The sequence below is a fragment of the Coenobita brevimanus genome, chromosome 104, assembly GCF_032717465.1.
Source record: "Coenobita brevimanus isolate Jiangsu-jjx chromosome 104, ASM3271746v2, whole genome shotgun sequence".
Classification (NCBI taxonomy): domain Eukaryota; kingdom Metazoa; phylum Arthropoda; class Malacostraca; order Decapoda; family Coenobitidae; genus Coenobita; species Coenobita brevimanus.
Genome location: NC_137057.1, coordinates 6099524 through 6171612, shown reverse-complemented (window position 1 = coordinate 6171612; position 72089 = coordinate 6099524). Strand labels below are relative to the sequence as shown.

General features: G+C 40.7%; 1 protein-coding gene across 1 annotated transcript; it reads right to left on the bottom strand.

Moving 5' to 3' along the window:
* Window positions 1-28272: 28272 nt before the first annotated feature.
* Window positions 28273-61673, bottom strand: LOC145415971 (ionotropic receptor 93a-like). Its single transcript, XM_080285073.1, has 4 exons — window positions 61477-61673; window positions 59577-59700; window positions 55542-55702; window positions 28273-28513 (listed from the first exon to the last, which is right to left on the bottom strand). The coding sequence occupies exons 1-4, from the start codon at window positions 61671-61673 to the stop codon at window positions 28273-28275; spliced, it is 723 nt and encodes a 240-aa protein (XP_080141199.1).
* Between the last annotated feature and the right edge of the window lie 10416 nt (window positions 61674-72089).

Below are 72089 nucleotides of genomic sequence, written 5' to 3'. Positions count from 1 at the left end.
ACATATATATATATATATATATATATATATATATATATATATATATATATATATATATATGATCAGGTATTTAATTTTTTTCACGTAGCACGGAGGCAGTTTGAGCTTTGTTGTATAATAAATGATAATTTGGTTGTATATATTGTTTTTATTATCTTTGCCTATCATTGCCATGATGAGAACATAATTCTGAAGTTGAGCATAAAGCACTGTTTTCAATAGCCTATGGAGAGATTCATGAGAATCACGATGACTACCAGTACTGTCCTTGTGGTCCTTAATGTGTTATAGATGGCGTTCTGCACAGTAATGCTGGACGTAAGGAGGTAATGCATGAAACCTATAGTCCTTCTGTTTTATCAAGGCGAAATGCTGTGGCTGCGATAATCACGTCAAGAATGCGTATCTGCCAACACTTTCATTCTAAATAACTAATATCGTAACATTCGCCATAAATTTCCAGTTATTCTTTTCCCGATGGCAGTTTTTTCCACTTTCATGTAGTAGGACTGTAGGTGATAAGGGAGAAATTCCTATGGCACTAAAAGTTTGTAAGAAGGAATGAGGTTAAAAATATGAGAAAGAATAGATAAACAGTACTACAAAAGGAAAGGAGGGAACGGGTAGCGAGAGAAGGAGAAAGCAGGGGGGAGGATGTGTGAGGTTGCCAGCCTACTTGAGAGGGACTGCAATATATGCGTAAATTTAGACCAAATTTATTCACAACGTCAAATAGCGGCGCCAATTAAGATGTAACACCCATTATTAGACAAATGCATATTGAAAGAAAACAGGTAATTAAATACATTAATGAAAGGAATATTTGTTGACAAATATGGTTATTTAAAGAGAAAGTTAAACTGCCTTATGCCTAAAAAAAATGTAGGGCGTAGGAGAAAGTGATAAAAAGGGGGACTTCAAGCACGAGGGATAATAGGAATACGGAAATAGCTGAAGAAAAAAGTGATGAAAAAATTGGTTTGGGTCCGAAAGACCGTCCAATATCTTTATTTATTGCCTAATATCCAAAGGATCATAATAATGAGTAGGATACCCAAATACGGTGGTGAATAATAGACAGTGTTTTTATTTAGTAGATAAAATGCAATATATGCAGCAGATATTATAATAATTCATTTTTTGTAATTTCTTTTCATCTAATCACACTCACCTGTCTTACCCTCCAGCAGACTCTCGTCTCCGCTACCCAACCATTCGTCTCCCCCTCCCACCAGCCAGACTGTGCTGCTTCTTCACCCTCCCACACTACCCCCTATATAACCCCGCCCACATTTCTCCCCTCCTCACCCTCCCACATCCCCCCTCCCTCCACCTGCAACTGTTACCAGAACCACTGAGACCCAAACCAAGTCGCTGGTGGATGGGGTGTAGACGTTTCATCTGTCCGGAGCTGTACTTGCCAGTATCCCTTTAACAAATCAAATTTACTTATGTACCTAGCCTTCCCGATCTTGTCTATGCAATCTTCCAGGCAAGGGAGAGGGTAAGTGTCTGTTTTGGTTATCTGATTAACACGTCTGTAGTCAATGCAAAGCCGCTGTGACCCACCTGGCTTAGGGACCAGAATACAGGAGAACTCCACTCGCTCTGACAGGGCTCAATCATCTTGTGGTCCAACAGGTAGCCAAGCTTCTTCTGGATGAGAGGAACTTTCACTGGGTTCACACGGTAAGGAGGCAATTTAATTGGCTTTGCGTCTCCAACATCGACATCATGCATCAACACAGTGGTTCTTCCTGGACTGGCACGGAACACTTGCGCGTACTCCTGCAGTAATGCCGAAAACTCCTGCCTTTCCTTGGGAGGTAGATGAGAAAGCTTAGTCTGGAGATCATTCATGATATCAGGATTCTTCCCCAAACTATCCCTCAGGCTCATACTGCATGGGAGAGCTTCACTTGCAGACTCGGGTGGAACGGCTACAGTGCAGACTGGATTATTTTCGTCCCGCCTGTGATATAACTTTAGCATGTTGATGTGACATAGTTGCTTGCTCTTTCTACGATCTGGTGTGGCGATGACATAGCTGACATCACTGAGTTTCTTCTCCACGAAATAAGGGCCACTAAACTTGGCTTGAAGAGGTTGCCCATGAACTGGTAGCAGAATCAAAACCTGATCTCCTGGCTGAAAGTGGCGTAACCTGGACTTCTTATCATACCAAGTCTTCATCTTCTCCTGAGAAGCTCCTAAATTCTCTCTCGCCAGCTGTAAAGCAGTGGACAGCTGTTCTTTGAACTTCATCACATACTCCAGCAGGTTGACGTCATCTTCCTCCGACAGCCAGCATTCCTTGAGTAGCTTAAGGGGTCCTCTTACTTCATGGCCAAACAGTAGTTCAAAAGGTGAGAAGCCCAGTGATTCATTTGGAGATTCTCTTGCAGCAAACACAACGAATGGAAGACCTTTATCCCAGTCTTTCTGATGTTCCAAACAGTATTTCTTGAGCATCGATTTGAGTGTTTGATGATATCTCTCCAACGCTCCTTGGGTCTGGGGATGGTAAGCTGAAGACGTGATCTGGGTGATGCCCAACTCTTTCAGAGACTGCTTGAAAACGTTTGACATGAAATTACTTCCCCGGTCTGACTGTACCTCCTTGGGCAGACCAAACTTTGTGAAGAACCCTAGCATTTCCTTAACCACGTTCTTTGCTGAGATGTTTCTAAGTGGAATGGCTTCAGGATAACGAGTAGCCATATCAATCATGGTCAACACATAAGAAATTCCTGAAGAAGTCTTAGGAAGAGGGCCCACAATATCCACCAACACACGGGTGAAAGGCGCCTCAAAAGGAGGAATGGGAACTAGAGGTGCAACCTTTTCGGTCTGATTACACTTCCCCACAACTTGGCAGGTGTGACAAGACTTACAATACCAGGAAACATCCCTGAAGATACCTGGCCAGTAGAAGTGTTTCAAAATGCGTGCCACAGTCTTCCTCACTCCAAGGTGTCCTGCCAAACTGGAATCATGAGTCACTCAAATGATATCCTGCCTACAAACACGAGGGATGACAACTTGATGTACAACCTCCCATTCACAGTCAGCTGATGCTGTTGGGGATCTCCACTTCCTCATAAGTACTCCTGACTTTACATAATGACAAGTAGAAGCACCGGCTGACTCTTCTTCACTGTAAGCAGAGTTAGCTAGGCCTTTCAACTCAGGGTCAGCAACCTGCAACTCAACCAACTCTTGACGAGACAAGTTATCAACACTACGGGGTACTGCCTCATCTGGTGAGTGGTCCAAATTAGCAAGAAAAGCGTCAGCTAGGATAACATCATCATCATCATTATCCTCTAAATCACCAGTAACTTTAGACTTAGCCCTAGTGACAGCACATGCAGGGAACACATCAGGGACATCACAATCCTGGGACGCAGCCACTGGCTCACTAGACAACTGAGGAGCTGGACACACTTGACTTCCACCAATATCATTTCCAAGTAAGAAAGTTACACCTGACATTGGGAGTGTCTCAACCAACCCAACCATAACGGAACCATTAACAAAACCAGACTCTAAATTCACTCTGCACAGAGGGACAGAGAAGTAATTATTCCCTACACCTTGTAAGATTACAGTTTCATTAGAGGAATTAACATTAGAGCCTAGAACACTGGTCAGCATAAGGGATTGGCAAGCACCTGTATCACGATATATTTCAACTGATTTCCTGTCATTACTGTCCAGAGGACTGACAAAACCATCAGACAGGAAATTAGCAGATGAACTCTTGAGAGTGTCACCCACGTTACTGCTCAAAAGAGGAGCTCCATCATGAGAATTTAAGTTACCCCTCAAAGCAGGTTCAGTTAACTCAGTTAAAGAATTCTGGGAACTCTCAAGAGTGGACACTAGACCAATTGACTGAATATTTAAAGACTCCTTTTTGTTCACATCACGCTGTCTCCTGAAACATCTCTCCGTAATATGACCAAGCTTACTACAATAAGTACATTTACTTTTCTGAAATCTAGAGGTGAAGCTGGTATTTACTTCCTGAGAAACATCATCTTTATTCTCTTTCCTGTTACCTGTACTCTGAGTAGAGGCAACGTACTTACTCTCAGCTTTCCTTCTTTCTCTAGAATATCTCTTGTGAGTGAGAACATATTCATCAGCTAAAACTGCAGCATCAGACAAATTATCTATTCTTTTCTCATCAAGATATAGGCTTACATCTTTATAAATACACCTTTTGAAGTCCTCCAGCAAAATCATCTGCTTAAATTTGTCAAAATCAGAATCCACATTCTTAGAATATAACCACTGCTCTAACAGATCTTCTTTGATTTTTGCATACTCAACATGGGATTGCTTATCTTGCTTGTAAGTTGTCCTAAATTTTACTCTATAGGTTTCAGGAACAAGCTCATAGGCCTTAAGAATCAAGCTCTTAACTACATCATAATTATCAGATTGCTCCTGAGGCAAAGATTCATAAGTTACTTGAGCTTTACCGGTGAGAACAGTTTGAAGGAGTACTGGCCAATTCTGTTTGGGCCAATTAAAACCTGTAGCTACCCTCTCAAACAACTGAAAATACTTTGTTAAATCAGATTCATTAAAAGGAGGGACAAGTTTAACATTTTTAGCCACATCAAAATCATCAGAGCTAGATGATCCAGTTCCACCTTGTTTCATGCGATACTCATGGTCTGCCTGAATCCTAGCAATTTCAACTTGTGCCTCAGCCTCCTTAGAACGGGCCTCCGCCTCCTTAGCACGAGACTCCTGGAGGGCTAGCTGTAACTTAGCTAATTCAATCTGCGTTTGCTCATTTGGAGGAGTTACATTAAACAAGCTTTCATTAATCATGGCAACAATTTGATCTTTAGACTGATGAGAGCGAAGAACAAATCCCAATTGTTGAGCAACAATCTTAAGTTCATTCTTTGTTCTGTTTTCTATATCACACACTGTTTGCACATTTGACAAAAAATCTTTGGCTTCATCAAGTGTAGTAATAGTAGACATAATTAATAAGTAACAGTCACAAAATATCAAGCAATATCCTTATCATAATATCCTGAATATCCTGATATGAGGTCGCCAAATTTATGTTACGGAACAGAGAAAGATAACGTACACTTTAAGTGAGAATACTAAGAGTCACTACTGTCCCGTAAAGTTCCAGGTTCAAAACAAAAGAGTTAGGTAAAATTACAAGTTAAAGTTTAATGCTCAAACTAACAACAAAACATTCAGGACTCATAAGGATAATGTAATGGCAAAAAACAGGTTAAATATATTGTCAACTGTAATAGCCTCTATTAACACGAAATTAGCAAGAGTAAATTTACTTAAGTCAGCCCTGATAAAATGAAAATACACTGGGTAATGCTTAGTTAATGCAAGATAAATTATTACAGATACAAAATAATATTAAAACTGACTAACAAAATGAATCCTACATAAATTACAAAAAAAAATCACTAGGCCTACAAATCAACACCTTATGCTATACAGTACGAGAACAAAATACAACAACACTTATACTCAAATCACACAGCTGCTAGATGGTTGGAGACTTCCTGAGAAATTCACAATAATAATAACTGTACAGGGGAGGACAGAGATGTGAACAAAATGAGGAGCAGATCTAAGTGGCAATGATGGAGAGACTGAGCTCATTATATAGGAGCCAGGAGAGCTTGATACAACTTGTAAGAAGGACGTGCAAATGAAGCCATGGGGACAAAAAGCTGAAAATCCCGCTCTGAATAACAGAGAGAACGACTTACTCTACTATAACGGTAGAAGGGGGGACTGAGGCAGAACACGCTCGTGATCAAACATGCAGCATACTGAGCGTTAAAATTACACAAAGGATGATGAAATCATAGGCTATGTAACAATATATATATATATATATATATATATATATATATATATATATATATATATATATATATATATATATATATATATATATATATATATATATATATATATATATATATATATATATATATATATATATATATATATATATATGTATATATATATATATATATATATATATATATACATATATATATATATATATATATATATATATATATATATATATATATATATATATATATATATAAATATATATATATATATATATATATATATATATATATATATATATATATATATATATATATATAATAAGATAATTTCCCTTTCCACTCCATTTCATCATCCTGAAATGTATTGGTGGCTTGGCCAAGTTTTCGTTCCCTCCGTACAGAAATCATCTTATCTTCCTTTCGACTGTAATTGAGTTGATGAAGCTTTTGATGACTTCTGAGCGAAAGGTAACGGGATCTTCGTAGCTTGCACACACACACACACACACACACACACACACACACACACATTTAGGATGTTTCGCTATGCCTAGTTTCCGATACAAAACGATCATTATTTACTACATGGAGCAATAATACTTTCTATTATTATCGCATATAGCATCCACAAAATACTCGTTGTGATACAGACGACCGTTTCCACCCTCTATCGCCAAAACAGTGAGTAAAGTTGTTTTCAAGTGGGAAGGTTGGTAGAGGTGCTGGACACAGATAAATAAACAGATTGCTCAGCTTCAAACGAGACCGTCCTGTTCCGTTGTTATGAATATTTTTGCAAAGTTAATCATGTCCGGATATTTTATTAGTTACACCAGCACGCATGGAGTGAGCATGTTTTATTACTTAATTGTTCTTACCTAATTGTATCTTTACAGGAATGAGTCAAGCTCGCACTGTCCCGTGTCTTTAACCATATTTATCGTACATATCCTTAAATTTATGAATTGTTTTGGCACATTATTTCATATGGTAGTACATTCCACTGATCAATTGCTCTTTTTGGGAGACTAAATTACCTTACATCTTTATTGCCTCTCTTTTTATGCAGTCTTTTGTAGTGTCCTCTTGCTGATGTATCCCCATAGGTTATGTAATCATTAATGTCTATTTTCTCCTTCCCTGATATGCATTTATATATCACAATCATGTCCCCTCTTTTCCTTATCTCCTGTAGTGTAGGGAGATTCAGTTTTTCTAGTCTTTCTTCGTAGCTTAGATCCCTTAACCCCTCAACCGCGGGGCGTCACTTTTGTGATTCTGTGTTATTTTGAATTCGCCCGGGCTTTCAAGTGGTGGCTTGTATCATTTATCAGTACTACCAGTGTCCAGCTATACTTAGTTCTGCTAATGTCACCTGTACTCCTATCCACTGTTGACAATTTAGCCATTTTTCTCCTGTTCTTGACTCCCCCCCTCCTTACCTCCCCTCCATTACCCTCTCCTCCCACCTGACCAGGTGCACTGCGCTACACAAATGGTGGATGGATTTCTCCACTCATTTTATCCAAAGAAATGTGTCATTTACCCTATTCTTATGCAAAATAATATATAAAAGAAAGAGAAAAGGTAATTAATACTGCCATACATCTGGAATGGGCTAATTATCACCTGGCAACACCTCACATGCATTCGTTCGCTAATTTTCCCTGTTTATTTCCCCTTGAAATATGCTGTATGACCTGTTCTCATAATAAAAATACTTATAAGAAAGGAAGGGAGAAGCCTAAGTGGCATTTACATTCACCTGGAACTACCTAATTTTTTATGTATTGTCTAGATTTCCTGCCAATCATTTCATAGCACATATATTAGCAGCTGTCACCATGGTGACATTGGCAACCCTTCACTGCCCCTAGGCAACAACATTCAGTTTACTGTCGTCTTTCAAGTTGAAACCACGTCAGATTCGCGCCTGTCCAATTCCGCCACATTTTAGCCCCATGCAAAGGGCCCTGTGACCTCTACCCCTACTAAACCTCGTGTGGAAAGGGGTAAAGGGCTAAGTGACTGCTGTGGAACGTTAACTGGCTAATATATCAACGAAAATGACGGACAGTGACTACGATCTTTCTGGTGACTCTAAAACAGTGCAAATGGAAATGTAAATAATGTGTAAAAAGCAAGTGAAAGCAATGAATGTAAATATAAGTGAACAGTGGAAAATAGTTCTATAAGTTACTGCAAGTGACAGTGCATAACATAGTGTAAATAAAATGGAAATATAAATAATGTAAATAAAATAGAGAATGTATATGGAAATGTAAATGAGTAGTAATATAAGAATACGAGTATATATACTAGGAGTAATGAAAGTGAAAGTTTCGCTGTAGCATGTATGAATACTATGAGTTATGAAAGTGAAGGTGAAAGTGACAGATTCGCTCCCAGTGATAGTATACAAGACGAGAAATTGAATGCCTGGAATGAAGATAAACTACTAGTACTGAAAGAAACTCGTAGATAAATATTGTATATATAAAGCAGCGTAATAAAGTACTAGGAATATAAAGTGTGAGTGTGTTTATAAATAAAAAATGACAGTTCCACCTCAGAATACCATCAGGGAACCAGCACGGGAGGAAAGCTCGTGTGCGCTCGTAATTTACATTGCTTTCACAGTGTTTTTTTTTGGGGGGGAATATGGATTCCAAACTACTTGAAATTCATAGAATAGTGTTTGTAGCTATAATATCAGGCAGTGGTAACCATATTACGGGATATCGGGAAGTGTAAAGTGGAGACTTCGTTACCCAACTTCAGAAGTCTGCACAAGTCCTACGGTACTCGACGAAGACGCAACAAACATCCCAGGAGAAAGCTGAAGGTATGTGCCATAAGCAAATTTAAATATAATATTTTAGGACTAATAACTGATTTTTGGCAAATATTTTTAGAAAGTCTGTCGGAGCGCAAATATCCTAGCGGGACACGCAAGTCGAGCCAAAACAACCCCGCGATTTAGGGGTTAAGCTTTGTACCCATCTTGTAGCGGCCCTCTGAACTTTTTCAATCTTATCTATTTGTTTTTTGAGATGAGGACTCCAGACTACTGATGCATACTCCAGGGTTGGTCTGATGAATTATGTTAATATCTTTCTTAACATGTCTTCATTTATGTATGTAAATGCTATTCTCATATTTGCAAGCAGTGTATACATGTTCCGTACCTTCTCACTGATGTGGTCAGCCGGAGATAGTCTATTATTAATAATCAAACCTAGGTCCTTCCCTCTTTCTGATGTGTGTAGGGTTTTATTTCCTAACTTATAATCACAATCAGGTCTTTTCCTCTTTCACCAAACTTGATCACATGACACTTGTCCACATTGAATCCCATTTGCCATCTATTGCTCCATTCAAAAGTTTGTTTAATTCTTCTTGTAGCTCTTTACAAGAGAGGGCCTATAAAAGGTACTGAAGCCAACCCAACCCTGAATCACATCTTTTATACGTTTCTGCTCGGAATCGTGCTAAGTCTGTTCTTCGCTCTGCTAAAAATAATTTCATCCATACTAAGTGCTCTCAACTCTCTAACTCGAATTCTTCCCGCTCCTTCTGGCACCTTGCCAAAAACCTTTCTAACAACTTACCTCATCATCCTTCCCTCCTCTTTTCTACTCTGATGGCTCTGTAGCTATTTCTTCTACTGATAAAGCAGATCTCTTCACACAGACTCTCTCCTCCAATTCCACCTTAGACGATTCCGGTGTTGTTCCTCCATCACTTCCCCCCTCTGACTTCTTCATGGCTGACATTAAAATTTCTTCAGCTGATGTATTTTCTGCTGTTACAGGCCACAATACTAATAAGGCATATGGGCCTGATGGAGTCCCTCCTGTTGTTCTCAAGAACTGTGCTTCTGTGCTCTTTTGCCTTTGTCTGTCAACTTGTACCTTTCTTTCTTGCTGGAAGTTTGCTCTTATTCAGCCAGTCCCAAAGAAGGGTGACCATTCCCAACCCTCTAACTATCGTCCAATTGCTTTAACATCATGTATCTCAAAAGCTTTCGAGTTTGTTCTTAATAGAAAAATTTTAAAGCATCTTTCCTATCACAACCTTCTTTCTGATTGTCAGTATGGGTTCCGTCAGGGATGCTCCATTGGCGATCTTCTCACCTACCTTTCAGACTCCTGGTCATCCTCCTTTCGGGACTTTGGCGAAAGCTTTGCCATTGCACTTGACATCTCTAAGGCTTTCGATCGAGTCTGGCATAAATCCTGAATTTCCAAACTGCCCTCTTACGGTTGCTATCCTTCTATCTGTGCCTTCATCTCTAGCTTCCTTTCTGGTCGTTCTATAGCCGCTGTTGTAGACGGTCATCGTTCTTCTCCTAGATCTATTAACAGTGGTGTTCCTCAGGGCTCTGTCCTATCACCAACTCTCTTCCTTTTATTCATCAATGACCTAAGCTGTACATCTAACCCTATCCATTCATACGCTGATGACTCCACCCTTCACCTTTCCATTCGATTCCCGCAACGTCCATCTCAGCAATTACTTAAACAAACAAGGGATGAGGCTATGGCACACCTATTGTCTGACTTGGCTCATATCTCTAACTGGGGTAAAAATAATCTTGTTGTTTTTAATGCATCAAAGGCTCAGTTTTTGCACCTATCAACCTGACAAAATCTTCCACAAGTATACCCACTAATGTTTGATAATATTCAGCTTAATCCTGCATCATCCTTGAACTTGCTTGGGGTTTCATTTACTCGGGACTTGTCTTGGAAAGATCATATTACATCTCTGGTAAAATCTGCTTCCAAGAGATTGGGTGTGCTAACCTGACTCCATTCCTTCTTTACCTCTGCACAATTGTTGACTCTATACAGGGGTTTTATCCGCCCCTGTGTAGAGTACAATTCTCATGTGTGGGGAGGCTCCCCACATACTTCTCTTCTCAAGAGGGTGGAGTCAAAGGCTTTTCGCCTCATTAACTCTCCTCCTCTTACTGACTTCCTTCAACCTTTGTCTCTTCGCCGCACTGTTGCATCTTTATCTCTTTTCTATCGCTACTTCAATGGTCACTGCTCCTCTGAACTGTGCATGCATTTCTCCACCCCTATGACAGGTGCGTAGCACCCGTCTAGCAGCAAACTCTCATCCCTTTTCTGTCCAGCTCTCTAATGCAAGAGTTAACCGTTACTCCAGGTCCTTCATTTATGCAACAGGTCATCTCTGGAACTGTCTCCCTCTGTCTGTATTTCCGACTTCCTATGATCTCCAGTTTTTCAAAAGCAGTGTGTCCAGGCATCTGGAAATGATCTGATCTTGAATTTGGCTCTCTCTTATATTTTGTTTTTCTTTTGGAAGGAATAGTTTTGCAGGCTCGTTGCCTTTGGTTTCTTCTTCCTCACACAAAAAAAAAAAAATTGACCTTTGTATTTTTGCATCATCGGGAAACATATTTAGATAGCTTTCATTTTCAATGTTGCTATCTATATAATTTATATACACTAAAAACATGATTGGTGGCAGCACTGAGCCCTGTGGAACTCCACAAGTCACTTCTCTCCATGATGAGTAATTTCCCCTTAGTACTGTTCTCATTTCTCTTTTTTTGAGAAAATCTTGCCTCCAACAATACAGTTTGCCTCGAATTCCTCCTTGATGGTACAGTTTCCATAAACGCCTTTGGTGTGGTACTCTGTCAAATGCTTTCTTAAAGTCTAAATAGATGCTGTACACCCATCCCTCTCTTTTCTGTAATGTTTCTGTTACTCTATCATAGTAGCTCAACAGATTAGTAACAGAAGATTTTCCTTTTCTGAAATCAAATTGTCTTTCTGTTATCATATTGTTCTTCTAGATGATTTACCCAAGCTTTTCATATCAGCTTTTCTAATACCTTGCTTACAACACTGGTTAGTGATACTGGTCGGTAGTTGAGTGGCTTTGTGTATTTCCTTTCTTGAATAAGGGAACAATGGTTGCTTTCTTCCAAATATCAGGTAGTTTACCTTGTCCCAAGGATTCCTTGAAAATTAAAAATAATGGTTTACTTAACTCCTTTGCACCTTCATGTAGAACCCAGCATGAAATTTCATCAGGACCATTTGTTTTTCCTTTGTCTAATTTACTTAGCTCCTCCTGTATTTCTTTTTTTGATATTTGTATATCTTGTAATACGTGTGGGCATGCCTGTTCCATATCATCCCTCTCAATTTTTTTTCTTCTGTAAAAACTGACTGGAAATTCTTGTTTAGTGCTTCACAAATATCTTTCTCTTGTGTATAGGTGATCCCCTCATCCGTAATGGATTGTATTTTATCTTTTACTTTGGTTTTGCTTCTGATGTAGCTGTAAAATAGCTTCCATTGATCATTACTTTTATTTACGATATCCTCCTCGAACTGTTTTTGGGCTTCCCTCCTTATTCTTGTATACTCGTTTCTTGCCTGTTTATAGTTGTTATATGCCCTCTTACTATTGTGTCTTCTGTATCTATTCCACAACAAATCTCTATTTCTTTTGATTTTTCACATTCTGTATTGAATAATTTATTTCTTTTCTTTTCTGCTTCTTTGTGCTGTGGAATGTACTTCTGGACTCCTATTTCATAAAGTTCACAAAATTTTTTATATAGAGCATTTAAATCTTATCCTCTAAGCTCCTTTTCCCAATGAATTTCTAAGAAGTACTTCTTTAGGTCATGATAGTTTCCCTTTTTATAATTTAGGCTTTTTTTGTAACTTTCATTGTTAACTCTGTCATATGCAATCCTGAAGTTGCAGTTTAGTAATGCATGGTCGCTTTTACCAAATGGACGGTGATACAACCCCTCAAGTGCTAATCTCATCGATCGGGCTTTTTGCGGAATTTCTTAAGAGGACGAGCAACACCGATCGTACATCATCCACAAAAAACTGCCGACAGCTGGCTCCACCCCAGCTGTGACGTAGATGGCTTCTAACCAATAAGAACTAGGTGTTGGACACACCGGAGGGGGGACCCAGGCCCGTAACCAGGCGGTGGGGGGTGTACCCCCACCTCCCTCTCGCCACGTCCCTCTACTCCACTACCTTGTTACTACCCTACCTCCCACCATTCTTACCACCACAACAACCCCTGCTCCCCCTCCTCATACATTCCCCCCCTCCCATGTGGATCCCCCCCAACGTCCCGTCCCCCAGTCAACTGGAGGGAGGGTTTTTCCCCCTACCCTCCCTCCATGTCCCTGTACTCCACTTTGGCCCTTCCTTTGTGTCTTGTGGTGATCTCCTCCCATCCCTCCATCCCCAACCACCCCCTCCTGGCTTTACCAACTCCCCCCACCCCTCACCCCCACCCACACCCCCTAGCACCTCCCTGGCCTCGAATATTTTGCGTATTTTTTACGCTTTATGGCACGTGTTTTTGGATCATTACCTGTAGTTTATTGGTGTCTGCATACAGATATGCACACCACAATTATTTTAGCTGTCTTTAGTCGAAACCCACTTGAAAAAGACATTTTATTATATGCCGACGCATGGATGCATGTTGGAGCCTTCAAAACGATACGAAACGAAACGAAAACTAGATTTGACAGCTCGGAGGGGACGGGAGGAGGGAGGGGAGGTTTGGGGAGGGGAGGGGAGGGGAGGAGAGGAGAGAGGAGGGGAGGGAAGGGAAGGGGAGGGAGGGGATTAGAGGTGTGAAGACTGAAGAGAAGGGGAGGATAATTTTTGCTATTTATCATATTTTTATTGGGGGATTCATGACCAATTTCCCTTGCTCGATTTGATAGCTCGGCGGGGAGGGAAGGGGGGAGGGGAAAGGGGAGGGGAGGTTAGGCGAGGGGAAGGGAAGAGAAGGGAAGGGAAGGGGAGGGAGGGGATTGGAGGTATGAGGAGAGGAGAGGAGGGAACGATAATATTTATTTATCATTTATTTGGGGGATTTGTCACTATTTTATTTTTTTCTAAGCACATTACAATGGTTTATAACATCTATACACACCAAATAAAATTGATTTTGGTGATTTTTGTACGTATTGTTGCGAAGAAAACAGGTGCTAGCGGCGTATTTTCTTTCTCGCCGGGGCCGCGACGGGTAACTATTATAAACTTTGACGGGCTATAGCTCGGTAACTACTGGGTCTAGGAGGGTGGGGTTTGCGTTTTCAGATGTGTTAATTCAAGCTCTATAAATCGCTCATAAAACTTTTAATCTTTGAAGAAGTCAAAAAATGGGCCTGTTTTTGCGTCCTGGGGGGCAGTCGAGGCTGGGGAATTGCGTACCCTAGGGGTTAAATTGTCAATATCGCTTTCTTGCCTAGTAAATATAAGATCTAGCACTGAGGGTGCATTGAGTTATCTTTTTCTGGTGCTTTCCATTGCATGTTGAGTTAGGAAAAACTCCTGCACGAGATCCAGGAGCTTTTGGTCCCAACAGCTTTCTTGGCTTATTATATTTATCAAGAGTATTCCAATTTATATTTGTATTAAAATCTCCAGTTAGTATAATTGTTTACGATTTCTCCTCCATTCTACTGTATGTAGTAATGCTCTTAAACTCTGAACTGTACTCTCTGCCAGATCCTCATATTCGCCTCTTTCCCACATGTTTGATCTGGGTGGCATGTACAAGTTGGCTACAATTACTTTGCGTTCAGATGTATTGATCTCTACTGCAATCAGTTCTAGTTGTGAGGGTATATTTAGTTCTATTTCTTTGACTTTTAGATTTGTCTTTGTTATTATTATAATTCCTCCTCCTTTTTAAAAGTTCCTATCTCTTCTCCATCTATTGTATTCCTCTAAGTTTATGATCTCATTTGATATCCTTGGTGTTAATTTTGTTTCAGTTAGGCATATTATATGTGGTTCATTTTCTCTGATATAATCATTTATCTCTAATAATTTAGATATGATTCCATCCACATCTGAGTGCATGAACTAAATCATCTTATTTACATACTTGTCATGACTTGATTTTACTACCTTCCTCCTTTTTATTCCCTCCTGTTTATGGACCACTTTCGAACCTACAATCCGATTACTTTGTAAAAAAAAAAAAATGTATTCTTCTCCTCCTCTGATCTTCCCTCGTTCTTTGTCTTTGCTTCTTCCCTCTTCTCTTTTCATAATTCCAGCTCTTCTTGAGTTAGACATTTTTTTATCCATACATTTTTGAAATCCTCTTTTTCCATGAGTTTGTTTGCATTTTTTAGTATCTCCTCCACAGTGTTTACACTCTGGAAGGTTACCTTTAGAGGCCTTGACTTATTTCTCTCGTATTTCCCTAACCTTTTATGTTCCTCCATGTCTTTATTACAGATTTCCTCTGATACTTCCTTCAATATGCACATTACATTTGCCATCTCCTTTTTGTCTCTTGAGAGCTTGTTTCTTATTTCTTCCTCTTCTATACCAGTAATTACTATAGATTTGTTGATATCTACTGAATCTCTGACCAATTTAGGGTTGTTTTGGATTATTCTTTTCATTTCCTTTTTAGTGTTTTTTTCCTCCACCCATGTTTCTATGTCTTTCTTTACTTTCACCATTTCAGCATTTTTTTTTTTTTTTAGATAATGAATGAAGGAAGGAAAAACAAAGGGAAAAAAAGTAAGTCCATATGCTTAAAGGCATCCTCCATTCATAAAATACTTATAACAGTTGGATTTAAAATCAAGAGGATTAATTGTATGTGGAAAGCAACTCCCAGAAAGTGAATTCCAGAGAGTAGTAGTTCTGGGGATAAATGAATTTGATAAGCAGAGGTTCTACATTGTGAGGGAGAGAGTGTGAGTTCATGGGCGCTCCCAGCTGCCCGAGTATTTCGGGAGAAAACGTGAAGGGGAGGCACAATTGAAGCAAGTTCGTTAGAGCACTTACGGTAAAAATATCGATAAAATAGTGCTAAAGAAGCAACATCTCTACGTACTGATAACGGAGGAAGGTCCTGCATAATGGCAGGATTATTGATTAATCTAATGGCTTTATTTTGAATTTTGTCCAACTGCCTCAATGCAACCACTCCACATCCACTCCACAGTGGTGAACAGTATTCGATCTGAGAACGCATATGACTTTTGTATATTGTGGCCATCTGCCCGTCAGTGAAGAACTCACGAAGTCTGTACATAAGTCCCAGTTTTTTAGAAGCATTTTTAGCAAGGGCTTTAACATAAGCTGTCCAGCTTAGGTTGGGGTTTAGAATAACACCTAGGATATCAATTGTAGCGGATAGGGGGATACTGACATCATTTAAAATTATGTGAGAGTCTGAGGGATTCTTTCTACTGGAGAAATTAATGTATTTAGTTTTCTGAGCATTAAATGAGACCAGATTCTCATGTCCCCATTGATTAATTTTAGAAAGGTCCTGGTTCAGAGAAATTGCTGTGTTTATTTGGGATTTTAATATATCAAATTGTGTAGAGGAGGCACTGTGAAAGAACTACGAAGGGTCGAGTCATCAGCATAAGAGTGTATTGGGTTGTGTGTGACAGATAGGAGGTCATTTATATGAATGAGAAAGAGAGTTGACACCAAAACTGATCCCTGAGGTACGCCAGCATTTATGGAATGAAATTGAGAATAATATCCATCTATCATGACCCATATTTTTCTGCTATGAAGGTAAGTAGAAATTAGAGGAACCAGTGATGCAAGGCCATAGTGTGACATCTTAGACAATAAGGCCTGGTGCCATACTCTGTCAAATGCTTTTGAATTGTCAAGTGCTTCTGTGTGTGTATCAACATGTTGGTCTATTGTTTTGTTAATCTGATGGGTAAGAAGGCAAAGAATATCTACAGTTGAACGTTCCTGTCTAAATCCATACTGCCGGTCATTGATCAATTTACTGATTTCTAGATGCTTGATTATGTGTTTGTTAATTATAATTAGTGTCTCAAAAACTTTACCGAGAATGGAAGTTATTGCAATTGGTCTATAGTTTGATGGATCAGAAGTTGCGGTGCAAAGCTACAAAAATGATGGTTTCCACATCATTTTTGTAGCTTTGCACCGCTTCATTCACCTGTGTTTTCTTTTCCTCAGTATCACTGCTCTAATCTATCAGATTGCATGCTTGCCTAATAGTCTCTGTATCATTTCTGAACTCTTCCATAATACTCTCGTGATTGACTACTGTACCTGCCATTTCACTACTTTTCCTCCTAAGTGAACCCACCTCTACTGTCAACTCATCTATTGTTGTGTCTTTCTTGTTAACTTCTTTTCCTGATTTATCTATTTCTTCCTTCTGCCAGTGCAACTGTTTCTTAGTTTCATCAATTTCATTCTGAAAAACCATCTCTAATCTGCTTATTCGTTCCACCAGTTTATTGTAAGTCTCCATTTCAACCAGTTCTTGGTAGACTTCATCATCCTGCTTTCTACCTTTATCCCTTTCCTTTTCCAAATTTGCTTTACTAAAGTAGGCCATCATGCAGTACTAAGAGCACAGATTCTACTTACAGTACATTCCCTGGTGCAGAGTCGCAGACTAAACAACTGATCAGCAGATCTTGTGCATATTTGCGCTGCTTTGTTTTCTTTACTATCAGAACAACAGTCTTACTTATAACTTCTTTTTATATTAGGACACCATTTAGTCTAACCTGGTACTGAGCTTGACTCATATAAAGATACTAATTTAGGTATAACCACTGGCCAGGTTTGGCCAGGTACGGAGTGGTATTGACGTGCGTCCACTCTGCTCAGCGCCTTATGAGTGTGTGTGTGTGTGTGTGTGTGTGTGTGTTGAAAAAATAACTAATTCTGTATTCAGTTTTAGCCAACCATGGTCGAAATGTGGAGAAACATCCTATAAGAAAACTTTTTTTTTTTAAATTTGTCATACATCAAGATCACAATGCAAGGTAAACTTAAACAATTTTATCCGATATATCTCAGTATTTGTGGCAGGGTTAAGGACAAAGCAAGATTAAAAGTGTTCTGTTTTGGACACAATCAGTTGACGGTCAAGGTCACAGTCATTAATTTATTAGACCAGTTGGTGTGCACGGGCTTCGTGTTCTCGTATGTTCGTCTTTGTGTTTGTAGCGGTCAACTCCATTATTATTTAGCATACAGTTGTAAGTAGTAATCAGTGAGAAATTACCTACTTTAAAATAAAAAAATAAATAAATAAATAAAATATATAAGGAGACATGTTTTGTAATGTTCACACTCTGCTCGAGTATTCGAATCGTATCATTTACTGTTTCTGTGAAGTGCAGGGCAATTAAGAATGAGTTAATATTCACACGTTTATCTAACCTAATGACGTTGTTGTCGTTGCAACCCCGTACGCATGTTATTAGGCTGCAGGAAACCGGTGACTTCGACTGGTCGCCTGGAGAGGTCTTTTGTTGAAGTTAATTTGAAGGACTTTCTGTGCTGTGACGGTGTGGTGCATGTGGTGAATAAATGTGCTGTGGTGTGATGTCGGGGGAAAGGTGCTGCACTGCCGTGTGGGAAAGTGGATTATTTATGAGTTGTATTTTGGGTTGGTATTGTTGCAGGCAAAGGTGGCGGCCCCATCTCAGTCTGGCTAGGCGTGCACGTGTCTTGTATGAGTAGGGTAGTTTCTGAGGAGTTGTATGCCCAGTGGTGGTTTTTGGTGGATGCTGTTGGGCTGAAGGATATGGAATGTTGAAGTTCCAAATTGTTTATGTATGTGACTGTCAATTGTAGGGTTTAGTGGTCGTGGTGGTAGAGGGGGTGATGTTTGTGAGTTACTCTGTATAGTATTGGGCAGTGGATAGTTTCTTGCTTCTTTTTAAATTAGGCTGATGTAACATTAAGTCACAAGGGCGAGATGGATCTTGAGCTGAATCAGCTAACTTGGTGCCTACCATACTCAACCGATCTTTGATTGGAAGTATTTTAGTTTCTTGATGTAAATGATCTTCATTTGTGGTTTTGGTGCATTCTCTTATCCTCTTTTTTTTTTCATTCGTATTCCATATTTGTGTTGGTTAACGCTGTGGCACAGCTTTGGCTAGCATAGTTTTGTACTATCCTAACGAAATGTTTGTAGCGAGTTTTCATGGATTCTTTCCAGTTGTCCAGAAGTAGTGCCTGTGTGCGTGTTTTCAAGGTATCTAATTTCCGCGATGCCTTCGCACTGATATTACTGACAACAAAAGACTGAAACGAGAAGGAACCTTCAGACCCCCTCCCCCACCCACCAAATATCTAAAGTCAAGCATTTGACCTTGCCTCTTGACTGATCTACGACTGATGTTACTCTTTTCTCCTTCTTCTTCTTTTTTTTTTTCTTTTTCTTTTTTTGCGCATGACCTATATCGCTTTCACCGTGTTTTGTCTAAATCATATAAAAACTGAACTGACTTTGTCTTGTGTTCTGTACTTGTATCATTTATGAATTTGACCTGGAATACATGCAAGAGTCTTCGACGAAAATCAGTCTATGTAGTTTTATAAATGTGTATTTGTTAAGGGTGAAAGTGCTATAAAGAAAGAAAGGACTTAGAGAGTGATTTTTTTTTTTTTTTTCGAAAATCATGTTCTTTGATGTATTTTAAGCGTTATTCTAGTGCCAGAAAGTGTTTAGTTGCCTGGCGTTAGAGTATCTTTAAACACTCTTGCCGTCCTGAAAGTGTTCCTTTGTTTCGACTACGTGACCAGGTAGGGAACCGGCAAAGATGAAGAAAAATCATTTGGTCCGGACAGAGGATCTACCTGGGCGTTCAGACGAACCTCAGATCTCCCATCCTTCCGATGGGAGAAAGATGGTTGAATTTCAGATCCATTAAAGTCATGTCTGTATTAAACTTTGGTTGCATTAACAACAACAAGCATATATTTATATATATTTATTCATGTATGTCTATCTATCTATCTATCTATCTATCTATATACAGTAATCAGTATTTTATCTGGAAATAACAGAGCCAGAGGCATGTCTGGATAGTGACAACATCAGGATAATGAACACTCTTTCCCTACCATATCAAGACCCTACCTATACCCACCTCCAACCTATACCTGACCTATTTGTACAGTACCTATGCTTAATCTGGCAGTGTGTTCCGGTCATTCAGGCATATTTAGACATCAAAACACACATATGAATATCCAAAGTAATACTAAATACGAGGGAAACCATGCAGAATAACCAATGAAATCCAAGAAACACCCTACCTAAACAATGCTGTATGTACAGTACCCCTCCTTATTTTGGCAGTGTTTTCCGGTCATTCTGCCATACTTTGACATTAAAACATATATAGTAGTAGCCAAAATATTTTTTAACACCAAGAAAACGATGCAAAAAAAAAAAAAAAGAAATGCTAAAACATCCTACCTATATACCAATATATGTACAGTATACCTCCTAATTTTGGCACTGTTTTCAGGTCAATCTGCCATATATATTTAGACATTAAAACGCACATAGGAATATCCAAAGTAACGCTAAACAACAAGAAAACCAAGAAAAAAAATGAAAACCAAAAAACACCTAACATATGCACAACTGTATGTACAGTATCCCTCCAAAAATTGGCACTGTTTTCACGTCAATCTGCCATATTTAGATATCCAAACGCACATAGAAATATCCAACGTAATGCTAAACAGCAAGAAAATCATGATAAAAAAAACACTGAAAACCAAAAAACACCCGACCTATGCATGACTGTACAATATTATAGTACCCCTCCTAATTTTGGCAGTTTTCAGGTCAGCCTGCCATATTTAGACATCCAGACACGCATAGGAATATCCAAAGTAACGCTGAACACCAAGGAAACCATGAAAAAAAACACTGACAACCAAAAAACACCCGACTTATAGACGACTGTATGTGCAGTACCCCTCCTAATTTTGGCACTGTTTTCAGGTCAATCTGCCATATTCAGACATAAAAACACACATAGGAATATTTAAAGTAATGCTAAACACCAAGAAAACCATTAAAAAACACTGAAAAAAAAAACACCCAACCTATAGGCTACATGACGGTATATACAGTACCCCTCCTGTTTTTGGCAGTTTTTCAGTCATTCTGCTATATTGAAACATCAAAACACACATAGCATTATCCATATTAATGCTATACATCGTGAAAACAATGGATAAACCACAAAAATTCACATACAAACTACTGACGACGGTTTGAAAATATGTTGTCTGTGACGAGTGATTGCTCCCGGGACCCCCCCAAAAAATTCCATGGCTAAATATGCTACTGGAAATTGGTTATATTGGCATAAATGTATACCATCATCTTTGCCGGTGTTTATACTATAAGCTAATAAAAACACATAAAACTGACAAGTAAAAGTACAATAAATTCAGCAAGAATGTAGTGTTCAAGAGTAAAACTTCTCTTCATATAATTTCTCACCATCTCAGTGCAAAATTTTGCCAGCACCTTCCAAGAACCAGGCATATGTCTAGATGCAGAACTTCATGAGCTTTCTCGTGGTTACTGCACAATTTCGGTATGATCAATAGTAGTCGAAAAAATCACAAAAAACTTTGAAAACTCATGAGTCAGTGTTATCATCACGTGGGAGGGGAAGGACTGAGGGGGTGAGGGGGGAGCCAGTGGGTTATGGAGGAGGGGTGGGAGGGAGGGAGGAAATGCGAGGCTGTGGGCAGCATTTTCCCCCTTCTGTCAACAGGTAAACGGGCGCTTTTACTGTACATTTACTCGTGGCTTGTAGTCTGTTAGAAGCCGAGTGGCCAGCGGAAGCACAGCTCACCATGATGGGGGGACTTTCAACCTTCGGTAGAGAGGTGGACAGCCGCTGTCGCCAAATATGTACTTGTGGCTTGTGGACTGTGTTCAATGATGATGGCGGTTGGGAAAGGCTTAGCCCCTGTGGCAGCGTGATGTTAGACATTCAGTGGAGAATGTGTATGAACGTTTTGACATGGCTTGCTGGTTACAGTGATAGGACGAGTGTGCAACTTTGACCATTCAGTACAGGGGCAGATGGACATTTTAGCTCAGCTTGTGGGTTACAGACTACTTCCTACTCTGGCTCGAGCCCAGTGGCCATGTTATCGAATGTTTGTACATGTTGGCTAGCTGGCTAAAGTTCATGGGGACTTTTATGTCCGGATATTGGCATGTAAATTCGGATAATGGTTTAATAAAGCCAAGACCCTGCATCCGATAATTAACATATCTGGATAGTAGTTGAAATAGTAGTAGTAGTGGCAGTAGTAGTAATAGTAGTAGCGGATGGGAACTCATTCTACATGTACTATTATATCAAAGCAAGATCTGCCATCTTGTTTTATATCCTGTACAAGCTATGTAGGGGAGCTTCCCCCAAAAAAAGAAAATTAAAAAATAAATAATAACAATAATACTGGTCAGAAATTTCATTCAGTGGAAGACATTATCAAGGAACCAGACAAACTGACCTTGAGAAGTTTCATTGAAATCCACCTGCTCATTTTCCCCTGTTTCTGATCATTTGTATTTTTAAGAGGGGGTTGTACCCCTTTAAGAATCGTTGGGGGGTCACGCTCCCCAAATATTGCATTACGGATGAGAGTCCATTGTACAGAGTGTACTGAGGTATCTGCCATCCTTTAACGATTTTTGATAACTTACAGTTTGATGAGAGGGGCTCAACCCCCTAAAAACCATGGTTGAAAAGCTATATAGTAGGAGACCTTCGGAGTAACCAAAGAAACTCACTTGGGAGGTTTCATTCTTATCCATCAAACAACCTAGAAGTACTTAAGGTAACACACACACACACACACACACACACACACACACACACACACACAGGCTGAATCTCCCACAACGGTACAGGTACAGGTCGTGTTGCCGAAAACATCATTCTGCTGCACTGGATTGATACTGTTTCTTAGTTCAGGGATGTAACATCTTTTGTAAACCCCATTTCTGGCTCAGTGTCTTCCCTTCAGATAAATACAATCAAGTTTCATTAATGATGTATATCCACAGTTAGTTATTACAGAAAAAAAAAAAGTTTTTTTTTTCTTTTTGGAACAGGTTAAGTCAAATGAATGAAGGTGTCATTGGAAAAAATACTGACTGTGATGTTCACATTCCCATCATATCTGATAAAATACACAGATAAGAACATCTGGGTCTGGAACCACTATAACTGATGACAACAGTGAATAAAAAAACTCTCCACCTATGATTCCCACTACCTAACGATTTACTATATCCATTGCTGCTTTAAAATGACTCTTGATTCGAGGATAGTAAGTTCAAGGGTCAGATATGGAACAGGTCGGGACATGCACAGCAGCTTGGACTAGTGAAGTCATGACTTCATATAGAGTATAACACAAAAGCAGAAACCGTATCAATCTGGATTTGAACTAGGACAAAAATGTAACTCTCCCAGTTCAAAGAAATTTTCTTGGATGAATAAAGTAATATACAGGTATTTCAGTACTGTTTCTTCCCTAGCAGTTATTTTGTCCAATGTCTAATGTCCATTTTTCCCACACTGTAGTAAGATTATATTATAAATAACGATCTGGTATTGTTTCATACAGGTATCACTGTGCCATGTAATAATCAGTTAGAGGGTCAGTAAATAAAGATTATTTCAAGGATACTTTTCATATGAAAATGACAGTTTATTAATGTTATTTGGTCTGCATTACATATTCTCTTGCCTGTCCCCCTAAGTTTGACTTTACGAAGCCAACTCAGTTTTCCTTTTCAGTGGTAACCTCCTTTGCTTGCACCTTTCAGCGTAGAATCAGACATTACTTTTAGATACTGATTGTTCTTTTAGCTCAGCTTGCATGCCCTCGAGTTGAGGGACCACAAATATGGATCTAGTCATCGTATTTGACGGAGGCCCTCTTCCTGTCCTATGCTTGCTTGCGTCTGGCACGTGTCATCAGTTTTGAGATCAAACTTGACACCATGAAGTGAGGCGATCTGACGATGAGCTCTCCCCAAACAACAATCTCGCGCCATCATTGTGACTAATTAAGGTTACCGAAAACCTAATATAATATTGGTGACTAATAGTGCTAAAGAATGATTGATGAGGTATTTATATAAAGATATTGGGCTGGTGAACAGTTTTCTTGTAAGCCATGGGAAGGGCTTCATAAACCAGAAACAGAGAAAACAAGAAGGAGTACCCAGAGAGTGCAGCGTCTGAGACCATTATTTTGTCTAAGGACTGAATATTTGACTTTGCCTTCTGATCTTGACTTCCGACAGATTATGATCAAAATCAGATTACTTCATTTTCCCTCGAACTTAACTCATCCTCCAACTTTTGGTTCAAAACAGATCAAATCTGTTTGAACTGCTTTACCTAGTGACACTTATCTTTAACCTTTACCGTGACCATGGCCTTTGACTTCCACAAAGCTTAGTGTACACTGGAGAAAAGCTGTTTAAATTTACTATTTCATGTGACCTTCACCTTTGACCCATTATACTAAAAGTCACTAGCTCAAACTTTTGGGTAATCCTCAAGTCCACCAAGTTTTATTAAAAAAGACAGAAAAGATGAAAGTTGTTTTAGCTATTAATTTACATAAAGACACATGGGTCTAAGTTTGTCCTGGCCTTGTGTCCTTGATCTTTGACTCTGTGCTCCAAATCAAATGCTGTCATTCCTGCCAATTTCTCAAGTATATATATGTTCTGCATTATATAAAAGATAGTGAAGGTGAACTTGCCAAGTTATCATGACCTTTGAGCTATTGTTCTGGAAAAATATAGATTTACTCCGTAGTTAATCCTGAACCATTCCACGAAATTTGGTTAAAATCGGATAAAAAATATGAATTATTTTGTTGGGTCACACACAAGGGTTAGACCTGTTTGGAATACAATGATTCTTTTAGTGAAATTTTATCCTACGTCACAGATTCTCATATTCTTTGACCTGAAAAAGCCAAATATCACGAACATTTTCATCTCAGATGAAGGCAAAACCTGCCTCAAAGGCTATGAAGGTTTAGTGCCCGTAAATTATGAAACACGCATTTTTTTTGTAATAGATGACCTCGCAGTTTTGGCTATGTCTCCCATAATATTCAACCTAAGACATTATGAATGGAACAGCTGTAAAGCCCCCCCCCCCCACATTTCTTTCAGATAGTGCAAAAATTCATACATAAATGTGAATATTATCACTATTATTATCAAATAATAACAGGAATACTGTACGTGTAAATTTGACAGTTTCCAAAATGTAACAAGAGGCAGGTGTCATTCAAAACTATTTATTAAGAGTTTCCTTTTCTCAAATTTCAAAATGCTTTTGATGCATTTCCACAGCCTGGTGAATGTAGGCACACTGTGATGGATCTGTGGTGATAACATTAACAAAAATCAGTCATCATCTTGATGCCTCTCTTGACATAATCATTTACCACTTTCACAGAACTGACAAGCAGCTTAACTGTATTAACGCCTCATCTTGTGACCATTCTTCAGAAGGTTTGCACAACCATTCTGACCCTACATTTAGAGCACGGAAGGCAAAGTGCGAATCTTGGCCTGTGAGGTCAACAAATGTTGTTAGTTTAGATATTAATGAAAAGACTGGTTGTCCTCATTTGAAACTTTGTGGTGGATCAGTGCTGCAGAGTTTAGCTGCCATTTTTTCTTTCATATCATTAGTCACTTTAGCATTTTAACTAAAACGAGTAAAAGCTGCACCCACCTGTGGTTTTTCAGCTCATCCAGTACAGCATTGGCTACCTCCTGATCGACTAGTTTGCACTTGAGTAGATCATGTGTTAATTCAAGGTAATTTAATGAAGCATCTACAGCAGATATGGCAGTCATCCATTTGTAGATGTACAAGGCCAGAAACATGTTAACCCTTTTCAGTTTTGCCAGGGTCACAGCATCATATCCTAGTTCACGAGAAAACACGAAAATCTTCATACAATACAGATTCCTTACAATCCACTAGCTTGGTGAATAGCACTAGGTCTCCGCTATCCATTGCCACAGGCAGGTTCTTCACCATATGTATATTCTTCTTCTTCTTCTTCGTCAGCTTTATTTACCCATCTTTATATGGGGTCGCTGTTCTTGATAAGCCTCTTTCACGTGCCTCAATCGCCTGCCATGTTGGTATCCAGACCCTTCTCTCTCATATCCGCCACTATGCAACCTTTCCACTTTATCTTGGGTCTTCCTCTTCTCCTCCTTCCTTGTACTTCCATATCCAGTGCTTTACTCTCGTCATTTTCTCCATCGCTCCTCATGACATGCCCGTACCATCTAAGTCTTGCCTCTTGCGTCTTCTTCGAAACCTCCACCACCTTCACTGTTCCTCTGATCCTTGCACTGCTGATTCTGTCCTCCCTTGTCACGCCACACATCCATCGCAACATCTTCATTTCCGCTACGTCCATCCTCCTCTCGTTTACCTTCTTCACAGGCAGTGCCTCCGCCCCGTACGTCATTGCCGATCTTACCATAGTTTTGTACACCGTCCCCTTTAATTTCACTGGCATTCTCCTGTCGCACAATACTCCTGATACATCCCTCCAACTTCTGCATCCTGCTTGGATTCTTCCGATTATTTCCTTATCTTCACTACCGTCTGCTGATAGGGTGGATCCCAGTTATTTAAATGCATCCACCCGCTTCAGCTCCACACCATCCAGCCTAATACTTTCACGTCTATCGTGCACCTGCTCTGTACACATCATATATTCTGTCTTTGTTCTACTTATTTTCACTCCTCTACTCTCCAGTGCTAATCTCCACTCATCTAGTCTGCGCTCTATCCATTCTTTTGACTCACTCACCAAAACCACATTATTCGCATACATCATGTCCCACGGTGTCCCCATTCTTACATCCTCTGTCAACACGTCGAATACGATGTTGAAAAGGAAGGGGCTCAGGCAGAGCCCTGATGCAGCCCCACCTCCACTCCAAAACTGTCCTCACCATACCTCCCTTTCCTTGGGGGAAGCAGCCTAGGTATATATATATATATATATATATATATATATATATATATATATATATATATATATATAAATATATATATATATATATATATATATATATATATATATATATATAATCACACTAGAAAATATTATGCTCGCGTGATTATTTTATTTGGCAGCTGTGATTTTGAAGATAATGTCATATATACTCTTATACAGACTATAAATTCAAGAAAGTATGAACAAGTCCATGGTATAAAATAATATGTTCATGAAGACTATATAATCCTTGCCTGTGTCATTTGAGGTTACGAATACAAGTGATAATCATATTACATGTTTTATTCCACAAGGTATATTTGGCAGTTTGACTGCATAACCAACTAATGCAAATTGAGATGGCAACATTCTCTACGTATTAAGTGGGGTTGGTGGAGGATTAGTGCCCCTCTCTGTAAAACAATTAACTCTAAGCCTTGGCCACCCCGTTTTTGGGATACATGGCGTCTGGCAATGAATGAATGAATGAACATTCTCATGATGATGCAGGATGGTCTCCACACAACCACAGTACACTGATATACTTCTCTGCAAATTGCCACGAGAATTACTTATGATACAAGAGCATAGGATCTCCACTTTGTATGTTTATTTAGTTTGAGAGACCTAAATAATGAAAAGGGTGTCTGGGGGTGATGACCCAAGGAAAAAATAGTTCCAATTCTGGAGTGAATTGGTGAAGAAAAGAAGAAAAGAAGGGTACCAAACTGAAGCGTTTGGAAGAAAAAAAAAAAAGAAGGAAACTGAGAGAATAGATCTGGTGCCCACACTATGGTTTGGAGACATAAAAATGTGTAGTGGTAAATTTCCATCAATATTAATACAGACTATAGTATGTACTTCTGAAATTTAACACACCACTATTAAAATTCAAGTACACTTGAGCAATGCAGCTGAAAGCCATTACACTGAAGTATTAAGCGGTGACATTAGGAGTCCGGGGCGGCTACTTTAGTTTCGTATGTTGGAGAGTTGAAAGACTATCCATCTTCGTGGCTGACAATTACCTCTTGGATACCAAACTCAGGCCTGTGGTAAGGCCGTTACTCCCACTGTGGTGTTCTGACCACTAGACTCCCACGAGCCTACTGACTTATTAGAAAAAAAGGTACCTCTGATGAAACCAACAACAAAGAGATTTAGATACACTGACAACAAAGGATAAAACCATCAATATAGAAGACAATTATTCTTGTAGATCAGTGTGGCAAGTTACAAGTAACGAAGTTTATTAGCATCAGTATAGAAGAAAATTATTCTTGTAGATCAGTGTGGCAAGTTACAAGTAACGAAGTTTATTAGTATCAGTATAGAAGAAAATTATTCTTGTAGATCAGTGTGGCAAGTTACAAGTGACGAAGTTTATTAGCATAGCACAAAACATTTGTTGACATACATCTCTCACACAGCTGACAGTCTGGACTGGTACAGTGACAATATGTATGGTTCCTTTTACTTTAACATATGAGGAGACGTTTTTGAGCAGCAAACTCTGTGCCAAGAGTGAGAGTTGATAACATCACACCAAGCCCCAGAATGTAGAAAGCACTCTGCAGGTCTTCTAAACTAAGTGGCCTCCGACTGTCGCCTGTGGAGGTGCCTCTGGTGACCACACGGCCCTGGGTCTTACGGTACTTCGTTATTTCCTCGGCTCTCCATCTGCCCGCCAGACCACTCTCAATCATGCTTACCAAGTACCTGTTATCATAATACATGTGTAAATGACAATGAAACCACTCAGCAACATTCCCACAGACTATAGCTCGCAACATTATAATTCCAGAGTCCACATTTATCAAGGATATTAACTATATTCATCGATAAACTAATTTCCCAAAATAACAGTTGTTATTATGAATATTTTGTTGTGTTGTACCTATTTCTAATAATTACAGTAATCTAATTTGATTGTGAAGTGCAAGGTGAAGGTAAAGGAAAAAACGAGGAATTTATATACAACTTAAGCCCAGGTCTCTATTTCAGCTGTATGTGGGAACAGTCTGTACACCAAGAATCAAAAGTAGAAACTTGGGTGAACGATTCCAACCGAAAGGTCTCATAATCGACCCGGGAATAGAACCTGTGACCTCTCGTATGCGGCCAAGCAGGAGTCTGATTACGCCACCGGCACCTCCCCCCCTCTTAAGATCTGATGATTTTATTCAAAACTAATTGGTTTCACAGACTTCGCGTTTTCTAAGAGGCAAAAACATTCTCCACTAACATTCAGGACATAGAATTTCGTTATTATCATCATCAACATCATCCTGACCTATTTTCTGAAGTATGGATCGTGTGAAGTAAGGCTCAGGATACCAGGAAATAGATAGAACGAAAGAGGAACAGCTGTAAACATCGTGGGGCACACAATCATTCACACATTATTGACGCCACTTGAATCCTGACTCCAACTCACAGGCACATAATTTTTGTTTGATTTTGTTTACATATCCAGCGCAGATACACCAGTAAGACAAGATTAAACTATTTTTATTCTCTCCAACGCAAGTGATTCTTCAGTACATCTTCACTGTATGAGGCCTCGTTCACCCAAACACCAGCTATTTCAACCTTTGTGACTTTTTTTTTATGCAGGGAAGAAAGAACCAAAGGGCGATTTAGTGAGGTGATCCGGCCGTCAGATCAAAGATGCGTTAATAGAATAATTTTTGTAGTCTAATGTTCATATTTAATTGAAAGTATTTAATATTTATATATACTGAATCAAAGTGTAAAGTTTAAACCCATACGGAACTGAAATAAGCGGTTAGAACACGTATATAACATCCAGTATAAATGGAACTTGGAGTCGTTATAGTTCCTTGTGATGAGTCCCAGCAATATTGAATTATCGGTAGTAATGTCGGCCTATCGCACCAATTAGTATGATATACTGAAGGCTTGTTATATTTTCCATTACAACAGCTTTCCACCATCTAAAGATCAATGAGATGTAGTAGTAGAGTAAACCCGGTCTGTCTGGTCAAGGAGACCCATCAACCGTAAGGGAGTAACAGTCCCTTTAGGGCCGTCCCGGTAGCGAACCTATGTTCTCTTGCAGAAGAAGGCGCCTCCCTCCAGGGAGGCACTGGGAAAAGTGTGAGGGTTTGATTCCCAGATGGATGCCGCATTTGCATCTCCCCACTAGTTAGCAGGTGCACCATGATAGGCTCCAAATAACCCTGTTACATAGTTACCGTTACCACCCAGCGATCTAAATGGTTTCTTGGACTGCAGGAAATTATTAGGTTTGTCACTCAGTGCAGAGCCACGTAAAGTGGAAAGAAGGGTAATAAAAAGTTGCAGGAAGGATGGGAGAAACAGGAATAGAGGAGGGTAGACACAGAAAAATAATATGGAAGTAGGATGCACTACATCAGGTGAGTGAATAATGGTCACCACCACCTACCACCGGATCAGTATGGAAAATGAAACAGTTCCTTAACCCGCCCCGTCCCGACCACTTTTTCACCACTGGTACCCCCCAATCCCGACCATTTTTGGGCCCAAATTTTTTTTGCTAAAACTTTCGCTTTTGGTCAGAAACAATGGTCAATCACCAAGAAAGTGTTCACCGGGGTCCATAAGTGGCCTAAACAGGTATACCTTCATCACACCTGGTACCGTGTTCTCTGTAGGTGGTCTGAGACTCTCACGTTTTCTATGGTATTATAAGTCTGGGAAACCAATGCAAGTAAGTAGATAATTATGTATTTATTACAAACATAAAAACATGTGATACAAGAGTAAATTGGACTTTATACAAAAATAGAGCTGAAATAAGCATTGTACCATCGTGCGAACCGAGCAAAATCGGCCAGACTGGTCACGATGAATCACTAACATTCCTGAATCATGATACATATCATTTTTTCTACTTACATAATACATCTCCAATAACATTATACCATTTTACATTTTATTGAACTGTTTTTACGTATTCACAGGCCTTTCGATAACATTTAGCGTAATGTTAGCGCTTATTTACGTAGTGAGTGAACTCGCTGTGACTGTTGTTTCAACTCGTATTGTGTTTTTTCAACTTACATAATACTTTCCTAATAACATTATACACTTTTCACCTTTGGAGAACTGTTTTGAGATAGTTTCAGGCCTTATGTAAATATTTAGCATAATAATAGCGCATAATAACACAGACGGTGATGTTGCTATGACTACTATTTCAACTTACAACCTATTTTTGTACTTATATAATAATTCTCCACTAACATTGCACATGTTTCCACTTGATATAATTGATATCACATAATTGGAGACCTTACTGTTCTACTGAGCGTCATATTATCGCATATTTACACAGTGAGTGTTATCGCGATATCATTTGTTTCATCTTACGCTAGTATTCAACTTATAAATTACTTTCCTACTAACATTACACCCTTTTCCACTTTATATCATTCCTATCACATACTTACTGAGTAAAATGTTCTACTGAGCGTAATATTTTCGCGGATTTACACAGTGAGTGTACTCGTGACATCAATTGTTACAACTTACACTATTTTTCAACTTATACGTTACTTTCCTGCTAACTTTACACCCGTTTCCACTTTATATTCTTGCTATTATATTTACTGACCAGAGTGTTATACTGAGCATCATGTTTTCGCAGATTTACACAGTGGGTGTAGTTTTGATATCACTTCTTTCAACTTACACTATTTCTCAACTTATACATTACTTTCCTGAAAACATTACACCCGTTTCAACTTTATATAAGACTTAGCACATACTGACTGGCCTTACCATTATACTGAGCGTCATATCGCCATCCCACACAGTTTCAGTAGTGTAGGAAGTTATAGTACTCTCTGAAACATGGTTGAAGGCACAACGCAACATTGCACTCTGCACACTCGTACCTTGTGTCTTTTCTCTGAGTGGCTGGTCTGACTGTCGAGTGCTTGCATACATGGCAGCGGCGCTGGGGTTTACGACGGTTTGGGTCGGAAGGGATTGTGCTAGGATAGTGGCGTCCTGTGAGGTGTAGGGGAGTCTGGGCAGCCATGGGGGTGCGGGTGCGGTGTGTGGGTCTGTCCTGGGCATGCCTGGCGATTATTTCACGTGCCAGCTCCCTCACAAACCCCTCAAAGGTCTCTGATACTCCTTTTGTCATGGCGTGCAGGTAGTGTGCGTTCAGGACCGTGATGTCGAGCAAGTGGAAAAAGAGCTTTTTGTACCACTTCGTCGTGGTCCTGGCACAGTCAACACTGGAAATCATCGAGTCTGACTGATCCACTTGCCTCATGTTCAGATTATAGTCCAGTACAGACTCGGGTTTCCAGACGTTGCACCTCCTCTCGCTACGGTGAGCAACGGAGTCTGTGCGGTGCATCAGGGGGCTGTGTACACTTGATAGGAGGCAAACTTCCCTGTTGTGGTTCGACAGGGTGGCAAGGATGTTATTTGCCTGGAAGAAAACCACCTCGTTCTTGTCAAGTTTCCTCCCTATCTTGACCATATGGCGACGGTTTCTCTTTACTGTACCACAGACTCCGGTGTCGTGTTGGTGGAGGAACCTAGCGAGAAGAGGGCTAGTGTACCAGTTGTCCAGGTACAACACATGACCACGATGAAGGTACTCCTCTATCATTGTCTTCACCACGGCCCCTGAGAGTCCTATGCTATGATCTTCTGTTATATCTGTCTGTGCCCCCATGTACAAGACTATGTCTTAAACATAACCAGTCTTACAGTCACACATAACAAAGATCTTGAACCCGAAACGGTGTCTCTTGCTGGGTATGTACTGGCGAAAGGAAATATTGCCTCTCCACAACACAAGACTCTCGTCTATGACGAGGTCTCTGTAAGGATAAAATGAGGAGCGGAACATTTCCCGTAAATTATCAAATACCAGCCTAATTCTCCTCATTTTATCAGTGTTATTTGCATTAGCTGGATCTTCTGCATCAAAAAAGTGGAGGCGGCCGAGAATCTGCTGAAATCTATTACAACTCATCACCTTTCCAAAGAAAGGTGTGAGGATCATTGGGTCAGTTGTCCAGTATGCAGGAATTTGTTTTTTTCTAACCACACCAATCAAGAGAGCCAGGGCAAAAAATAAGAACATCTCAGAAATTGTCACAGGATAGTCATATTGCTGGGAATGCCTGCTTGTTGTTCCCAAACGTTCACTTTCACGGCGCTGTGTTCGTGAAAATATGTTTGTCTGTTCCACTATGCACCCCACAAACGCCTCCCCAAAGAACAAGCGGAAAAAATCCACCCTAGTAGAACCCGCATGCACACCTGGAGCCGTGCAACCAGACCGCCACTTCTCAGTGAAAGGGTGAATGATGGGAGTAAAATTACTCCCATCTTCCCAATTCCACGAGACACCACCGTCTCCAGCCACGTCCCCATCGTCGCCTTTGTCAGGGTGGGGAGGTGAGGGTGGTGGGGGAGGTTGGGGAGGTGGAGAGCGGCGCCTTTCATCACTCGCATTTCTCTTCCCTCTCCCTTTTCCTTTACCCTTTCCCTTCCCTTTCCTTCCTTTCCCCACATCCTGGGGCTGTGGGGAGGAAGTTTGGGAATATTGTGGGGCAAAAGACGTGCTGGGGAGTGGCTCCACCTCCTCTCCCCTAGGCCTACGTGCACCACGTGCTCGTGCTGCCTCCCTCACACCACTTTCCCTTTCACCCCGCACTCCCGCCACACCACTTTCCCTTTCACCCTGTGCTCCCACCACACCACTTTCCCTTTCACCCCGTGCTCCCACCACACCACTTTCGACTTCCCCAGACAAAACACTTGGACCATACCTTATTTGTCTTCTTACCTCACCTTCTGATCCTCGGGGTGAGATTTTCTCCTTACCCAACCACGAGGCGATATCACGTCCTAAGCCGCCGTCATCGTCATCGTCCTCATCCTCGTCCTCATCAGAATCGGGATGGAGAGAGGTCCGTGCAGGTGGTTGGGGTGCAGGCTGGCCTTCCCTTGCCTTACGATATGTCACATACCGCTTTTTCCGGGGCGAAGGGACCTACTCATCATTGCTTGTTATTTCTTCCTCTGGCTGGACATAATCTCGATCCACCACATCATCATCAAGTGGAGAATCACTATCTCCAGTGAAGACCTCCAGGGCGGATGCTATTTCGTCGTCTGAGAGACCTTTACACGCCATGTCTGACCTGGGTCACTGCTAACAGATGAGTGACCGAGACAAGGGCGAGCGCGGGTCACGTGGGGTCTGGGACGCTGCCCGCCTGGCGGCAGGTAGGGGAGGCTTGGGTAGGTGAGCGAATCGAAAATCTCGCGCGTAATTTTGAAAATTGTGGAAATTATGAACCTTGCAAATGCAGGATATTAAAGTACGTCAACGGGATTGGCAGTGACAAAACGTGAGGACGTGGAAGAACGTCGACGGGATGCCGCGGGTTAAGGTTAGACCTTCATAATGGCTGGTTAGATACAGCCTCCACAACCCCTCCAGTACAAGAGGTCTTTCCTAACTTGAATGTACTTGTCTGAAACCAGAAGGAATAACCACGCAAATGACCAGTGGAATCAAGAGTTAACCTCTCCATTTCGGCAATATTGTATCACCTGTGTACCTCCACGACTGTTTTTTTTTTTTTTCTTTTTAGTTTATACTCTTTAGGAAACAGTCTCAAGGCTCATCAAATGGCAGTATACATCACACTGATCATGAACATGTACATAGATAAACTGTACAGGCATCTGCCTAACGCTTACGGAACATTGCTTACTTCTGTTAAAATAGCAATTCAAGCATGTTGCACTACTTTTCTTATATAATCAGACTGAGTTCGTAATAACTGCGTAATGATCATTTGAACACCATCAATAACTTCACTAAATATTTTCAAAAGGTAATAACTCATATAAAACATGCAAATATACCGCTATGTACTACTGAAACATTACATGATAGTTTCTGTTTTTATTACACATTTTTACTATCACTATCTCTCTCTCTCTCTCTCTCTCTCTCTCTCTCTCTCTCTCTCTTTCTCCAGTATAACCTGTCTTGAAAATGGTATAAAATACAAATTTATCGGAGTCCCGTACATACTTTTGCTTTTCTAATTTCTCATATATTTCGTATTTCACTGTCCTTCAATACACCGACTGTGCTAGATAGTGATGTAACACAGCAGAGACAGATGCCTGAGGGTGAATGACAGCCTGGAGATTGCTACAATTTTTGGGACGGTCTGGTAGTCTTTTCCCTCCAACTGATAAAGTCATGTGCACAAGGTAGGGTGGACTCAGAACAATCACACAATATGGATGGAAGCAAAAGGCACAATAGTTGGTCTTCGTAAAAAAAATTTACAGGGTGTTTCGTAATTGTTGCATCAAATTTAGAGTGTCGGTTGCATAGCAGAAACTAAACACATTTTATTATATACAATATGTTCTAGAAATGCGTTATTTAGGGGCTAAACAACTATTACGAAACGTAGCGATGTGCTTGTAATACTACGGGAGAGAGGGACACTGACAGGCCACGTTTCCGAAACATCGACTCCCTCTCCCTTCTCCTTTCTTCCGGTGGCTGCATCCTGGTACTTGGCTGTTATGTGTTTCATTACATATCTACATGGCTACATCTACGCATCGTATTCCAGAAGAGAATGAAATGGGACGTGGAGCAGGAAGGTTACATAATCAACAATATGTCAGAGGACACATAAGCAGGGGTTACAGATGCATTTGATCAGTACCTCACTGATACCACGCACCTTCGTGACATTAAACGCACGTGCATGGACCGTCGGATTATTTCATATATGGGAAAATATGTACAAGTTTATTTTCCACACCATGTATTGAACAGGTACAAAGGAAACTGTTACCAGCAGTTGAACATTTCATAATATGTGAGCATACAACATCCATGTAGGCAGTGCATGTATGTACCTAAATTGGGTAATGCTTATCTACGACACAACATACGTAATACACAAACATAATGGAAATAACATACTTACGGTAGGATACAATGCCATCACACCTCTTACAACAAATATTCAATGTGGCCGCCCCGTACCTCAATACATAGGTTAATCGGCGAATCATGGATTGCCGAACACGTGCAAATACACCTGACATGTTGCGAACGTGATTGCAGGCATCCTGGATACGTGTGAGTAAATCCTCCTCCCTGTCAACCGGTTGTGCATACACCAGAGATTTTAGGTGACCCCACAGGAAAAAATCTATTGGGTTTAAATCTGGGGACCATGGTGGCCATGCTATGGGCCCGCCATTTGCAATAAGTCCACCATGAAGTGTACGAACTAAATACTCGTGTACAGTATGGCTATTATGAGTGGGGGTTCCATCGTGCATAAACCACGCTACTGTCCGTGTGGCTATGGATACATCTTCCAGTAGGCATGGTAAAGTGTTTTGTAAGAAGTCCACACATGTTTCCCCTGTCAGACAGCCGGGAAGTCCATGAGGACCCAAAAGACAATCCCCAAGTACACCACACCATACATTGATTGAGAACCTCTGCTGATGGCCTCTATTCCACGTGATGTGTGGGTTCATCCCAGTAGTGCATATTATGGGTATTGAACATGCCCATCCTAGTGAATGATGCTTCATCTGTGAACAATACATTACAAAAGTCGTCATTGTGTGATGTTTGATTTATGACCTATTGGCAGAATTCCAATCTTCTTGGATAGTCAGCAGGAATTAATGCCTGTACCCTCCGAATATGGTACGGATACAGTAACTGTTCATGTAGCATTCACCACACTGATGTCGGACTAACCCCTGCGTCATGCGCAACTGAATGAACGCTAGTCCTAGGATTGTCAGCAACAGCGTCCAGCACAGCTTCCTCACTGTATGGTGTACAGACCCTCCTAGGTCTGCCTGCGTCGGGTCTTCTTGGGCGCAGTCTGCCAGCCTTTCTCAGCCGTCTGTGTATGTGAGCGAATGTCTGATAATTTGGTTGATGTCGCAATGAGTATTTTGCTGCATACGGCTGGTGTGCTTCTCTGCTGGATCCACGTGCTTCACCATAACACAAAAGCATATCTACCTGTTCTGCGAAGGTGTATGGTTCCATCTTTTATACCTGTGTAGGAAAAGTATGGGAACACCATTAATACTGAATCAAACACATACCATACTGTGGCCGTAATACCGCCCTATAACAACGCCCATCGCCTGAGCTTATCAAGAGATAACAGGAAAACCACGTAACCACCTACGTATTTGTAGTCTCCTTCTGAAGCCTACGGTTTTTGTGTATTACACAAGCTGGCTGAATCAACCAGTCCAGTATACAACATGATGTACAGTTGACATCGTGGAACTAGAAAAGTTTAGCAATAGTGATATTATTAAATTATTACTCCAGTAATACTAGCATGGATAGTTATCACAGTGACGTGAAGAGTTTCAATGGGGAAACAAACCCATAATGGATGAAGTCTGGATTTTATTTTATGTGAGACAGTTTCGGCGGCATCCTGCTGCCCTCATCAATGGCCAAAGAAAATAAGAGGAGTAGGCTGCTGCCGAAATGTTCTGGCATACATTACATTCAGCCGTCCCTTACTGTGGATGTCTTTCTCCATTCACACAGTTGACACTATACTGTGAATGCACATATCTGCTAGCAAGCCAGAGGGTGGCTGGCCCTGTGCATGCATACTGCCCACAATGCGACTACAGTTTGGAACTGAATAATCTGCGAAGTCTTGAACCCCGAAAAAACCTTATTACTGTACCGAGCTGCACTGTTGGACATTCTGGCACAGGCTACATTCATGCTGTGTTACCAACTACTGCTGGTGTCTGCTACATTTCCGACAAATAGCTGCTAAACGCTGCTCACAGTAAATATGTGCACAATACTCCTGGGGAATTAAATATGTGTATGTTATGCACGTGTCATACCATGACTAGGTCTGGGAGTACATGGCATCTGTACACAGGCTGTTAAAACACCTTAACCCATTCACTGCGTCAGTGTTTGTTTACATGTATATCCCGTGTGCGGCAGTTTTCAAATATTTAGCAAACAATATTAGAAAAAAAAAATACCGTCAATAGATAGAGAAAAAATCACGAGTTCAGTGGTATATAACACAATATGGCAAACAAAAAAATTACCTCTGAAACAGGTCCATGAAGCCCTGTCTGGTGGCGCAAGGTGAACAATGTGTTATGGTTGCACTGCGTGGTCAGTGTTAATCTTCTGATCACATAAGGTGTAAATCAGCATCTGAACCATCACACTGTCATCATCAAACAGCGTATCACTATCATCACTACACTCATCCAGAGATTTCATCCAATATTTGCTTGGGCTACTGCTAGTGGCAGCATGGAGAAAATTTCGTACCATTACCTTCGTCATTTTGTAGGTAGCTGAGCTGAGCTCTGCTCCTCGTAAAAATGCATAATCTATGTATGGCAATATTCTATATGGTGCCATGAATTGCTAGCTGATTTATTTCATGCCATTTCTGATGGCGGAATTTTTGAAAGCAGGAAACATATATAATACAGCCGCAGTCAAAGCCTTTTGGACTCAGATGTCATATATGATACAGCTGTAGTCAATGGATCAATATCGTTAATTATGTTAATTCAGACGCTGTATTGCTGCATATCGTAATAGTCGTCTATCTCCTAAATAATGCATTTCTAGAACACATTGTATATAATAAAAAGTGTTTACTGTCCACTGTACAACTATGATCAATGAATTAATGAAAGGAAGATTACGTGAACAAATCTGACTGTACACAGGACACCTTAACACCTGAATAACTAGAGACTTAGAACTAAGCTAGAACTCCAGACACTTGTAGGGCAGTGGCGTACTCTATCTATCTGTCTATATACCTAGGCTGCTTCCCCCAAGGAAAGGGAGGTAGCCGAGACAGGACGACACACTCCCCATTTACTCATCCATTCATACACATTCATTCGCATCTTAGCCCCAAGGGGAGAACGGACAGATCCTCACCGCACCACACCGCACAGGGGTCAACTGCTCAATGCAATCAGTGACATCCGCAGCAGGGCCCGACAGCAGAACCGGTTTACCCCTGCCACATCATAACAGACCCATCCCCTTACCCGCACCTGACCTGACTAGCTGATCAGACCAAATGCGGGAGAATATCCCCTCAGGGCTGCGTTATCACTTATTCATTCACAATTTCTCTCCATTTATTTCTGTCACGCACAGCCACTCTTCCTTGCTCAACAGACATTCCTCTCGCATCCAACGCTCTCTTCACACTCTCCATCCATCCTATTCGTGGTCTTCCTCTCAGCCTTACACCTCTCACATCAGATCTAGTTATGTTTTTCACCAATCGCTCATTATCCATTCTCTCCATATGCCCAAACCATCGCAACACCCTCTGCTCAACTCTACCAGCCATCTCCCGAACAACTCCAGTTCTCCTTCGCACTTCATCATTTCGCACCCGATCCATATGCGTCACTCCACACATACTCCTCAGACACCTCACCTCCATTACATTCAAACTTTTCCTCTCTGCTACACCTATATTCCATGTTTCAGCCCCATATAATGCAGTTGGTACCACAACACCCTCATGCAGCCTTCTCTTTACATCCAATCTAAGCGAACGATATTTAAACACTTTTTTCATTCCTCCCAGCACCTTTCCTACTTCATTTATTCTAAACTTCACTTCTGCATCTATTCTTCCATCCACAGCAACATGTGACCCTAGATATTTAAAACAATCTTCCTCCTCAAGCAACTCACCATTCAAAGCTATATTCATCCCCCTACCATCTATCAACCTCATACACTTCATCACTTTACTCTTATTCTCATTTACTTTCAATTTCCTCCTTTCACACACCCTTCCAAACTCCTCTACCAAGTGTCTCAATCTCTCCTCTGAAATAGTCACCAGTGCAGTATCATCTGCAAACAGCAGCTGCTTCAGATTCCACTCTCCACCATCAACATTCACCAGACTCAGACCTCCACCTAAAACTCTTGCATTCACCTCCCTTACAACACCATCCATGTAAATATTAAACAACCAAGGCGACATCACACATCCCTGTTGCAGCCCCACTCTCATGGGAAACCAATCACTCACAGCATTTCCCACTCTTACACACGCTCTACTATTTATATAAAAACTTTTCACCCCTTTTAGTAACCTACCATCAAGTCCATACAATCTCAAATCAGTCCACAAAGTGTACTCACAATTGCATATCAAGGATGAGGGCAGGACGGCACTTCTTTACCCATCACAGCCGGGTGGCATGTATACGTGACAACCTGGGGACGTCTGGGTGATACACACACAGGATCTAATGTTTTGCAGCATTGAATATTTTGTGGGTTATTTTCACCACACACTCATTGGTAACCCTCTTGCACGCAACTGAGTCACGCTCCAGTTACCTGGATATCTCCATAATGGATAGACCTGCACAAAAAGTTTTACTTGTGTCCAGATCCTTGGCTATCCTTAGGTGAGCGCCCACAGGCGCTGACATCAACACCAATGAAGTCCAAAGGCCAGAAAATAAAAGGCCTTAGTGATAGTGCGATAGGGAGAGAACTTGAGGTGACATTATTGCCAATTGTGAATGGACAAAGTGACTCTTCTTCTGAGGAAGGCAACTGCCATGATGAGTTTTGATAGTTATGCGTTGCATGAGGAGGATAGATCATGTTTGTCCTCCACTGTGCGCCCATCGATTCCCCCTGTACGTTCATCTGCTCTTTCCGATGATCGGAATGGTTCAGAGGGTATTGACGATACTGGAAAGGGGGATATTGGCACGGAAAAGAAGATGGAAGAGCAAGTAAGGAGTGGAGAAAAGGAGGAGGGACGGAGGAGGAAGCACAGTGCAGGAAGTCCCGCACCACCGCTGTGCAATTTACGTGAATAATGGAAGCAGATTGTTAGTTTCATGATGAAATCAGTGTCTTATTTTTATTGAAAGTTTTCATGTGTGTATGTGTGTTATGATGAAAAAGTACAATTTACAGGATTTTTTTTTTTCTTTTATAGTGGAAAATATAGAGAATATAGTGAGGTGGAGAAAGGAGGAGGTGGAGGAGGGAGGGAGAGGAAATGCGGTAAGGTAAGCCTTGCACCACTGCTGTGTCTATTTATGTGAATAATGGAGGCAGAAAGTTTGTTTCATGATGAAATCAGTGCCTTATTTTTTACTGAACGTTTTTGCATCTGTATACTTCTTATGATGAAAAAATACAAATCACAGGAAAAATTTTTGTTGTAGTGGAAAATATTTTCGATTATGGACAGTACGTGAAAACTATTTTGTTCACAACAGTTTTTTTAGGTTTTATGTATTAGTAGTAGTATGGTTGTAGTAGTAGTAGTAGTAGTAGTTGTTGTTGTTGTAGTTGTAGTGGTGGTAGTATTAGTAGTAGTTGTAGTGGTGGTAGTATTAGTAGTAGTTGTAGTAGTGGTAGTTGTAGTAGCAGTAGTTGTAGTAGCAGTAGTTGTAGTAGTAGTAGTAGTAGTATTTGTAGTTGTAATACACAGACTTCTAGTGGCAAAGTGGTGCTAGAATCAAGTGACAATGCAAGCCAAACATACATCTGTGTGTGTGTGTGTGTGTGTGTGTGTGTGTAAGGCGGTGGTGGTGGAGCGGTGGTGAGGCAACCTGGTGCAAGGGCCTGTGTCTGAGCTAGCCTGCCTCAAGGTCATTGCTATGGATACTGGACTCACAGCTGCAATCATACCACACTTTTGGAAAACATACACGGAAATGGTATTTGTGGTGGATTGCGGTCTTCTGGAAGTGTTATTATTGTGGACGGTTAGTCTAAACCTTAGTTGTGTAACTGCACCTCTGCCACGCATACGGACACGGGCAAAAAACAACAACAAAATTTGCCCCTATTCCACAATCACTCTCTGACCACACGCACTTCACGGACCATCTTTTTTTCTTTTTTTTATGCAAGGAAGAAGGAACCAAAGGCCATGAGCCCGCAGTAACAGTTCCCTCTAAGAGAAAAACAAAATACAATAGAGAGCCAAATTCAAGATCCGATCATTTTGAGATGCCTGGACACACTGCGTTTGAAAGACTGGAGATCATAGGCAGCAGGAAATACAGACAGAGGGAGACAGTTCCAGAGCTGACCTGTTGCATAAATGAAAGACTGGGAGTAACGGTTAACTCTTGCATTAGAGAGTTGGACAGAAAAGGGATGAGAGTTTGCTGCCAGACGGGTGCTACGCGCCCGTCGTAGAGGTGGAGGAATGCAAGCAGACAGTTCAGAGGAGCAGTGACCATTAAAGTAGCGATAGAAAAGAGATAAAGATGCAACAGTGCGGTGAAGAGACAGAGGTTGAAGGGAGTCAGTAAGAGGAGGAGAGTTAATGAGACAAAAGCTGAGGCAATCAGCTTGAAGTCGAAGGATTGATGAGTATTATGGCACTTAATTTTAATTTTTGGTTAAGTATTAGCTGAGATATGAAGGTTTAAAAATAGATGATCTACTCAGAAATGCCTGGCTAGGAGAAGGATTGGCGGGAATATATGCCAGATGCAATGAGTTAACTGAGGTTGAAGAGTGATTACAGGTAAGGGTGGAAGTCGTGTGGAGGCCACTTGTAGTGTGGACTTGAAAAATGTGAGTTAAGTGTATACAAGAGTGTAGTAAAAGGGTGTGTAAAAAGAGGGTCACCAAGACGTGACTGTGTATGTGTGAACCAGGTGTGATGGAAAGAGAGTGTGTGTGAAGCCTGGTCTCTCTGTACCTTCTTATTCAGTCCAGCCTCCCCCAACCAACAGGAGTACAAAGAGTTCTTTGGTGGCACTGGTGTCGGCAGTTGGCGAGGTCCAGAGATTAGAGGAGGAGCTAGGGTGCTGGACCATGCTACTTTTTCACCACGAAGGTCCTAGGCAGCGGCATTTCCGATCGAAGGGGGACAAGGAGTTGGGTCAGGCCCCAGGAGAGAACAGGTGTTCAAAACAAATGTCAGGAGAGCTTTCAGACGTGACTTAAGTGGGTTAGTCTGGGGCACCTTAATCCCATAATGACAGCTTGGTGCTGTTAGTCCTAGGAGTTGCCACTCTGTCTCATCCATTCTCCACCTAGGACGGGAGTTTAGCTTCCGTTACACCTCCCAACCTGAGAAAGAGTTTTGACAGAGGAGAAACTCGTCTGCTATGAAAGGCAGAACAAATAATCCGCCACTGAGTTATATGCCTAATGTTAAGGAAATACTCCTGTAGAATTACAGTCCATCTAGTAAGATGCTGGTTCTTGTGCATCAAGTTGGGTAAGAACTTAAGGGGATGGTGTGTGGTGCACAGTTGCAATGGGAGTCGTCCTGGACCAACATAGACCGTAAAATGTTGTAATGCCAAGATAAGAGCTAACAGTTCTTTTTCTATAGTGAAGTACAAGTGCCCATTGCCCCTCTGGCCCCTCGCACTTGCTCCTGGGGAGGACTCTCGCGTTTATGTGCTGTTCTAGTGTAACGTTGTCACTTGGATTTTTTGCAGCTAACAAATTGATCGTGTTATTTGCAGGAATGGAACTCAAGTTGTCTGAACACAAGTCCAAAATACTTTAGTTGTACCTGTTGGCAAACATTACGGAGATCCTATGCCGGGCACAAGGAGTGCCGTTTTTTTGGTCCAAATGTGATCGCTCATTAAATATAGTAAAAGTTTTTCAACCGTGATGGAACCAAGTTTTTTCACATCAGCGAATGTTTTGCAATTGCTGTACCAATTTTGGTGCGATTTGAATGTGTAATTTCGACTGTCCAAAATACACACACACACACACACACACACACACACACACACACACACACACACACACACACACACAATGACAGACACACGGCTACTGCTATAGTATATTAGATTTACACTGAGTAGGGGTGAACTTTCTGATAAAATATGATATTAGCATTTCTATTCCTTGGTGACTGTCTTGCGATAGCACTGCACTAGCTCCAATATCATTGGCATCTACAGCTGGTACTGGTTTGTGGGACAAGGTAGATTTAGCTCGAGAAAGGCTTCTTCGCAATTTTGATCCCAATTTAATTTAGTGTCTTTCTTGAAAAGATCTGTGAGGGGAGCTACTAAGCCAGAGTAGTTTACTATGAATCTCCGATAATATCCTCTCATACCCAAGAATCTATGAGGTTCTCTCTTATTCTTTAGATGGGGGGAGTAGGTGATTGCTGTGACCTTAAAATGAGAAGGACTAATTTTTCCTTGGCCAATTGATAGCGTAAATACTCCACTTGAGCCTTTACAAAGTCACACTTACACACATTCAAGACTAAATTTGCATCAGACAACTTCTGCAATAAGTTCTCTAACTGATGTACTGTAGGTTTTCAGGGCAAGAGGTGCTAAATATAATGATATCATCAATGTAAGTGTGGCAGTTAAGGATCTCTTTCGTGAGGTCATTCATGAGTCATTGGAAGGTAGCAGGGACATTCTTCATGTCATAGGACATAACCGTACACTTACATGTCTCACCTTCAACAACAAAAGCAGAGCTGTCTTGTGCTCTAAGAGAGAGAGGGACTTGCCAATAAACTTTCAATAACCCATCCCATCCGGCACATATTCTGGCGAACCCTTCCCGCAGTCGGGCATTCCTGAGAAAATTGTGAAAATCGTCTATTTTTAAACCTTCATATCTCAGTTAATAGTTAACGAAAATTTTTTAAAAATGTGTCATAATACTCATCAATCCTTTGACTTAACGCTGATTATATCAGATAGTCCGTGAAGTGCGTGCAGAGAGAGTAATTGAGTGGGGAAAGAGGGCAATTTTTGTAGTTTTTCTTGCTGGTGTCTGCGTGGCAGAGGTTCAGTGACACAAATAAGGCTTAGGCTAGCCCTCCACAGTAATAACACTTTGATAACACTTCCAGAAGACCAAAATCCACCACAAACATTATTTATGTGAAATATTTTCTGTACTCGGCCGTACTTGCAGCTGGGAGGCTGGTAACCATAGCTGCAACCTTGATGCAGGCTGCCTGCTTGCCTCACCACCACACCGCCTTACAGGCACACACACACACACACACACACACACACACACACACACACACACAAACATACATGGATTTTATTTTTGGCTTGCATTGTCGCTCGATTCTGGCACCACTGTGCAGCTAGAAATCTGGGTATTACAACTACTACAAATACTACTATTATTACTAATTCTGCTACAACTACCACTACTACAACAGCAACTACTACTACTACTACAACTACCACTACTACAACAGCAACTACTACTACTACTACAACTACCACTACTACAACAGCAACTACTACTACTACTACAACTACCACTACTATTACTACTACCACTACTACTACCAATACTACTACAACTACTACTACTACTCTACATAAATCCTAAAAAGAATTATTATGAACAAAATAGTTATTCACATACTGTCCATGATCAAAAATACTGTATTTTCTACTATACCAGAATTTTTTTTTTTCCTGGGATTTAGACTTTTTCATCATTATAAATATACACACACGAATACGTTCAATAAAAAATAAGGCACTGATCCCATCATGAAACAAACTTTCTGCTTCCATTATTCATGTATACAGACAGAGCTGTGGTGCGAGGCACAGCGTTTCCTCCTCCCTCCTCCCTTTCTCCATCCACTACATTTTCCATTATAAATATTTTTTTTTTTGTGATTTACACTTTTTCATCATAAAAAACATACACACAAGAAAGCTTTCAATAAAAAATATGGCAATGATTTCATCATGAAACAAAGTTGCTGCTTCCATTATTCAAATAAACTGACAGAGGGGTGGCGCAAGGCTTGACACACCTCGTTTCCTTCTCCCTCCTCCACCTCCTGCCTTTCTCCACTCCCTACCTCCTCTTCCATCTCCTCATCCATGCCAATATCCCCCTCTCCAGGATTATCAATACCCTTTGAACCATTCCCATCATCAAAAGTAGCAGATGAATGTACAGGGGGAAACAGTGGGTTCACAGTGGAGGAGTCACATCCTCCACCCTCCTCACATGACGCATAAATATCGACACTCATTATGGCGGTCACTTTCCTGAGAGGAAGAGTCACTTTTTCTACTCACAATTGGCGATAATGTCACCTCAAGTTCTCTCCCTATCGCACTATCACTAAGGCCTTTTCTTTTCTGGCCTTTGGACTTCATTGGTGTTGAAGCCGGTGGCTGCAGGCACTCAGCCAAGGATCCAGACACAGTGAAAATTTTTTGCATAGATCTTTCCATCATGGAGATATGCAGGTAACTGCAGCATGACTCAGATGTGTGTAGGAGGGTTGCCGGTGGCTGTGTGTGGTGGAAATAACTGAGGAATATTCAAACAATGCCGCGGAACACAGGATCATGTATACGTGTCACCCGGACGGCCCCAGGACAACATGTATACATGACACTCGCAAGGGATGGGTTAAGTCAGTCTTGGAGATGATCTGTGCATTACCTATGGCATCCACACAGTCACCAAGATGAGGAAGAGGGTAGGTGTCTCCTTTTGTGAGGGCATTCACCTTCCTGAAGTCTATGCACAGCCTATGTGACCCACTGGGCTTAGGGACGAGGACAATCAAAGAAGACTTGGGACTAGCTAGGCTTGATCAGGGCTTGAGTCAGCATGTAGTCGACCTCCGTCTGGAGCATGGATTGCTCCCTGGGGTTGACATGATATGGTGGCTGCTTCACAAGGCACGCATCTTCCACATCAATGTCATGGATTGCCATCTTGGTCCGGCCTAGATTTCATGGAAAACGTCTGGATACCTGCTAAGGAGAGCAGTAAGATGTTCTTGATGCTCCGGTGAGCAATGGGAATGCTGGTTGGACAAGGTAGCCCAAACTTGTGGGGTATCTCTCCAGCTTGATGTCTTGACGGATGTCCAACAGCATTCCTCAACATTTGTCTCCACCTCTGTCTCGCTTGTTGATATCACACATGCAGCACATGGTCCGTCCTCGTCTCTGTTGTGGTATTCTTTTAGCATCTTGACATGACACAAACTTCTGGGCTTTCTCTGATCTGTGGCCAGAATGACAAAGTTAACATCTCCACTTCTACTTTCTATTCTATATGGGCCCAAGAAACTTGCTTGCAGTGGATGACCTAGTACTGGCAATAAGAACAATACTTTATCTCCTGACTGGATCTGTCTACTTACAGTTTTGTGAGAGGGGTCATACCACTTCATTCGGGTGTGAGAGGACTCCAGATTCTAGCTCCATACATCTTAACAATCTCTCCTTGGACTTGAAAACATACTCTAAGAGATTAACTTGAGAGTTATCCTGGATTCACTGTTCTTTCACTAACTTAACCTTTCGTGCATGATAAGTTTCATTAAGTATTCTGGCTCACTATTTTATTCCATCCCCGTCTCCACCAACCCCCCCCCCCCGTGTGCCTATGAAAACATGTATTCTCGCCATATTTTCGCCACCCAAACATATATATATATATATATATATATATATATATATATATATATATATATATATATATATATATATATATCCATAAAAACTACATCATTTTATCAGCTGATGTTTGTTCTAGCCTCCAAGCAAAAAAAAAAGTAGGAATAAAAGTATATTAGTCAATCTATCCATCTATTGTCAGATGCCTTAATTCTGTAAGGGGTGGCCAGAAACAAATCGCCTCCATGTCGCCCTGTCCTCCGCAATTCCATTGCCCTGCTCCCAGCTCACACCCCACTCTCTCATAATCCTCTCCACTCCATATCTCCATCTCATCCTTGGCCTCCACCTCCCTCTCTCCCCCCTCCACCTCATTCACATATACTATCCTCAATCAGTCTCTCACTCTCCATCCTCTCCACATGTCCTAACCACTTCAGTGTGTTTCTCCTGACAATTCCCATCACATCCACATCCACACCACAATGCTCCCTCACTTCCTCATTTGTCAGTCTCTCCATGTGAATCCACATGCACCTATCAAATAAGTCACTTCCACTTGTCTCACTCATGACTCCTGTCCCTCCAAGAAGGTCCAAGCTTCACTTCCATACGTTAGAGTTGGTATCACAATACTGTCATGTAGTAGCTTTTTCACTTCAGTGCTCGCTTCCCTGTTTCTTATCACTGCTTTCAAGGAACCAGCAACCTTTCTTCGCTGTTGCACCCTTTCAAGCACTTCACCCTCTAAACTTCCATCCTTACTCACCACACTACCCAAGCTCTTAAACGCACTCACATTTTCCATTTCCTCCTTATCCAGCCTCACTGTACATTCACTGTCTTCACTTCTCTCGAAGACCATAACTGTACTCTTCACTCCTTTTGCCTTTAGATTCCGTTTCCTACACACTTTCCCAAACTCATCCACGAAGCCTTGCAGCTCCCCTTCGTCTTCGCTTAAGAACACAGTATCGTCCGCAAACAACAGTACAGGTCGTTTCCAAACACTGCCCCCTATCACTAGGGCCGCTCTAAAATTAGGCCAGTGTGAATAAACACTCTGGAACAGCACTCTGACTTCCCGACATCATAGCTCGAATGTTTTTTCACCATACAAAAAAAAAAAAAAAAACTGTTATTAGATGTTTAGAAAGAAAATTTCATCAGCTTTCTAATAAAGAGCGTGGCTTTTTGATACGATTTTTAGTTTTCGAGAAAATAGCTAAAAACTAAAAGTCATTTCCTACAGGTAACTGTTTTTTGTTCAGGTCGCTCTAGTGCAAAAGTTTTCTTGCAGAGGTTATGTGTTTATTTCATAATCTTGTGTAGAATTTCATGGGCTTTCTCAGAGTATTCGGAGATTTTTTATGCACCTCATAGTTTCCGAGTAAATCGCAAAAAAGTATTGGGTACCCATGCTTTGCTGCACTTTCGTCATGCACCTATAGTAACCATTATATTCCCGGCTATGTAACAACGATTATTTAACAAAGATATTAAATTATTATTTCATGTACATATGTAGAATTTTATGCCCTTTATCATGATTCTTTCACGAAATCGATACGTCCAATATTTTTCGAGTAAATGGACGACAAAGGTAGAATACTTCTCCTCGCCAGCAAGTGTGATAAAAACCATCTCTTCCACTGCCCTACCCACACCTACATAGTTTTGCTTGAGAGGTTTTATTGTGTTGTATTCAAAGTACACATGTATTATATCATAAGCTTTTTGATAGTGCTGTCAGAAACTCGACATGACCACTAGTCCTTTTGTTAGGTACTGATGCTGGGGCTGAACTTTCTTCCATCTCATGTGTGTATATGTAAAAAACAATACTTATTTGTGTAAAAAAATATAGAAATAGGTCAATATACAAATCAACAAATTACGGATAACTCACTTCCTCCAGAGGGATTGAGCTACTGGCAGGACTTTGAGGGGTTTGAAGATGAGTAGTTATATAATGTGTGTGTGTGTGTGGCGTATTTGTTCTCTCCCCTTGCGCTACATTTGCCTAACACATGCGATGCACACAATAGATTTCTCCACGAACACTCGCTGCATAACACACATACATTTCACACTAAACCATACGCAATATAGCACTGTCTGAGACTGGTACAATACTTTTCACTTAAGTCTGTTGTTGTGTGGCTTATTTATTGTCTCTGATCCTTGTGCTAGGTTTGCACTTAGTAAGTCAACACACACAGTATTTCTTGACGAACTCTCGCTACACTATTTTATACGTATATTTCACACTAAATCATATGCAATAGAGCACTATCTGAGATTGGTACAATACCTTTCCACTGAAGTCTGTTGTTGTGTGGTGTATTTGTTGTCTCTGATCCTTGCGTTAGGTTTGCGCTGAGTCAGTCAATGCACGCAATGTTTCTTGATGAACACTCGCTGCACTATTTTATACATACCAACATACCATATGCAATATAAAACACTATCACAATGATTCTATCCCAAACTCCTCCATCATTCCCTTCCCTACTCTATGGCACACGTGACCGCCTGTTCCCTTACCGACTATGGCGTATCTCTATGGCATACATAATGCCTGCTAGTTCAATTATTTCACTAATCCATACCCTGTATGTTTCACACAATATAAGTATTGGCATCACTATATAGGTAAAATACTCACATCATTTATGGGCAGGATGAAGCAGAGTGCCAAACCCATCTATAGCAAACCTGATTCCTGCCTCTAAGCCTAATGGCTGCTAACGGACCCCAGTTCTTTACAAACAATATATCTATGTTCCATAGACACGATCACTTCACAGTATAGTCAAAAACACTATAAAATCATAATATTTCAATCACGGCTTCTGCCTCAGGCAGGAGGGGGAAAATGGAGGAGTTAAAGGGATGACTGATGCAGTGCTACCCATCAGCCCCTCTGGTCATGAGGTACTGAGGATTACCGATGCACATTGTCCCATCTGAGCAGTCACAGTGTTGCCAAGTATTCACTTTGGACGTGAGACTGGCATGCTAGAACGCACCAAAATTTGATGCAAATCGATTTAGCTGAAAACATAATTTTTGCTGATTTTTTTCTGCTTTGTCACTTGATACGCATCGATATGCTTTTACCAGGAAACACCCATAGAATCGCATCATTGTGCCCGGGAAGGTTAAGGGACCCCTCACCTCATGACCAAAAATTAATTCAAAGGGGGAGTAACCTCGAGACTCACTCAATGTCTCTATCCCTGCTAACAACAGGAAGGGTAAACATTTATCCCAGGCTTTTTCCTGCACAGACAGCTATTTCAACATTGCTTCAAGAGTTCAGTGATATCTCTCTAGGGCTCCATGACTTTGGGGGTGATACATGGTTGAAGTGATCTGGGGGATACCTAATTCATCTAGAGATTGCTTGAATAGCTTGGAAGTGAAGTTGCTACCTTGGTCCATCTGTACATCCTTTTGGAGAACAAAGTGGATGATAATGGTTAGCATGTCTCGTATTACTGCCGTAGCTGTGGGGTGTCTAAGACAGATGGCTTCAACATATCGAGTGGACATGTCAATCAATTTTAGGATGTGCTGGTGACCTGATGGGCCTTTTGGTAGAGGGTCAAAGATGTCAATGAGGACTCTAGGATAGGGTGCCTCGAACAATGGCAAAGGTACTAAATGTGTGGCAGTGATTGTCTTGTTCCTTTTACTTACTACCTGGTAGGTATGGCAGGTGCAACAATAGTGGGAGACATCACCTCCCAGGACAATAAAAAAATGTCACCACACTCGAGAGTGTTGTTCTCACCCTTAGATGTCTGGCTAATGTGGAATCATGGACTAATGAGAGGATTTGCTGGTGATATGCATTTGGTACCATCACCTGATATACATTCTCCCATTCCTGATCATGCACCACTCTAGGAGAGCTCCATCTTCTCACCAAGATCCCACTGTTGGTGACAATAACATGACGACAATTCCTTGTCGCATTCTCCCTCTCTTCCTGCAACTTCAAAGATAGGTGCTAACTCAGGGTCACCTCGCTGTAGCTCAGCTAATTGCAAGATTGAATCATTACAGGGTATCGTGTTCTTCAGAACCAAGTAGTCCGATGAGAAAGGTATTTGCTAAACCAACATTCTCGCCACTACTTTCAGTGCCTATTTCTATGTAACTGTCAGCCCCATTGACGATTCGACTCCGGTCATCAGGGTTCACATGGTCAGACTCTACCCATCACAGACCTAGTTACAATGCACGAAGGGAACACAGTAGCACAATCAGGCACTAAATCTGGTGCCATATCATCACTTGAAGGGTACATGGACACACAGGGAACAACATTCACCTATCCTTCAGCAAAATTTTCACCCATAAGAAAAGTGACTCCCTCCACTGGAAGTCATTCAACTATTCCCACATGGACTGTTCCATTAACTAGGGGTGACTTTAACTTCAACTCCAAAAGAAGGCTGCTAATACAGTACTGGCATTGATCCCTTGAAGGACCACAAATTCGGCAGGGTCTGACTTTGGCACTACTTCTTTCAACATTTGGGATTGGGAAGCTCCTGTATGTACACCTTTAGACAAGAAGGGGGCATATCCACCAGAGGAGTCACTCTGCTTACTACGTTTGGAAGGAGGACGCTTCGAGCAACTAGAACTAGTGTCATTATCCTCACAATTAAATAACACTTCCATCATGTCACTAGTGGCAGCACAACACACGGGTTTAGCTGGAGCCTCGACACCTACAGGCTCTTTGCTAGTCTCCTCAGTTACTTCAGTTATGTCACACGTTACAATGGAAGATTATTCCCTTATGGTGCCAATGTGAGCCTTGATGTTTAAACAGCCCACTGGCTTAACCTTTGGGTCCATCCAATGCCTCTTTCAACACAATGCTTCAGAGTGCCCTGTCGTCTTACAATAATTGCATACTCGGACACTTCTGCCTGACCCTTTTGCAAAGTTATTTCCGCAGGCCTTATCCGGCCTACTAAATGTGGCATTAGGAGACTTAACACTTGTGTCCTTTTCTGCTGACTTGAACTTCCAAGAAGGGGAGTTTACAAATGCCGGTCTATCTACTCTCCGACCTCTTATAAACTTCTGCGCCATGTAAATATGCATATTCAGCAAAGAGAAATTATCTGCAGCGACTGCCATTTCAGAAAGAGTGCAAATGTCCTGCTCGATCAAATGGGTAGTAACATATCTATCATTGCTATTAAAGAATTGTTCAACAGCTATCATCTCCTTAACACGTGGGCTGCGAGCTACAGCTCAGCCTGGGTAGCGTCTCATTGCGAGCCACAGCACAGGCTGTGCTGGCCGTGCATCACCATAAACAACTCGACCCCTATGCAAACTTACGCATGACGCTACGCAAAGAGAGAGAGAGAGAGAGAGAGAGAGAGATTTTTTCTTTTCACCAGATGATGTCCTTGATGTTTATCTTCAAATTTATAATAAATAGAAACGAAAAAGATTTTTTTTTCCATTTTTTCAGTACGCCCGTACGTAAACTTATACATGGCCCTACACAAAGAAGGAGAGAGAGATTTTTTTCATTTCACCAGATGATGCCCTGGATGTTTATCTTCAGGTTCGTTCTTTGCACACCATGGGGCAGCATAAAAAAAGGTAATTGCACAATCCACGGATTAAGGGCTGAGAAACTGTTTATGTTCTTGACACACAGCCACCTATCAAGAAAATCTGTGATAGTACAGGGATGCGTCACCTGAGTCTTGTCTCTAGTCATAGGAATGGTCCTGAACTTGATGCGGAGGGCATCTGGGACTAAGTCATAAGTTCTCAAGATACAGTTTTATACCTCCTCATAATTCAAGCACTGCTCTACAGATAGCTCAGCAAATGCCATCTGGACTTTACAGTCAGTACACTCTGCAGCAATATAATCTATTTTTTTTTTTTTTTGTTCACCCGAGACTTCCCATTGTCATCTTGAACATCATAATATTTAGTGATATCATGTTCATTAAACTTTGGAACCACTATCATCTTGAACATCATAAATATTTACTGATATCATGCTCATTAAACTTTGGAACCAATTTAATGTTGCGGTGAAAATCAAAAGCTACTCTGGTAGGCAGGCTGGATGAGCTTTCAACCTCTCATAATCTTAGCTCATACTCCATCTCCTGTTGCCAAAGTTGAGTTTTTAATTCTAGCTTGTGTAGCTGCATTCGGGCTAACTCCAAGGAAACACTGTCACAGGAATGAGGACTAGTACTGTGATTATTATTGAGTTGTTTTTGGGCAGTCGATTCTTCGTGAGTGTCCGTGGTTGAATTTCATGACTGGGGGATGGATCCGTAGAGGGTTTGTTACCTCCGAGCCATTGCAGCACAAGATTCAAGAGTTATGTCTTCTTTGTGTGAGGGGAATGAGGCACAGTTAGATGGTAGGGAATGAGCTTGAGATCCAGGAATGCCTTACCATCCGTGTCGCTGGATAGGGCCATTGCCATTCATTATGGAGGAGTAAGTGAGATTTCCACAGTAGGTGAACAGATATGCGTGTGCCTTGTATTTCTGCTAACTCTCTGTTTGGGGACAGAATGCAGGGAGAATATCGTGAGTTCAGTATTGACTCCTGGGAGAGGTATGCCATTGTCGGTGTGGATATGAAATAGGTGCTGGCAAGGTCGCCAATTTTGTCATGTGCACAAGGTAGGGTTGGACTCAATACAATCAATCACACAATATTGGTGGAAGCAAAGTGGCTCAATAGTCGGTTTTTGTACAAAATTATATTCTAAAATCTACCTCACACACAAGAGCAAAAGGGGGAAAAACAGGTTCAAAATGCAAATTATCAAAGGAGAATCCACAACGGTATCATACAGTCCGATCAGTGAGTTAATAGAAGGGAGAAATATTACGTAAACAAATCTGATTAAACACAGGACATTTTAACACGTAAATAACTAGAGACTTAGAGCTAAGCTAGAGCTGCAGACACTTGTAGAGCAGTAGTGTACTCACAGTTGCATACCATGGACGAGGGCAGGACGGCACTTCTTAACTGAGGTTGTGGAGTGATTGCAGGTAAGTGTGAAAGTCGTATGGAGACTACTTGTAAAGTGGACTGTAAGAATGTGAGCTAAATGTATACAAAAGTGCAGTAAAAGGATGCGTAAAAACATTGTCACCAAGACGTGACTGAACGTGTGTGAACGAAGTGTGGTGGGATGACAGTGTGTGTGAAGCCTTCTCTCTCGGCATCTTTTCATTCAGCCCAGCTTCCTCCAAGCAACATGATTAGGAGGAGTTCTCTGGTGGCGCCGACATCGGTGACTGGTGAGGTCCAGGGATTAAGGGTGGAGCTAGGGTGCTGGATCATGCTCCTTTTTCACCACGAAGGTCCTGGGCCATGGCATTTTTAGTCGAGGGAAGACAAAGAGTCAAGCCAGGTCCCAGGAGAGAACAGGTGTTCAGAAAAAAGGTCAGGAGAGCTGTCAGACGCGGGACACCTTAATCCCATAATGACAGCTTAGTGGGGTCAATCCTGGGGGCCACCACTCTGCCTCTCCTTGGTTTATTGTTTCTATCCCTCTTTGATTCAGCTTCTGTTACAATATCAAAGCTTGGTGAATGAGGTTGTATGGTATACTATATATGTCATAGCTCTGCCCGTTCTGCTGCATGTGATATAAATACCATACCCGCAGGACAGGGGGTAAAGCATGTTTCACATACTAAGAATCACATTCTTGTTGACAAAGGAGATCCCATAGGATGTGTTCCTGAGTCTGTTGCATGCCAATATCCTCTTGTATGTTACTGATTCAGACTGTATTCATTCAGTGATTTGAACAGAATAGAAGTTTTCTTTTTCCTTCATGCTTTATTGGTTCATTAGGTGCGTAGGTGCCCGGGGCTAGGCTACTATACCCTCTGTCAAGTAACTTATCTTTAAAACTCTACCCCTCCCCATCCAATCTCATGGCGGTGATTGAGGAGGGGCAGGGCTTAGGCGAAGAGTTGCCTGGTGGCGAGTATAGTTTCAGACATTTAAGGTGAGTGATCTGTGGCTCAACTCTACATATCAGTATGTGAGCAAGAAACTCCAATCACCTAAATAATTTAAACACTTAAAGATCAAAGCAAGTTGGAGTATGTTTACCTTCATTTCCAGGTTTTATGGTTAATCTCTCTTGTAATAACTGGTTCCCTGGATTATACAAAACCTTATGGCCTTAAATTAATGTTCTTACCAGTTGAAAGTGGCGACCCATGGTGTTCCTTTCTGGTATATCCATGCTATTTGGACGGGGTAGATTATTTCCTCCACGTAGTACATATCAGTGTGCCACTTGGCTACAGTGTACTCCACGTAGTTAGTTGACTCTAGGAAAGCTCCATCGTTGCTGAGTACCTGAGTCAGCCAGGATAATTAATAAGGAGTACAAAGGAAAACACACAACAGACCTAACGATCTCTTTTAGGCTGTTTTTAAGAGATGACTGCGACTAATGATATCTAAATCAATAAGGTCATGATACGGATTCTAAAAAGAAAAAGCCTCACATCCACCTACCACCCTCCAACCAAGGCCACCAGGAAAAAAGTGAAAATGTTCACCAAGCAGCACAGAAAATTTGAGAAGGAAATTTCATATAAATGACTGAAAGAATGAGTTATATTCTAAACTATCTTAAGCTGCAAGGGGCAAGCAGCATAATTTAATTATATTGGTGTTTTTCTCTATTCTCCACGATCTGAAAGAGAGGAAAACAATTAATCATTTTTTCCTAATTGCTCATACATGATTGCTGGGGATTCCGAGCAACAGTAGGTACTGATCCAAAACATTTTTAAAAGTTATTAAAATATTGCAGTGAACTGCATTCCTAGGCAATATGTTCCACATTTTTACAACCACGTTGAAATCTTGTTGTTGTTGCCTTTCTTACTGGAAATTCTTCCCAATAATATTTTATCCATTATCTCAAGTGTAATTCGTTCGAACTACTGTGAAGTATTTATCGACTACCATACTCTCATGTCCTTTAAAAAATTTGTATACTTGTATCGGATCTTGTAGTCTGTCTTTGGCAAGTAAAATAGTTTAGTTTCTCTTCGTATGATTTGTTCCTTGATCTGGGTATATTGTTGTTACTCTTCACTGGGTTTCCCCTAGTTTCTCAATATCTTTTTTGTAATATAGTGTCATAAAAGTACACAATACACTGTATGCAGACGTGCTAAGGAATGTGAAAATTGATAACAATATTCTCTCATTTGAATTGAAATGCCCTGCTTATACATCCATTTAGTTTCAGATTTCTTTATTGTGTCTGTTCACTGACGACTTGGTTCAAAAATCATTCATATATATATATATATATATATATTTTTTGCAAATTTTATTCTTGGTTTACATTCATGTGTTGAGTAATATTCTTGGAATATTTTTTATTACTACCAGTATAATGTATAGGAATTTGCATTAGTCACTATTAAAGCCTATTTACCATGTTTGAGCCCAAATGAAGAGTAATCGAGACCTTACTGAACCATCAGTCTTTATTTATGATTATCTACTTTGTTACCAATCCTCATGTTATCAGCGAATATGGATGACTTAAAGCAGAGACCTTATCATTATAAATTAGACAGGACTCAGAGAATGCATGCCTCCGCCAGCGCCTATACCAGACAATCACAACCAAAATTTAATCAACTCTCTCTTGGCCTAAGTGAAAACCATCGATAGCTTTTTGAGATATATTGTGGGGAAAAAAAAAAGTTCTGAGCCAGGACTGGAACTCAGATCACAACCAAAATTTAATCAACTGTCCTTTGGCCCATGATACACATATTCACAAACTTCTAGTTGAAATCCACCAATAACTTGTTGAATATTTGAACAAACAAGCAAACAGCCAAACAGCGTTGAATCTATTACTTCCTCCAACCTGGGGCGCACCCAGGAATATATATATATTTTTTTTTTGGGGGGGGGGCATACAAATGAAAATTGTGGCTAGAAAAAAATCTAATGCAAGTCACATTTATTTTCTTACAAGGAAGGAAATTTCAGGGGGGGCCATGGTCCCTTTGGCCCTCCCCCTTGGGTACGCCCCTGTCTCCAACTATGTTGGCGGAAAATTAGAAACATTATAGAATCCGAAAATCAACCTTCTGGCACTTCCTTCGTAACATATATTCAACCCGATTTCTTATAATTTATTACAACTACATATTGTATATTTTTTCGATCCGCAAACCAGCACTCGTTCATCTTCATACAGTGCCAAACGAGTCCACACACTTTCAGTTCAATAACTACTTTACCTCAGTATTTCACCAAACACTCCATCAAACTTCTTTCTTTTTCATGTTGACTTTCTCCAGTAGCTCGCACACTTCCATCCCAGTGATCTCCTCCTCCTTTCTCACTTGTCTCCTGCCAGTCATTCTACACCCACTTGTAGCTTACCTGTACTACATTCGTTCTGTATACCCAACAGTACTTATACTGTTCTTTCTGATCACTTCTTTTCTTCCACCAATATTCTACCAGTTTTATCTTCACTCCTTTTGCTGCTGCCCCTATCACCCTGTCTTACTTTCTGCCTTCCTTCCCCCCATAGTTTCTTACATTCCCTCGATTGTACACTCATATTAGCTCAAACGCTTCTTCTTCTCTTTTCTGACTCTCTTACCAGTGTCTCATCTCACTTTTCCTCTGAAAATACAAATAATTTTTCCTTCTCTCCACATTCTCCATTCCTGTACTAACCATCCAGTCACTATATGCTTTCTTCATGTCTCCAACTGATAGTTTCACCTCTTCATTCTCCCAAGGTGTTTCTTTCATTCCTTTCCGTCATCACCCTGCAAACTACCTCACAGGCTGCACAGATTTCCTCTGTGAATAACTCACACATACTTTCCACCTTCTCCATCTGCTCCAAATCATTGCCATCCAGTTGCTCCTCCACTCCTCTCTTATACTCCACCATCTATTCCTCGTGTAACCTCTCAAGTTTGTTTACAGCTGTTACTTTTCTGTCTTTGTGTACCTCTGTCCACGCGTCTCTTATACAACTCGGTCTTTGACAAAACTGAGTAATGAATACCCCAGCGTCTCTGCACTCTTGCGCCAAGCATAAAATTCTCCTCGCTCGATTATCCACACATTTACATTGTCAGTACATTGAAGAAAAAAAGATATACAGGCAATATTGAAAAAAAAAAAAAGATAAAATGTAAAGAGTAGCCATACTGTGGGTATATACCTGAAGAGATTAAATTTACCGAAGTTTGAACAAAGAATAAAAGAAGTGCATATGATGATGATGTACAGGTTTATAACGGGAAGGAAGAAGATAACTGACAAGAGAGACTGCAGGAAGCATGCAAATATACTGTCAAGACAGAATCGTAAACTACGTATAATAAGTGGTGATAATTAACTCTTGGACCCAGCTATCAGATGAGATTTTCTGTGCCAAAAACATTAGTAAGTTAAAGGAAATGTCGATAATAACCTTCACGGAATCGGTAGCTTGATTGAAATAACAGTACAATAATGAAAGAAAAGAATTCGGGAGCCGAATGTTAATTGCCTGCTAGAATATGCTGTTGGCCAAGTCCAAGATTTTGACCATATCTTTATACCAAGAAGGTTTCATGTTGACAGCTCAAGCCGTTCATGAGATATAATGGAGTTAAAGGCAGGCGATAAAAATTAGTTGACCTTTGGCAGCCATTTTGGTGACCTAGACCTTGACCCCGAGTGCCCATTTTCGAACTCGTCCAAGATTTTGGCCATATCTTGATACCCTGAAGGTTTCATGTTGATACTGTAGTTCAAGCCGTTCATGAGATATAATGGGAACACACACACACACACACACACACACACACACACACACACACACACACACACACACACACACACAGAGGCGGGCAAAAGCATTATCGCTCCGCCTTGTAAAGGCAGGCGATAATGTGTATTATAAACTGAGACTGAAATATTAATTTATGTAAATCATAATGAAGTTACGGTTTTCTATTTTCTCCTCACTGATTTTTATAGGGTTTCTGGTTTCTCACTGTTTTCTTTTCATTTTATTCAGTTCCTCCATATGTAGTGCCAATGATGGCGTCCTTCAGAACCACACATTGCACACCTCTGAAACTGGCACTGAAGAGTGAATCCGAAAGGCAATACATCTGTTCTACTGACAGGATGCGATTAAGACTGATATGGAAGTTTGAAAAATGCAGTAACTACATACATAATGTTCCAGCTCGTCATAATTCTCGATGAGGTTCAGCTTTTGTGAGAGTCGGCGGTATACTGGGTCTGGTGAAGTGGCCAGGTACTCGGGCAGAAATGTTCCGTAGTCGCCCATATACAGCCTAAGAAAGAACAACAGAAATTCATGTGAGAGATGAGTTTCTTAACAGCAGCATATTGTAAGGATTATATTATTCCCATATCAAGCCATGACAGAAGTTGCTTACTATTTCACTGTGTCTGCTTCACACCTAGGTTATGATCTACACTTCCCTCAATGACACGTCATATCAAAGAGAATTACTGTGAAAAAAAAAAAAAATACCGATCATCTCAGCTTAAGAATATTAGCCGATAGACGAATGTGAGAAATAGCAATATAAGCGAACTTTTGTCACTGTTAATACAACCTTGGGATAATCATGGGAAAGCGGGTGAGGGATAAGTCTGCAATAATCTTATACCAATGTTTGAACCCAGTGTTTAATTATTAAACTGCTGAAAACTGCATCTTTATATTAAGATAAAATATATTCAAAACATATACAGTTTCACTACTGCCTCACGTTATTTAATAAATGATGTTTAACTCATCAACACAGGACTCTTTTTTTTTTTTTTTCTATCATGTTCTGGTCGTTTTAATGTGGTATGGCAGGCTCAATACCAAGTATATTCAAGGGTTTTGCAACACAGTTCGAAGTCTCGCAACTTGTGCACCATGACTAATCTTCTGCCCGGAATTGGCTGCTCAAGGTGATTCACTGTTCTCCTAGGCCTCAGTCACGTGTAGCCAGGTTGCTGTGGAAGGACATGCGACAACCTCTCAGCACATCCATCTCCCTAACATCTACAATGAATCCCTGTCATGTGTGTTGGGGGTTGGACGACAGCGTATTAGTGCAGGAGCATCATGACTGAAGTAATGTGATGCCTAATACTTCAGAAAGAGGTGAAGTTTGTGACTGTGCATCATGTGGAGCGGAAAATGTGAAACTTCAAGACATGGCTTGAAAATCTAGTGAGAGTAGTGACTTAGAAAACTGGGACAGTGGTAATGGTGGGCTTGACCAGTGTGGTACATCAATAAATAATTATTTTCATCATGGTATTTCTCTATCCATGAAGAATGTGATCAGTGAAAAATCGGGATACTGTATGTGTAGCACTAGAAATTTGGATAATTAATAATTCATGCTATACCGTCGTGTACGATAAGAAAATTACTGTCTGTAAAAATGGCAGTATTACACTGTTATGACAGTATACCAAGATTCATAAAGGAGATAAAAAGAAATGAAGATGCTATGATCAATGAATGAAGTATAAATAATGATATAATATTCTGTTATTTAGGTATCTGCGTCATTCTTCCTTGTTATTGTTAACATAGTACTGAGTACGGGTGAAAACGTTACTGGTTTAGTACATGAAAGAAGTATTAATTTTAAATGTTTAAGAATAATTTGTACCACTTACAAATATATTCTGAAACTATCTTTGGCGCTTAGCTGAATAAAATATTATACGACTACTACCACCGTGTTACCATGCATCATCAGGCAGTGCATAGGAAACACCCCACAATCCAACAACGAAACACTCCATGCTGGTTGTAAGTTCTTCACTGCTACAGATGTCAGTGAGTTTCCTCTGTCCTATCAACGCAAATACATCACTCAAGGAAGGTAAGAAACTGCATTTTATTATTCTCCGTGTTGTATTTGCCAATTTTATTTTGATATCAATTAATTTCGAAAGAGATGATATTTATCGATTTTAAAGTAGTTGGATTTGAACCTGGCTGTGACGAGCCACCTCCTTAAATATTTCCAGCGCAGAGAGGTGCACATTTAAGATGCAATATTACTAAATATTTGCAACAGAAATAGACCTACGAATGTTTAGAATCTGCCAGCTCTTTCATAGTTATTATTTTCTTTGGTGCAGCAGGAACAGTGATGTATGCAATGATGTTTGAGACGAATGATGCTGCCAACACCAGCGACACAAGCCACCAGCACACTAGGAAAGGTTGAGTACCGGGAGAGGATGGTACAAGGGGCACCGACTGGCGTAGCAGCGCACGGACCATCCACAGCAGCGTTGATACCACGTCTATCTCTGGCAGGTAACATGATTTATGATCAGTTCGCCTTCAAGTGTATCGGCCAACATTTACGGTTCATTCACGCACACATCAGTCGGTTTGCCCAAGAATTGTAGTCATATCATGCACAAACTGATTAGCTTTTGAATCCATTTGGTCACATTCAGTGTTTATTTTTCCACACTGATATATATTTTTCCTAAACTTTGTCAAGGTTTATTTATGTTTGTTAATGTACCAGACAACAGTGTAATATACATATGTAAAATCTGAAAGATGTAGCTTACATCAAAACACACACACACACACACACACACACACACACACACACACACACACACACAATGAGGTTTTTAAAAATCAGAGACGAAACTTCTCAGTTATCTGTGCTAGTTTTACTCGTTCACTTGATTCACTTACTCTGGTCATACTTCCTTTGGTAATTTTACTTTTTCCTGTTCATCTACTTCAAGTAGCTGTAGTGCAAGAAACGTGCTGCCTCGTCTGAAAAGTGTGGTACGGTAATAAGCCGTAGAGCACTTGTGAAGGTACCATAACAAAGTAAATGACCCCATATTGTGGATGACTCATCTCTACTCGTATAGTTAGTAAAGCGACCTGAGTGAGTTGTGTGGGCGAACAGACTCAATGATGATGATATGACTTGTCGGTAAACTGGATGTACTGTGTCTCCAAAATAGCCTTTGTGGCCCATAAGACCAGAATCTTCATTGTCATCATTATAAACATCATCATATTCACGTGCACAGGACTCATCCTCTTTATCGTCGCCAGCACAAATGAATCACAACAACGCTGACAGCATCTCTGTCTCTGTAGCACTGTCTATCTCGGTATCTTTCTGTTTATATAAAATCAGACTGTCTTAATTCCATAAGGAGTGACCACATACAAATCGTCTCCATGTCACCCTATCCTTTGCCCTCCCTTCAATTCACCCTCTTTCCTCTCCTATATCTCTTCACCCCATCCTGCCATCTCATCCTTGGACTTTGGGCGATGTTTCTGAGCATGCACAAAATGACAGGTCTTGGGAACCCGATCAGAGAAGCTGATGGAGAAATACAGAAAGATGATTTGGTGCTACAAGGAGAAAACTACCAACATTTTAATTTCAGTCATAGTCCCAAAGATTCACACAGGGAACGTCTTGATCAGTAAAGGATTCAGTAGAAATGATAGGGTCAAATCACTTTGCTTGTATTAAGGCGTGGAGTTCATTAACACATGGAACGACTTTTGAGCAGCAAAGATTATTCTCGAACTATGGGCTACACTTGAACGTCATTGGTTCTGCGCATCTCTGTTGTCTGCACAGTGATGCAGTACTTTTTTTTTTTTTTTCTGGAGAAAAAAAATCATCTCCAGAGGCTAACATAGATATCATACAGTCTGATAACACTATACATAATGTAAGCTCCCCACATCGGAAGAGAAAATACATCTTAAGCTCCTTCTGTAAAGGCGTGTAGTCGATGTAATAAATTTTCTTACAAGAGGCTCATATTTGCTGAAGTTTATGATGTAATAGGTATAACAGAATCGTGGTTAAATACTGAGCAGAGATTTTCCAGCGGAGTTTAATTTACCAGGCCATCATATTTTCATTGGCGAAAGGAATAATACAGCAGTGGGCGGTGTGTTGTTATTCAGTAAATCAGGATTCCATCTAGTCATAATTACCAAGACACGTCTTGAAAACATTGACACTATTTACATTCAGCTTAGAAATGAATCATGTCATAAAACCACACCTAGTTTAATTTATCATCCACCCATCCATCCACCAAATACTGACAATGAAATCTACAATCAAATTGCCAATATGTGTTGCATGCAGTGCGCCATAAAATTTGAAGGTTTTAATTTACCAGTTCTAAAATGGGGGGAAACCCTATCCTCTCACACAGGGTTAGACCTATACACAAACCTGTAAGAAAGTTCATTGTAATTATAAATTATCCAACACATGGAGTTAACATCTTATATCTTGTCTAAGGAACATCAGAAAATTTAATAAATAATGCTACTGTTGGAGGAAAATATAGTACATGCGATCATCACATAGATACATTTCACCTTAAGTTCAGTGAAGGCAAGATCAAAGCCAGTTGCGAGAAAGTGCCCGAGAGTGCTAATTTTAATAAAAGCAATTTGAAGTGCAGCTGACTGCCATCCCATCGTCAAAACGTCGGACAGCAATGATGCATGGCAATTTTCAACAGAAACTCTCTACAGTGCAGAGAAGTTAAGTATTCCAATACGCGCAACACTCACCACCATACCAGGGGGGGGAGGTTTGAATGTCGGTTGACAATGAGATACATGCGACTGGCTAATTTAGTAGCACAATGATAATTTACATCAGTGTCGACATCTCGTTGGTCACTGCGGTACTGTACAGCCATCATCATTGTCAACATCATGTCTATCATCACCACCACAATCATAATCAGAATCATCGTAAAAAATATACGTGAATCAGTCACACCATCACTAACACCACATATGCCTTTATCCAATACCAGCAGTGATCACAGATGTGTATTTACGGGGTAGGATCATGAGTCTGTCCTCCGCTTCAAATCTCTAAAGTTGCAGAATGCTGCTGAGTCAGCCCAAGCTTAATAATTTCATGCCAGTATCCAGGAGATACGTTGTTTATTCCAGTGCATGATGTAGAATGCCTTTGACAAATATTGGTCAAGATGAGCGTTAACAGACTGGGACTAAACGGGGGATAGGAAGAGGGAAATGGAAAGATAGATGTACAGATGCCATGCGACCTTGGAGACTAAATTAAGGTACAGAATGAACGTGGTGGACAGGTGCAAATTTGTTTGCACTTGCTGTGGTTATATACGACCAAGCTGTTTGAGGTTACCAAGAAATGAAAGAAAGGGATTTGATGAATATGTATATACAAAAAAACATGGTGTATTGTTATCGGCCGCCTTTAGAAAGCGGAGTGATAATGTTTTTGCCTGTGTGTGTGTGTGTGTGTGTGTGTGTGTGTGTGTGTGTGTGTGTGTGTGTGTGAGTGTGAGTGTTCCCATTATATCTCACGAACGGCTTCAACTATCAATATGAAACCTTTAGGGTATCAAGATATGGCCAAAATCTTGGACGAGTTCGAAAATGGGCGCTCAGGGTCAAGGTCAATGTCACAAAAATGGCTACCAAAGATCAACTAGTTTTTATAGGCCGCCTTTAGCTCCAATATATCTCATGAAAGGCTTGAGCTATCGACATGAAACCTTCATATCAAGATATGGCCAAAATCTTGGACGAGTTCGAAAATGGGCACTCGTGGTCAAGGTCACAAAAATGTCTGCCAAAGGTTATCTAGTTTTTATGGCCCACCTTTAGCACTCGTATATCTCATGAACGGCTTGAGCTATCAACATGAAACCTTCAGGGTATCAAGGTATGATATATATCTTGGACTTGGCCAACAGCATATTCTGGCGGGCGATTAGCATTCGGCTCCCGAATGCTTTTCTTTCATTATTGTTGACTTTATTGTTGCTGTGGCCTCAGGCTTTCGAGATGTCAAACTAGTGAACTGCAGGCTTAATTTGCCACCCTTCTGCAGTTGTAATCCTCCTTTCGGAAGATAGGAAGGAAGCTGAAGAATTATTGTATACACGCTGATGTAGAACTAAATCTACACCTTATCAATTCTGAGAGACCACTGGTGTGAACAAGGATTCGTTTTTTAACAATAATGTTTCTGTAGCAAATTATGACAATAAGTCCAACATGTTTTTATCGTTGGTGACTGTATCAGGACTCCATATTATAATTACAAATCATAATAGATAGATAGATAAATAGATAAATAGATAGACAGATAGAAGCAGGGAGTCAGATGACGAGATGGTATTGTGTCTGCGAGAATCGAGCAATGCTAAACATGCTTACACACTCTTAACTCAATGAATGCTTATTAGGCACACGACAGCGCCTAGTGACCATACACACACATACACACATACTCACACACAGGCTTCTAGAACTTTCCACTCACAAGGAACACACGTGATACAACCCCTGCTACACCAGAATTTAGGAAAGAGAGCTCAGAAGGAGGTTAGCCGCAGAACAGGCAGGCCGAGAAGGAGACAGGCCTTAGAAGAGACAGGTTGCAGGGAGAAGGGCTTGGCAACTTGAGAGAGAGACAGAGAGAGCGAGACAGAGAGATAGCTAACGGGACTGGACTCTATACTCCGCTCTGTGTGAGAGACTTGTTAATATTTCCAAGACAAAAATAGTCCCATACTATTCTTTACCTCTCCTGTCACTACATGACAAATGGGAAAGAAGATTATCTACTACAACCTACTCCAGTATAATAACCGCTCGTCCACAAGTCTAATATATATATAACTCAACCACAAAGGAACCACAAAGCCTTCTATGACATTTGGTGGCAGCGGTGGGATATAAGTGAGTTGTTTTGTAAGTAGCTAATCTAACAATCTACCGTAACACACATCATCACTATCATCGACCACAGCATTATAGGAAATTAATAGATTTTTTTTCGGTAGGTTACGATGAAGGGACTTATGCTATTGATTCTCCTCTACATAGCAAGAGGATATGCGCACTTAGACCCCAAACATATAGTACGACAAGGATGCCTCATAGCTCCAACGGCCACGACTACAATCGTTAAGGACGTCATGAGTACTGAAATAAGTCTAGATTACTTGTATGACTTACCTACTTATCTAGACAGACTTGCGACGCCGATGCGAACTCTGGACTTCATGATAGGAAATTATGTTTCACAAGCACATAACACCAAGGAAGTGAAAGAAATGGTAAAGTTAGCGAAATGGAAACTAGAACAGGCGAAGTCAACTATGCTCGTCATGATCCAAGATCTCCCATCTTATGGAACGGAGGTACTGAACGACAGGAACAACATCACACGTACTCGCCAAAAGCGCGGTTTGTTCGACCTGGGTGGCGCAGTTCTTGGGAACATCTTTGGATTGGCTACAGAGGATGACCTTAAAGAAATAAACAACAAATTTAATAAGATAGCTCAGGTACTAACATACCAAGATAAATTCATCACAGGACAGAACTCAGCAATGAAGACAATTGTGAAAAATCTGAAACAAGCAGAAAACATAGCTCTCGAGAGTGTAGATAAAATAAATGAATTGGAGGGAAACGTTACACTTTTCCAACACTTCTCCATCATCACAGAACATATTGACACGATTCTACTGCAATTAGAGAACACTAGAGATCGTTTCAGGGCACTTATGCAAGGAATTTCGAATGCTGGTGATGGCAAGATCACAATTGACTTACTCCCAGTTCATGAGCTACGTCAGATAGTTAGTCAAGGCATACATAAACATAAATTGAAGCCGTTGTTCCGCAGTACGGAATTTATGCAATATTACCAGTATTTAGAAGCAACACTAACACCAACATCAGTGGTAGTTCATGTACCATTCATCACTGAAGACCTGTTCACAGTATACCAAATACACCCCTTCCCCTATAAAAATAACAACACTTTGGTCATCATCAACATCAACACAGACACCGAACTCATCATGGTCTCCAAGAGACGGGACACTGTCACTTTCGCAAGTGAGTCAACGATTGAACGAAAGTGCCGCACATCCTTACATGCTGTTCATCTTTGTCCTGCGTACATTTTCACGTTTCAGCCTACTGATACAGTCCCTTGTGAAATGGCTATCATCAGAAATGACAATATTCATCATCATTGCAACTTCACTTTTGCTCCAGATAAACTTGTACACCATCAACGCATTGGACACTCACAGTTTTTTTATTTCCCTCATAACACATCAGTTTACATAGTTTGTCCAGATATACCACCATCTCATACATCAGCATCAGGATTATACATAGCACCAGACTACTTTGCGGTATTTACACCAGCCATGTCTACTTTATCCACCATCAATCACTACGCCATTCTCAATCATACACACAAACATTTCCACCCACTGCCTGATATGAACTTAAACATGAGCACAAGTATTAAGCTGACTTCACCTAAGTTTGAAACTATGCAGCTGATCAATGAAACAATGAAGCCCTGGGAAGATTTGAGTTTGAGTATGTTCAATCCATATAATGTGTATAGCCCAGCACCTACTGTCTTTATAATCGTCTGCATTGTAGTTGCAGTACTGCTGTTCGCAATGCACAGAATGCATGCAAGAATTGCTAATTTGGAGTCATTATTTAGTGGGGGGAGAGTTAACATCAAAGTTAACCACCCTGAATGAAGTGTATATATTTTGTATATAGTATTAATTATACAAAAAAATAAAAAATAAATAAATACAAAGAAGAATGACCCATGTATGGCAGACCAGTACCATTATCTTTAAATGAAATATTAATAAATCTTACCATAATCTTAATTTTAAACTATTTTTTTTTTCTTGCATGTATGCATTTCACTACAATAACCCAAGTACATACTGTATTACAGTTCAATAATTTACTTTAATGCATTTATTCAAATATGTATACAACTTGTTTAAAATGTAATATTACTGAAGAATCACTATTTACTATGAATATTATATGTATACAATATTCATACAATTATGTTACTTTTACAATATTATGTATTTCACTTAATTAGCTTATAAGTTCATTATAATGTGTATATAATGTGTTAGGACTATTAACTGTCGATGGTACGCCATTTTCGCGTGACCGAGCAGATATCAGGACTCCATATTATAATTACAAATCATAATAGATAGATAGATAAATAGATAGATAGAGAGACAGATAGAAGCAGGGAGTCAGATGATGAGAAGGTATTGTGTCTGCGAGAATCGAGCAATGCTAAACATGCTTACACACTCTTAACTCAAGGAATGCTTATTAGGCACACGACAGCACCTAGTGACCATACACACACATACACACATACTCACACACAGGCTTCTACAACTTTCCACTCACAAGGAACACACGTGATACAACCCCTGCTACACCAGAATTTAGGAAAGAGAGCTCAGAAGGAGGTTAGCCACAGAACAGGCAGGTCGAGAAGGAGACAGGCCTTAGAAGAGACAGGTCGCAGGGAGAAGGGCTTGGCAACTTGAGAGAGAGACAGAGAGATAGCTAGCGGGACTGGACTCTATACTCCGCTCTGTGTGAGAGACTTGTTAATATTTCCAAGACAAATAAAAATAGTCCCATACTATTCTTTACCTCTCCTGTCACTACATGACAAATGGGAAAGAAGATTATCTACTACAAGCTGCTCCAGTATAATAACCGCTCGTCCACAAGTCTAATATATATATAACTCAAGCACAAAGGAACCACAAAGCCTTCTATGACAACTGTACTGCACAATGCAATGTTGAATGCAGCTTGATCTCATCTTGCAATTACAGGTATTCCATAAAAAAAGAACGTGAAAAACTGTAGGCCTCCTTGTTCACTCTGTACACTTTAAACCATACACTACAGGAGACTCAGTATTATAAATGCACCAAGTGAACAAAAAAAAATTAAAAACATCACATAAAATGTTATCTTTTGCTTGCTGATAGAGAATGTGATGAAGTACATGCATGACAATTATTAGGTCGATATGTGCCACAGATTAGCACCTACCAAGATTTTAATTTCAGTATGTTGGGACTTGGGGCTTAGTGAGAGAGAGAGAGAGAGAGAGAGAGAGAGAGAGAGAGAGAGAGAGAGAGAGAGGTGGGAGCATTGTGAGGTGATGAAAATAGGGTTAAGGGATGGGAAGGGGCGAGAAAAAGGGTTAGTGGAAGTAAAGGAGGGGTAGGAGTTGGGTTGGGAGTTGGGAAGAGTGTTGGTGGGATAATGAGGAGTCGGAGAGTGGGTGGGAAAGTGGTGGAGTAAGAAGGGGCTTTTGGGTAAAGGAGGTTGGTGGGAGGGGATTGGGAAAGGAAGGGATGTGGTACAGGATTTGGAGAATTAAAGCTAGAGTGGCCTGAGACGTCAGTTGCAGTCCACCTCAGCGTGGCTCAAAATGTTAGTTGCAGTGTATGGGTATTATGACTCCAGGTCACTGCTGACAGCGGCTACAGACGATAGAACTGTCTATGGAGAAAATGTGAAGGAACAAGAAGGTAATGGAGGCAGAGAGAGAGAGAGAGAGAATCAGTTCAGTCACTACTCACTATGATTATAGACAATCGAGCCGTCCTTGAATATCAGGAGATGGAAAAAGAGGGTAGTGATGACGCAAGTGGCGGCCAGAGCAATCCAGGTGATGGTAGTGAAGGGGTAGAACACAGCATGCCAGCGAGGTGGTGGTGGAGGCACCTGAAAGGACAAAATACACTTTACCGAAAATATCAATGATTATTATTTTTAGTATTGAAGACAAATATTTAGATGAAAGATTCTAGTATAGCATGGAAAATATCAGCCAAGAGTTAAAGCGATGGAGGTGGGATTCTTGGGAAACGTTCGTGCAGTGCTGGAAGTGGAAAGGATGAGATATAATGTGGTTAATGAAAGTAAATCAGTGAATAGAGCGTGCCCAGATGGTATGTTTTGGGGGAAGAGAATGGATGCAAATAAAATGGTGAAAGAATATAATTATGTAATCGAGCTGAAGGTGGTAGGAGGCGTGGTAGGCCAAGAAAACGTTCGACTGACAGGGTAATTGAGTGTGTGAGATGGTGAGGTATGGAAGCTGACGAGGCTAAGGAAGTGGCAAGGTACTGAGCATGTCGGATCAATTTGTACGGAGTAGTGCACAGGGATGGTTTGGCACTCCTTTTTGACTTGACAGTACTCGGATTATGAAGCTACGTGTGAACAGGAGTACCTATGACAGGGAGTCAGGATTCCTGGAGCTAGAGTGATGAATGAATGGGTGTGTAATCCATTGTATTGGGTATGCTGTTCATAAGTTCTACTGTCACTTTCTTTCATTTCATTGAATAGGTAAAAGATAATCATACGAATTTGTCAGATGTGCTTTGCGTATGATTATAAATTTGTACATTGCACAGCGCAGGGGTTGTCGCTTCCTTTTCAGGCCTACAGTGGGGGACGGGGATGCCTTGGGCACAAATTTTGTGACAAGGTGAGACAACTTTTACTTAATAGTAGTACACAGGAAAGCTGAATATCTCTGATCTGAGAGTTCCAGGTTCAGTTCCTGGCACAGCATTGGCAATATATTAGGTGACTTTTCCTGTGTTAGCATAGGTTTCTTTCATCATTTTACGTATACTGTTTGAATAATCGCAGTAGCGATTATCCTAGTTAAACGTCGTTGTATTGTATGGGAAATGTGTATTTGACAGGTACACCCGCGAACCAAAGTTTCGGTACCCCCCTCGATGGAAGGAAGTGGAAGTCAGGGTTAGAGAGAGGGCAGGTGAACGAACAACCTGAGTGGTACTTTGAAACTGAGCTACTAGGCGAATAGTGAAAAACCTAATGACACTGGATTCGAAACATTTCCATGCTATTCACCTGCAAGACATTATGCATTCGTAACATACATACTGTAACATATAACATAGACTACTGTGTTATCATGGTGTCCTGTGATACTGACCCATCTGTTTCGGATCCTCATCATACAAACACAGCACCGAGCCAGTTGTATATAAGTTGCAACTTGTCATTATAACTGCAGTCATATTTTTTGTGAATGTTATCCCTGGATTGTCTATAGCTATAATTTAGAATGATTGTGAATTTAATGTTGATTTTCACAGTAGTTGTGCGGATGATTTTAAATGTGGCAATTATTTTATGTGGACGACTAAACCACATTGTGATGGACAGCGGAGAGCATTCGCCAACAATTTACAATAACCAGATGAAATTAGATGCAAACAACACAAAATATTATGAGACAAAGAAGACAGCTGTGGTATCCTGCTCCGCCTTGTTTTCAAAGCCTTAACTGGGGCTTCACCTCATACGTGCATTATTTTCCTTCAGTCTCTGCCTCTTTTATTACTCTTACTTCCCGGTATCCTCTTACTGCGAGTCATGTTCCTTGGAGGGTTTCTTGTCGTCCGGTCCTATAACTCGTACTGTATTACATTATTCCTCGCATCATCACTCCCAAACAAACAACGTTAGCCCAAGATTGCTGAATCTGATAATACCATTATTGCCACTGCCACTACTATTCCCCCTTTCCCCATTGTGTCTACTGCAATTCCGCTCACAGTACTACTACTGCTACTCCTATTACTACTCCACTATAAATCTGTATAATAATACATATGATTGTCCTTATGTCTGTGTATCTGTTAATCATATTGTCCCTGTCCCACCGTCGACAACTCGTCACTTACCCCGCACCGCTACCCCAGTTGCACCCCACCCCCCTCTCTCCCACCC

Bases quoted from the DNA above. Each gene is read 5' to 3' on its own strand.
- LOC145415971 (XM_080285073.1), bottom strand. From the start codon at position 61,673: ATGGTCCGTGCGCTGCTACGCCAGTCGGTGCCCCTTGTACCATCCTCT. The intron at 59,701-61,476 runs GTAGGTCTATTT...GTTCTTTCTTAG, and splicing joins CTGGCAGATTCTAAACATTC to GCTGTATATGGGCGACTACG. The intron at 55,703-59,576 runs GTATGTAGTTAC...TGGCTGACTCAG, and splicing joins ATGACGAGCTGGAACATTAT to GTACTCAGCAACGATGGAGC.